General features: G+C 36.6%; 1 long non-coding RNA gene and 1 pseudogene across 1 annotated transcript; both read right to left on the reverse strand.

Moving 5' to 3' along the window:
* Nucleotides 1–14,832: 14,832 nt before the first annotated feature.
* Nucleotides 14,833–28,528, reverse strand: LOC108353413 (uncharacterized). The gene is made up of 3 exons (XR_005498715.2): nucleotides 27,962–28,528; nucleotides 17,619–17,702; nucleotides 14,833–15,284 (listed from the first exon to the last, which is right to left on the reverse strand). It is a non-coding gene; the product is annotated as an uncharacterized LOC108353413 (long non-coding RNA).
* The window catches only part of LOC103694800 (vomeronasal type-2 receptor 116-like), a 7,169-nt pseudogene continuing 5,382 nt past the window's right edge, over nucleotides 70,303–72,089 (reverse strand).

Genomic DNA, 72,089 nt, shown 5'->3' on the forward strand with positions numbered 1-72,089 from the left:
AGAATTGAAGACCCAGAAATGAACCCACACACCTATGGTCACTTGATTTTAGACAAAGGAGCCAAAACCATCAAATGGAAAAAAGATAGCATTTTCAGCAAATGGTGCTGGTTCAACTGGAGGTCAACATGTGGAAGAATGCAGATCGATCCATGCTTATCACCCTGTACAAAGCTTAAGTCCAAGTGGATCAAGGACCTCCACATCAAACCTGACACACTCAAACTATTAGAAGAAAAACTAGGGAAGCATCTGGAACACATGGGCACTGGAAAAAATTTCCTAAACAAAACACCAATAGCTTACGTTTCTAAGATCAAGAATCGACTAATAGGATCTCATAAAACTGCAAAGCTTCTGTAAGGCAAAGGACACTGTGGTTAGAACAAAACGGCAACCAACAGATTGGGAAAAGATCTTTACCAATCCTACAACAGATAGAGGCCTTATATCCAAAAATATACAAAGAACTCAAGAAGTTAGACCGCAGGGAAACAAATAACCCTATTAAAATATGGGGTTCAGAGCTAAACAAAGAATTCACAGCTGAGGAATGCCGAATGGCTGAGAAACACCTAAAGAAATGTTCAACATTTTTACTCATAAGGGAAATGCAAATCAAAACAACCCTGAGATTTCACCTCACACCAGTGAGAATGGCTAAGATCAAAAACTCAGGGGACAACAGATGCTGGTGAAGATGCGGAGAAAGAGGAACAATCCTCCATTGTTGATGGGATTGCAAACTGGTACAAACATTCTGGAAATCAGTCTGGAGGATCCTCAGAAAATTGGACATTGAACTGCCTGAGGATCCAGCTATACCTCTCTTGGGCATATACCCAAAAGATGCCTCAACATATAAAAGAGACACGTGCTCCACTATGTTCATCGCAGCCTTATTTATAATAGCCAGAAAATGGAAAGAACCCAGATGCCCTTCAACAGAGGAATGGATACAGAAAATGTGGTACATCTACACAATGGAATATTACTCAGCTATCAAAAACAACGAGTTTATGAAATTCGTAGGCAAATGGTTGGAACTGGAAAATATCATCCTGAGTGAGCTAACCCAATCACAGAAAGACATACATGGTATGCACTCATTGATAAGTGGCTATTAGCCCAAATGCTTGAATTACCCTAGATCCCTAGAACAAATGAAATTCAAGACAGATGATCAAAACGTGAATGTTTCACTCCTTCTTTAAAAGGGGAACAATATTACCCTTAGCAGGGAAGAGAGAGGCAAAGATTAAAACAGAGACTGAAGGAACACCCATTCAAAGCCTGCCCCACATGTGGCCCATACATATACAGCCACCCAATTACACAAGATGGATGAAGCAAAGAAGTGCAGACCGACAGGAGCCGGATGCAGATCGCTCCTGAGAGACACAGCCAGAATATAGCAAATACAGAGGCGAATGCCAGCAGCAAAACACTGAACTGAAAATAGGACCCCCGTTGAAGGAATCAGAGAAAGAAGTGGAAGAGCTTGAAGGGCCTCGAGACCCCATATGTACAACAACGCCAAGCAACCAGAGCTTCCAGGGACTAAGCCACTACCTAAAGACTATACATGGACTGACCCTGGACTCTGACCTCATAGGTAGCAATGAATATCCTAGTAAGAGCACCAGTGGAAGGGGAAGCCCTGGGTTCTGCTAAGACTGAACCCCCAGTGAACTAGACTGGTGGGGGAGGGCGGCAATGGGGGGAGCTTTGGGAAGGGAACACCCATAAGGAAGGGGAGGGGTGAGGGGGATGTTTGCCTGGATACCGGGAAAGGGAATAACACTCGAAATATATATAAGAAATACTCAAGTTAATAAAAAAAATTAAAAAAAAGAATTAATTCTTACACAGTTCAGTAAGCATAAAACACTAAACTTCATGACTGAATTGTAATGTGGATGTTAAAAAGAATCTAGCATTTGAATTTACGACTGAAACTATTTTATAAATTATTTTATTTATTTACATTCCTTCCATTGTGCACTCTACTGCTCCCCTCCCACAGGTCCTCATCCCATTTCACCTCTTCCTTCCCTGACTCCAAGAGGATTTTCCCCAGATCCTGCCAGGCACCATAATCCCTGTGGGCTCAAGTCTCTCGAGGATTAGGCCAGACCAGGCAGTCCTCTGCTATACATGTGTCAGGGAATCAGACCAGCTTGTGTATCCTGCCTGGTTGTTGGCTCAGTGTCTGGGAGATCTCAGCGGTCCGGAGTAGTTGTGACTGCTGGTCTTCCTATAGAGGTTGCCCTCTGCTTCAACTTTGTCAATCCTTCCCCTAATTCAACAACTGAGAGAAGTCAGAGACTGATACTGTTTAAAATATATGTCTCATTTAATTTTGAATGGTATACTATGGGTTCTTTCATATAAAATTGATGGCAATATGTATTTATTATACTGTTTTGACATGGAAATTTGGCAGTATTTATACCAGTATTACATTACTTAACAGCCTTTACATCATTCCTACAACGTGTTTATTAATATATACTAAATATAATGAAAATAATCACCACTGAGTACAGTGTCTGGGTCAGTGTCCATGCTGATTTTCTGTAGTGAACTTTAGTTAATGAAAATGAAAATAATGTGAATGCCACCATTAGGTTAGTATTTAAACAGATGAGTATACAACCATTTATTAAATGCATGATGTTTCATGCAGAAATTTCCCATGCACATGTATTCAAGACATATTGGTAAATGAAAAACAAATGACAGAATATTGCATTATGTAATCAAACTTCATAAACAGAAGATTTACACTTATTCTATAATTTTGTTAAAGTAGAGTAAATCAGCAGGAGAGACAGTAGGCAGAACACTGGGAGTTCTAGGACAATTTGAGCTCCACAATGAGACCCAATTTTAAAAACAAATTGATCATATTTGAAAGAATGTCTGCCAAACCGAACTTAATGGTTACATTTGGAAGTTTTAAGAAATCAAGATATTCTTTGACAATTCCATACGTGCACAACACATGTATGGAAGCCCACTACACTCCCAATCTCTTATCTTCCCCAACCAACATATCCTCTTTAGACCAAATGTCCTCATCACATGCATGTCTTTTATTTTTTTGCTTTATGAAACCCTGGATTTAACCTGAGTCACTTCTGTGAACATGGGCATGAAGTTATACACTTAACAACTGGTTAGACACCCGTGGCTACATCATTTTCTATTCTCCAGCACTCGCTTAGTTCCTATGAATAGGCAGGATCAATATTATATAGGGTCTGTTCAGATAGATGTAACTATTTGATTTTCTGAGTGCCACAACTTTATCATGCTCATTGGACAGCATCTCACAGATCTCCTTACCTATCAATTGGCCCTTGAAAGAGGCCAAGCCCTGCATTTCACCTTATCTCTGAACTGGAAGTTATCTCCTGTGGGAAATCATTTGAAAATGAAAACTAGTTTTCTCCAAGAGAATCTCACTGGGTACACAAACTAATTTTAAGGGTAGAGTGCGTATAAAGCACTAAGGGAACTGAACAATATCTTTGGGAGATCCTTGTCTCATAAAGGGTCAGGACTTTTTCTCCAGAATGCCTTTTTCCTTTTGTTATTTGTTCATTTATCTATTAATTTTTACTCTGTATGTTTTGTGTATGTATACATTTTAACTGCTTTTATGTTTCCATGGAAATCCTCAGTGCGCAAATGGAAGTCTGTGTCTCTGTGTCTGTATCTGATTCTTGTAGCTTGCATTGGCTCTTTTCTCTCTGCTTGTTTTGCTCTAGTCCACTTCATTAACTTTCATTTTATTTTTACCTCTTAGATGACTGTTTTTTTTCTAGTGAGAGTCAGAAGAATGTAGATACAGATGACAGGAGAGGTATAGAAAAAGGGGGGGAATAGAGGGATTGGAAATCATAATTCAAATATATTGCATGAAAAAGTCTAATTTTAAGAAAAGAATTTTAAAAACATACTTTCTAGGGCCTGTCTGCCCACTTTTCTCAAAGTCCTAACTAATGTCATATCAAAAGTTAATGAAAATATTTTAAACCCTTTCCAAGGCACAGAAAATGATTTGTTTACAGCCAACCTGGAACTGCCACTATGGGAGTGAAGCTTCTGTAGAATTGCAATAGTGCAGTAGGAGAGTCTTTAAATGCTTTCAGAGACATCAATCCACTGAGGTTCAGTGGGAGTTTCACATGATGGATGTTACAAATTTTGAATTGGAAGATATACATTTTCGATACTTCAGTTTTCATGAAACTCTTCAAGATCAAATTAAAAGTTGTATGGGATACAATCATGGCATAGGTATGTTCCTTTGAAATTTTCAACATTAACCCAAATAATACTAATATGTTATTAATAAAACAGAACATATTGTATCCTAAACCCATATCAACATGACAATTAAGAAAGAGAAGTAGATGCATATTAGTGGATAAAAGCTTTTTCTGGAGATTCACTATTTTATGTCTGAGATAATTTCACTTCATTGGTAGATGGGTTAAATCAAATTCTGATAATGAAGGCCTTGCTGTAAAAGACCATTCTCTCACTAAGGGACTCTCATAACCTGTTGTACAGAGCGCTAGCATGTAAATCAATCATCTGAAGTAACATTGGCAATGACTTTATAACATTAAAATGACTGAACAAGACTTAGGTTCATCAATATCTCTTCTTCAAGCAGAATACTTCTCATTTCATTCTTTGGTGTAACAAACATACAAATTCAATTTCATGTAAATTAGATGATGATGATGGTGATGATGATGTTGATGGTGGTGGTGGTGGTGGTGGTGGTGGTGGTGGTGGTGGTGGTGGTGGTGGTGGTGGTTGTGGTGGTGGTGGTGGTGGTGGTGGTGGTGGTGGTGGTGGTGGTGGTGGTAAAGATGATGAAGAAGAAGTCAAAAACGATCTTTGGGACAGAGAACAAAGCCCATACTATTTTCACTGTTTTTCCTATCTTTAGTGTGTCTAGGATCGACAGTGAAAAATAATCTATTGTAAGTGCTAGGTTGGGAAGGAAGAGATTTAAACTCATCAATAGCCCACAAACCACCAAAAGTGAAAGCAAATTTTGTAATGAGAAATTTATATCTATTCTCACAAGAAACCCTTATCATAACCATAGCAATTAATCAATTTAATTTTGTGAGGCAGCAAATTGCCTTTAAGAGTTTACCAAATTAAAATAAAGTGATCATGTGCAGAGTGCAATCCTTGGCTGTCAGGACCAAAGCCCATGGATTTTAGATCTTGTTGTCCTAGGATTTTAAAAATGAATTACATAATTGACAGCAATGTGCAACCCTAAAAGTCTTACCATATAAGTCACAAAGACACCATAATATATGCTGTGTATCAGGTTAGAACTTTTATATTCATATGTATTCAGAGTTTCAAAGAGTAAAATGGTTGAGGTTACGAACAGGGCATTTGTTGGTTTGCATTTATTTCTCTAGTGAGCAGCTTGGTTTTGGTGGATCATTACACAGTGTTTCATTTTATTTTACTTGAACAGGTGATATTAGTTAACTGTACAGATTAATGAGCCTCAGTTTGATATTTCCATAATGCAGACAGCATGCACCGAACCAATGTAACTACGATTTTTCACTGACTTTTCTGCATCTTTTTTTTTTTTTGGTTCTTTTTTTCGGAGCTGGGGACCGAACCCAGACTTTTCTGCATCTTAACAAAGTTAGGATACTCTATTCTACTTTTCGGGAAAAATGAATTATATAGGATATAAAAATCCTTAATATATTTTCAGAACTTTTTTCTTATTTTAGAATTTTTATTTATTCTCCACACATGATTACAATGTACCTAGATCACACCAATCCTTAACTTTTTTCTACTCTCTCTGGATTCATTCCCTTTTCCAGCTTCATGTCCTTTACATTTTCCTGTTGTATTTTCTTTATAATCCATTGGTTCATTTAGTACTGCCTCCTGGGATCTTCCCTAATTCATTGTCTTAATTGTGTACAGGACTTGTTTTCAATTGATTTTCTGCAATGATTTTTGGCAACAAATGTGTTCCGGCTATAGAATGAATATAACAGTGTAAATATTGTGTAACTATTTCAAACGGTAAACTCCCAAATCCTTATTTTATCTCAAAATTACCAGACATCAGTAAAGAAATGGACAACATGGATTATAGAATTCGGTTCTCTAGTACTATTTGATATTAATTCTGCATTATCTAACTTACTGTGTTCCCATGGCCAGACTTGAGTGTTGTGGATATTTTACCATGATTTATTCTTCAGAAAGAATAAGATAGAAGAGGAAAAACATGGAGAGGAATGGCTTGAGGTCCAGTGAAACATTTATTCAATATGTTTATTAGAACAGGAGGGAGTCTATTTGGCATTGTCCTTTGTTTATTCTACATTCTTGACTTAGTTGCACAGAATCTATGTGAAAATTCTACCTTAGTATATAGCGTGAGGAGTCACAGAAAGGAGAATATATATATTCTCCAAAACTAGATAAGATTGATGAAGTTAATAAGTGCATTCTGCCAGGGACCAGATATAGATATTTTCTGAGAGACAGAGCTAGGGCATATTATATACAAGTGAATGTGTTCATGTAAAAATATAAAAATAAAAAATAAAATTTTCTTTTACCCTGCTAACTCTGGCACCGAAGTGTCTGAAATTCTCTGCTAGATATCATTGCAGAAACACAATCCCTCTCCTCCTGTGCAGTGTTTCATGACACCATACAGTTTCCTATACTCAAACCCTCACATAGAAGACACACAACACAATAATCTTTGATCCTGTTGATTAGATATAATTGCCCACTTAAACATACAAAGCCGGGTACCATCCATCTCTTAGGAACATTAATAATGACCTATAAATACACAGAGCAGAGTCTTAAATTCACCTACCATGACTTCTCACTCTGTCATATTCCTATCTCGTTTTTCCGTTAGTCTCCTCCTCTTCCATCAAACTTCTCTCCTGCTCATTCTTCCTTCTCCTCCCATGATAACCCTCCTTCTATCCTGTTCCTGCCACTCACATATACTTTACAAATTCAATCGGGATTTGGCTCTGGTGAAGTAACCTGAGTTCTGAGTACAGGACTATACAGCTGACCTTGGGGCCGGAGAATTAGCATCAAACAGAGAGAACTTCAGGGCAAACCACAACATGAAACCTAGTGGCAAATCAATGAACTGAAAACGGATTTCTTGTTCATAAATTTTGAGTAAGGATTAGAAGAGGAGAAGGTGCTTTCAACTCCATAATAACAAAAATGCCAATGAAACAGAGCTTCCTGGTAAAAGACAAATATTCAAAAAATGTACAAAAACAGACTTATGGCTCCAATTGAATATGTTGCAGAGGATGTCCTTGTTGGGCAACAATAGGATGAGAACCATTGGTCCTGACTAGGTTTGACTCCCAGTTCAAGGGAATGTCCAGGGGGGTTATATGAGAAGGGTAAGGGGACCTGTAAGGGAACTTATAGTCAGGAAACTTGGAAAGGAAATAATATTTTAAATGTAAATTTAGAAATATCCAATTAAAAAAGCAATAAAATTTGGTAAAAATTTAAAAAAATGAAAGAAATAAGAGAAAAGAAATCTTCCAGCTAATCAAACCTATTTCCTCAGAATTTTAAGGGGTCACTGTCAGGGAATGGTAGTCAGAGTAATACTAGTGGAAAGACTGATATGATGAAGTCTTATCTAGAAGCACTTCTCCCTCCCAGATATCAGTGCCAGACACAAACTGCATTATTAGAATCTAATGCAAGGAGGAGTTTACTCTGTGCTGAAGACATAATACTTTAACTTTCTTCCTTAGGACTTTTTCCTTCTTGGCAAAAGGATAAAAGCTATGAGCTCTCAGGAAAAACTATAGTGCCCTTCCCAACACTTGGCTTTTGTGATAAAGAAATGAATTATATAACCTATCTGATTTCCAAGAAAAATCACAAGCAGGGAAGTCCAGATACTTCTGAGAGTCTCCCAGCTCCAGATTCCCATATGTGAAAAGCTCATATCAAGGCTCTCTCTTCAGTGAACCTTCTCAACCCCTCACCCAAGACTCAAGGAGCTTTCCCATTGACCACGTATTTCTCCTTCTTTTATATACCAAGACAGAAGGCCAGCTTCCTACTCCCCATGTCTGATCACTTCATTCCTTGTGTTCTCCTTCTCAAATGGCTGTTTACAATGCATTAGAGGAAAATTACTAAACCCTAGAGGTTCTGAAGAAATATCTCAGAGGCAGTTGCAGTCAGGACAACACATGTGACATAACAGAAGAAACTAAAGCTCTCCAGGATACAAGATATTTTTCAGGGAGGTCTTATGATGATGTCACTGAGAACCTCCATGTCCTACCTGCTAAACAGCTTTCCTTACATTGATCAGATATGAGGGTGACATTTCCAGGAATGTCTCCTGTGACACAGTGGAAACCTTTCTGTAATACATTTCTCTAAAGCTAGAGACTTCTCTTTGCTACATTAGTGGTTACATGCTCTGTTTGGACAAAGATAGTCAGGGGCTTTGCATGCCTAGAAAAGATTTAGGAACATAGAGTGAAGGAGAACTTCCAAATAATACTTTATTCCCAGGTCCATTCCTGTGACATACAGTTCAATATCACAGGATTTCTCTATTTACCAAAGTCCAGTATTTTGCCTACAGCCTTTAATTTAATGAATACTGTATTTCACTTTCTCATTGTACATTCCTGTATAAGAGATTTTAGTAATATTTCTGTATGTGTACCCAAAAATTCTGTTTCCAATTCCATTTTCGGCAAAACAAAGGACAAAAAGACTATACAATTAAGTTCTCTAGTACTATTTGATATCAGTTCTACACTATCTACCTTCCTGTGTTCCCATTGCTAGAATTGTGGGTCGGATGTTTGACAATGATTTTCTCTGAAGGCCAAACAGATACCGGAGGATGGGCAGAATGAAGAATGGCTTGGGGACCAGTGAAACCTCTACTTCAATAGGTTCATACGAACAGGAGGGAGTCTTTTTGGCACTGTCATTTCTGAACTCTACATTCTTGACCTAGTTGCTCAGAATCCATGTTACCATTCCACCTAACCACATAGCTGTAGGAGCCATCAAAACTATATATATATATATATATATATATATATATATATATATATATATATATATATATATATACATCAGCCACCAAAACTAGATAAGATTGATGTAGCTAAAAAGTGTATTCTGGCAGCACACGATTTAGGTCTTTCCTGATAGTAGATCATGTCAACTACAGAAATTAATGCTAGTGACAATCCAATGAATTGAAATAGACCTCTTCTTGGCAGATTTTGAGAAAGGATTACAAGAGCAGTAGGAGCTTTCAATCCCATAAGAACAACAATGTCAATGAACCAGAACTTTCTGGTACTAGACCAATATCCAAAGACTGTACATGGACAGACCTATGGCTTAAACTGCATGTGGCAGTGGATGGCCTTGTTCATCACAAATGGTTGGAGAAGCTATTGGTCCTCTGTAGCTGTGTCTCCCAGTTCAAGGGAAGGTGAAGGCACAGTCAGGAGTGTTAGAGAAGAAGGAGAAGGATATGGGTAGGAATGCTATGGGCAGGAAAATGGGATACAAAATAACATTAAATGTAAATATAGAAACATCAAGTTAAAAAAGCAATAAAAATTGCTAAAACATTAAAAAATGAAAGAAATAAAGAATAGAAAACTGACAGCTAATCATACCTATTGACTCAGAAAAGTAAAGTTTTAGACAGTGGAAATATTAGTGGAAAGACTGAGATGATGAAGTTTCAACTAATAGCACTGCTGCTTTCCAGACTGCACTATAGATATCCAAAACATGGAGGAGTTTACTCTGAGCTAGCGACACAATATGTTTCTCTCCCATTTCCTTAGGCCCTTTTTCTTCTTGTCAAAAAGAGTAAAAGCCATGAGCTCTCTGGAAAAAAACTGTGCCCTTTCCAATACTTGGCTTTTGGAATAAAGGAATGAATGGTATAAACTCTCTGAATTCCAGGAACCATAGGAACAAAGAAGTCCAGATGCTTCTGAGAGGACCCCAGCACCTCATTCTCAAATGTGGAAGACTCAGGTTAAGGGTATCTCTTAAGAAATCCCACGCAATCCCTAAAAAGGTCCCTCTGAGCTATCCCAAGGATCACATATTTCTTCCTTTTTTGTTATACCAAGACAGAAGGCCAGCTTCCCTCTCCCCATCTCTGATATCTTCATCCTCTTTATTCTTTGAATTAGAGGCCAATTACTTCAATTTTCTAGGTTTTCTCTGTTTCCCAAAGGCCAGTATTCTCCCTACAGATATTTAATTCAATGAATATTATATTTCACTTTCTTTTTGTACATTCCTTGATAGGGGACTTTATAAATAATCCTTAATGTGTACTCAAAAATTATGTTTTACAATTCCATTTTGCAATGATTTTGGGAACAAAGGGGGCCCAGATCTAGAGTGAATATAACAGTGTAAATATGGTGTACCTACTTTAAATGATAAAGTCTCAAATCCTTATTTTATCCAAAATAGTTTTGGTGCATATATATATATATATACATATATATATATATATATATATATATATATATATATATATATATATATATATATATATATATATATATATATTTGTGTGTGTGTGTGTGTGTGTGTGTGTGTGTGTGTGCCACATATCCAGCAGACTCTGAATGGCCATCCCTTTAGTCTCCTAAAACAATGCGTTCCTACACCTATTATGGATATTTTAGTTACCCCTTTGAGGAAGGACTGAAACATTTGCATTTTTGTCCTCCTTCCTGAGTTTTGCCATCTGTGCATTGTATCATAGGTAATTAGAGCATTTGGGCTGATATCCAATTATCAGTGAGGGCATACTTTGTGTGTTTTTCTGTGATTGGGTAACCTCACTCAGGATGATATTTTCTAGGTCCATAAATTTGCCTATGAATTTCATGCACTCATTGTTTTTGATAGCTGAGTAGTAGTCCATTGTGTAAATATAGGACATTTTCTGTATCCATTCCTCTTGTGAAGGACATCTGGGTTCTTTCCAGCTTCTGGATATTATGAATAAGGCTGCTATGAACATAGTATAACATGAGTCTTTCCTTTATGTTGGAGCATCTTTTGGGTATATACCCAGGGTAGGTATAGTTGGGTCTTCAGCAAGTGCATTGACCAATTTTGGAGAAAACTCAGGACTGATTTTCAGAGAGGTTGTACCAGTTTGCAATCCCAACAACAATGGAGGAGTGTTCCTCTTTCTCGACTTCTTCCCCAGCATTTGCTGTCACCTGAGTTTTTGATCTTAGCTATTCTGACTGATGTGAGATGGGATATCATGGTTGCTTTGATTTGCATTTCCCTGATGACTAAGTCTGTTATACATAACCAAATTGTTCTAAGAAATGATTTTACCCTAACTGGTGGTCTGGATAGACCTGGGTGCCAATTGATCCACTTCTATCTCCTTCATCAAAGTTCAAGTCCAAATACATCTAGGAAATCCACACAAAATCAGGTATGCAGAGGCCAAAAGAAGGGACAGTGTCAGAAAGTGCCTAGAACACATTTGCACAGCAGAAAATTTTCAGAGCAAAACACCAAAGGTTGAGACTCTAAGAGCAAAAGTCAATATATGAAATCCCATCATTTTGAAAAATTTCTTTAAAGCCAAGTACACTGCCAATAGGAAAATAGCAACCTACACAATTGGAAAAGAGTTTTACCAACCCTCAATCTGAGAGAGTGCCAAAATAAAAAATATAGAAAGAACTCAGAAAGGTAAACTTCCCCACAACCAAGTAACCCAACTTTTAAACTGGATTAGAGAGCTATCCAAGAATTCTCAACTGAGGTATCTCAATAGGTGAAAAACATATTGAGAAATGTTTAACATCCTTAGTTCACAAAAAGGCAAATCAAATGAACATAAGAGTCTTCGTTAAACCAATCAGAATGGCTAAGACAAAAAACAAATGCAGTAGCAGAGTGGGCTAGGATGTAGAGAAAGTGGAAGAGTCCTCCACTGCTGGTGGGATTAGTACCTGTATAGCCACTTTGGATATCAATGTGGACGTTCAGAGAAAATTGCAAATAGCTTTACCTGAAGACCCAGCTTTACCACTCAGGTCAACACATATACATAAACTTGACCCACATACAACAAGGACATGTGGTTAAAGAGGTTCACAGCAGTCTTACTTACAATAGTAGAATGCTGAAAACAAGCGTGATGTAGCTCAACTCCACTGAGGAATAAATAGAGAAAATGTGCTATATTTAAACTAAGGAACACTACTCAGGTATTAAAAATGAGGACACAAAAAACTTCGTAGCCAAAGGGATGGAGCTGGAAATAAGTGAAGAAACAGAGAGCAAAAAGGAAATAATATGGGATGAACTTAGTGACAAGTGGATGTTATCCCCAAAGCTCAGAATGCCCACTATACAGAGCATTTAAGGGTAACATGTTAGAAGGCCAAATTGTGGATACATGCAACCAACTTAGAAGGGAGAACAAAATAGTCATGGAAGGCAGAGGGACAGAGGGACTTATTTAGAGGTAGAGAATGATGGACAAAGTGGGGGGAGTTGTATCAATGAAAAGAGACAAGAGATAATTACAGAGGAAAAGTGGAATAAATGACAAAAAGCATCAGTGGTGGGTGGTGAACTTGGGTATCTCCAGGAAAGTCACAGGTGACAGGGATGCAAGAGGGTCCCATAAACCTAATGGGATGATGGTACTTGAAATACAAAGCAGGAAAGTGATAGAACCACTAGAGACTGCCTCCTGTAGCTAGACATGCCCCCCAGTGAAAGAATCGTGCTGCTCACACAGTTCAAAATCTTTATCCTATAAATATCCAAGGCATAAAAAATGCAAATTCAAAAACAGAGCAAGACTGAAGGAAAGGCCCTTCAGAGACCACCCCACCAAAAGAACCATTTCATCCACAACTCTAAATCCTGGACCTATTCCAGATTTCAAAATGTGCTTGCAGATAAAACCCTAATATGTCTGTCCTCTGAGGGGCTCTGCCATCACCTGATGGTGACAAATATAGATACAGTTAACTATTTGACGTAACATGACAGCCAGATGAGAAGAGTTAGGGGAATGCCTGAAGGATCTGAAGGGGATTGGAGCCTAATATGAAGAACAACAGGATCATTAAGTTTACCCTTCAGAGGCTAAGGAAATTTACTACCAACCAGAATATACTTGGGTCAGTTAATGGCTTCTGCTACATAGATCGCAGAGCATATGTAGAAGACAACGCCCTCATCTGCCATATCTGGGAAGGGAGACAATTGTTCCTGTGGAGACGTCATATCCCAGGGAAGGGGGATGTTGGACGGCTAAAGTGGAAGTGGGCAAGGAGATGGGGGAGCACCATATTAGAAATGAAGAGGATCAGAATGGCTTTGAGGATTCAAGAAAATTACCAGTTTGGGCAATGACATTCGAAATATAAACAAATGAATAGTTTATTTTACACATATACTGTTTATAATATAAGATATTTTTGTTTCCAGTAGAGATGTTCACATCTGTCTCCTTAATGACTATATATTCATTATCTGTACTGTTTCAGGTTTACTGAAATTTGAAATCCATAATTTTCATAAATTACTTAGTATTGAAATTTCACATAGATAAACCCAATCAACGTTTTATCTTTTGTCCTTATAGCTATAAATCTTTAGTTACCTCAATGTAAAATTAAACAAAAATATTTTGTATTTATATCCCATTATGTTTCCATTCCATGCCTCAATTGTCTCTGAGTTATTGCTGTACTTCTCTATAATCCCTCCATTGTCACCCTCTTCCCTCTTTCTTCACACTTGAGATTACTGTTCCTGACTGTGTCCCTCAGCAATCCATAAGTATATTTGTACTTCCCAAAATGAAGACAGTCTGTACCATGTCCCTTGACACTTAAACTAACCTTATCATACATATCAAATACACAGTTTGGAGAATTAACATTCCAATTAAAGTGAATTTCTTTCCAATTTTTCCTTTTTGATATGGATTGTCTCATCTATGATGATTTCACAAGATCCATTCCTTGTCTTGAAAATTACATGCTTTCCTTTTTCCAATCTGTAAAAGTACCGCATTTTCTTTATGTCTTCCTTTATTAAGGAACAACTTGAATATTTCCAAATTTTCAAGGGTCTATATACTAGGATGAATCAACATTTGGACATATACCCTCGAGTTATATCATTAGGTGTATCCATTTCCACATTCCTAAAGAAACATCACATTGATGTCAAAAGTTGTTATAGAAATTTGCCTTCCCACCAGGAGAATAGGAATGTTCCCCTCTCTCCATAACACACTAAAGATAAGTTGGCTCATATGTTATTAACCTAAGTTTTCTGAAAGGGTTGAAAAAAATTTCAGAATAATTTTGTTTTGCATTTCCTTAATGTATAAGGATGATACATATTTGCCATTAGATTCTATTGATTTGAGTTTCTTCAATTGTGAATATTTTGTTTAGATGTGTAGTCGGCTAATTAATTATTTTTTGTTGATATATAGTTCTTTAGTTTTTTATTGTGATTTAAAGAAGTTCATTGCTGAACGTGTACATGTAAATAATGCTTAGTATTTTTGAAAATAGCGTCTTTAAATTAAATTTTCTACGGCCAAATCACATAATGTGCTCCCATTAAACTCACAGAATTGGCAGATCTGTTTTAGCTAACAAAATTCATTAAGGTCACTTTATGAAACATCCCTATATAATAAAACATTCTCTATGTACATAAAATTGTAGAATATACTTTATTTTTTTTATTTTTTTGAGAATTTCCACCAATGTATTTTGATGACAATTTTCCCATTTATTTTACACACATTACTCTTTTTTCTTTGAATTCTACATTTGTATATCTTCTACATTAAAATACTGTTTAATAACACCATGATAAACCCTTACAAAAAATTGTTCAACACTCCAACAAAAGACACTAACTGTCCATAGTGTGTCAGTTAGGAGTAACAGATTTCAGGACTTTTCACTGCATTCTGGACGGTTGACTGGCTTGAAGGTGTGGAGGGAACCACAGCTGCTGTGTGTCATGAGGACAGGACTCCTCGTATCATGAAGACACGCTTTCCGTCTGATGCACCCCACAATTTTGCACCTACAGTCTCTTTGCCTTTTCTTTCAGGGTGGCTTTTGAGGGGTATAACATGTGTATCCATCTCAGCACGGCTGAAATCAATAAAATGAAGACAACAATATAATGAATGAAAGAAGAGTTCATTCTTGGAAAGTATTAGCAAGATTGGAATAACCTCTGGCCATATTGGTTAAAGAAAAAGTGGAATTAACAAAATTAAATAGAAGATCGGAGATGTGGAGAAAACACTTTTTATATTTACAGTCAGAAATCTATAATATTTTTAAAACATTAATGATTTACTAGATGTATTTGATATACCAATAATATATCAGCTCAGTGTGCATAATTTAAACAGCACTATACTAAACAATGACACAGAGTCAGGTATTTAATATCTCCCATCTAATATATCATAGGACCACATGTTTTCAATTTAAAAATTTGATTAGACATTTAAAGAGCATTGACAGTTTCTTAGACTATTCCATAAAGTGGACAAAAGAATTGAATACATCAAAATTCTATTTTGAATCTGGTATTATCCAACAATTGACAGAGAAAAAAGGAGAAAGAGTGAGACAGGGGGCCAATGAAGAAAACGGAAAGGTACAGAGAGAGGGAAAAAGAATTACAGACTCCTGACAGAAAGAGAGGAAGAGTGAGTATTACAGACTAATTTCCACTGATACATACATATTCTCAATAGAATCCTTGTGAACAGATTCAAGACGACATTAAAATTAATCTTCAACCAGGTAAGCTTTCTTAAATCCCAGACATACAAGTTTGATTTATCATATATATATATATAAAATGACAAATGTATGGTACTACATAAAATGAAAAAAGTACAGAGACACCATTATTTTATTAGGTGCAAAAAAAATTACCGGTAAAAAACAATATATTCATTCAAGGCAGAAGTCCTGGAGAAGCTATAGATATAGAGGATATTGTTCAACATAATAAAGGCCAGGTAGAGCAAGCCCACTACTATCATTGTGATAAAGAGAGAAAAATTCAAAGCAGTTCCACTGCAATCAGGAACAAGGAAAGAATATACTCTGGTTTCATAGATATGTAGTACACTATAAAGGTAAATGACAATTGAAGAAGATGCAGGTAATACAATAAAAATGAAGAAGTTAAATTGTTCTTATATGCAGATATCATGGTAGCATTTTAAAAACTCTAAAAATGTATCAGTCTCTTAAGACTGCAAAATACATTCATAAAAGCAGAATACAATACTAACACACAAAATTCCTTAGCCTTCCTTTACATCAATCCAAATCATACTTTCAGAAAATCTATTCAAAAATACCCCTCACAATAATCTGATAATAATATAATATAATAATATAATAAAATATTGTGGATAAAAATATTTAAAATGTCAAGACCACTGTGAATTAGCTAGAAGTAATCATAAATAGAGACAATTTTTCTCTGAAAAAATAAGTTTCTTAAAGCTGAAAATACATTCATGAGGTAGTAGAATGCAAAATTAACACACAAAACTCATTATCTTTTCTGTATTACAATTTCAAACCATGGGAGAGAAATCAGGGAAATATTGCACTCAAAAGAGTCTTAAAATATATTACAAAAAACATGGATTTTCATAGTTATAAAACATACTGTTAGTACGAAGACATAAGAAGTACACATGACCCATCCTGAATACATATAAGAACGATACAGCTAATATTCTGAAAGACTGTAAGACTTCAATAAATCAAAGCTTTTAGAGTTAAAAGGATAAATAGATAATATAAATAGGTCAGTTTTAATGAATTAGTAAGAATAATACAATAAACTGTGAATAGAATATTTTACTACAATAAATCACCAACTTTTATGAAACTCGAGAATTTGACTATAAATATTCTACTATAGGACAAAGGACAACGTTAAAGTGCAGTGTTAACATGTTGATAGGGATAATTATAAAGAGAGAAAAGGACGGACGCAAAAATTTCATGAGATTAAAACAATTAAGAGTAACAGAAGCAGTTTTATAGGATTGACAGAGTTAATATTTCAGCAGATTGGAGTGTCCAAGAACTCTGGATTTACCCAAGCACAGATTTCTCCATTTTGCATTAAGCTGTTGGCAGTATGGTTTCTTAGGTTTTCCAACTTGAAGAATTGTCAAAGCTCTTACTGTCCTTACAGAATTATGTCTATTAATAACCTGGTTCAATCCTACAATCATGAGAACTGAGCATTACAAGTACATAAAATCAAAGTTGAGTCACTAGATATCTAATAAATGCTGTTTGAAAAGGTGGATTCAGTAGTTACTGTTTTCAAGTCATAGCTCTTAAAGTTTAAAACATAAGCATTGCTCATGCACAGAATGCTTTCTCAAGAGAGAAGAGGAATTCTGAATTCTTTTATTAACATTGGGTTTAACTTACTTGTGGAGTATATATTTCATAAGTTGGATGAATCCAGTATGCCACACACAGCACAGAGGAAGTCAATTATTTGTAGGTTTGTGTCTGTGAAATAAGAGTGGAAAAACTGAGACGATGAAGTATTAACTAGGAGTTCCCATTCCCAGATATCAGTGTCACAAACAACCTGCACTGTAGGAATCCAAGGCATGGAGGAGTTTATTCTGAGCTGTGGACATAATACTTGTCTTTCCCTTCATCCTCAGGACATTTTTCTTCTGGGCAAAAAGAGTAAAAGTCATGAGCTCTCATGGAAACAATGGTTCCCTTTCCAAGACATGTCTATTGGGAGAAAGAAATGCATGATATAAACTGTCTGACTTCCAAGAACCATAAGAACAGGGAAGTCCAGATGCTTCTGAGAGGCTCCCAGCTCATGATTCCCATATGTGGAAGGCTGAGATCAAGGCTCTCTCCTTGACGAACCCACTCTACCCCTACCCGATCTCACTGAGCTTTCCAATCGACCACATATTTCTTCTTTTATACCAAGACAGAAGGCCAACTTCCTTCTCCCCATCTCTGATCTCTTCATAAACTTTGTTCTCCCTCCCAAATGGCTCTTTACTCTGAATTAGAGGCCAATTAGTAAACCCTAGGTGTACTGAAGGAATATCTGAGAGGCAGCTGCTGTCACGACAACACTTGTGACATCTCAGAGAAGATAGGGATCTCCAGCATACAAGAGACATTTCAGGCAGGGCCTAAAGGTGATGTCACTGAGAATTGCCATAGTCTACCTGCTGAACAGATTTCCTTACATTGAACAATTTTGGAGATGCCCTTTCCAGGAGTGTCTCCTGTGATACAGTAGAAACCTTTACATGCTACATCTCCATAAAGCTAGAGACTTCTCTCTGCTTCATTAGTGGTTACATGCTCTGAATGGAGAAAATTAGTCAGGGGCTTGTCATGGGTAGAAGAGATCTAGGAACAAGGAGTGAAGGAGATTTTTCTGACGATTTATTTTATACATAGGTGCAATCCTGTGATATACAGTTCAAATCCCTAGGTTTTCTCAGTTTCCCCTGTGCCAGTATTTTCCCTACAGACCTTTAATTGAGTGAATATTGTGTTACATTTTCTGATTGTACATTCATTGATAGGGGGATATATATATATGTATATATATATATATATATATATATATATATATATATATATTCCTGCATGTATACACAAAATTTCTTTTTTCCAATTCAATTTTTTGGAATTGAATTCGGCAACAAACTTGGCCCAGCTATAGAGGGAATATAACAGTGAAAATATTGTGTACATACTTCAAATGATGAGCTCCCAAATCCTTATTTTATCCAAAAATTACCAGACATCAGTTAAGCAAAGGACATCATGAAATATAGAATGCAGTTGTGTAGTTCTATTAGATATCCGTTCTCTAATATCTACCTTCCTGTGTTCCCAGGGCAAGACATTTGGGTTTTGTATATTTTACCATGATTCTTTCTTCAGGCCAAACATCAATTTCAGGGGGAAGTGCAGTGAGAGGTATGGCTTGAGGTCCGGTGAAACCTCAACTTCAACAGGTTCATAAGAACAGGAGGGATCTTTCTGGCATTGTCATTTGTGGATCCTATATTCTTGACCTAGTTGCACAGAATCCATGTAAATTTCCACCAAAATTCATAGTTGTAGGATCCACCAAAGGGAATATATATATATATATATATATATATATATATATATATATATATATATGTATGTATGGCACCAAAACTAGATAAGATTGATGAAGCTAAGATGTACATTCTGACAATAAAAGGTTGTACATCTTTCATTAGAGACACAGCTAGAGCATGTTAAAAAACAGAAGTGATTGCTAGTGGCAAAGCAGAGAACTGAAAACAGACCCCTTGTTTGTAGATGTTGAGAAAGGATTACAATAGCTGAATGGGCTTTCAACCCCATAAAAACAAGTTCAACTAAGCAGAGTTTTCTGGTACTAAACCAGTATTCAAAAACTGTGTATGGACAGACCTATGGCTCCAACTGCATATGTGGCAGAGTATGACGATGTTGGGAATCAGTGATAGGATAAAATACTTGGTTCTCCCTAGTTTTTACTGCTAGTTCAAGGAAATTTCAAAGCACTGTAAAGGGGTTATAGAAGAAGGGTAAGAAGACCAGTTAGGAATCTTATGGACAAGAAACTGGTAAAGGAAATAACATTTGAAATGTAAGTAAATATCCAATAAAAAAGCTGTAAAGTTTGCTTTAAAAAAAGGAAAGAAAGAAAACAAAAGAAAATTAGCAGCTAATCATACCTATTGACTCACTAATCCAAAGGGTCCCTGTCAGGGAATTATAGTCAGAATAATACTGGTGGAAAGATTGAGATGATGAACTCCAAATTTGCAGCACTTCTCTCTCCCAAATACCAGTATCAGACACCTACTGCACTATAGGTCTCCAAATAATTGAGGAGTTTACTCTGAGCTGAGGTCACAGTACTTGTATTTCGCTTCTTCCTTAGGAGTATTTTCTTCTGGGCAAAAAGAAAACCATGAGTTGTAAGGAAGAGAACAGTGTCCTTCCCAACACCTGGCTTTTGGGATAAAGATATTATTGATATAAACTCTCTGACTTCCAGGAACCATTAGAAGCAGGGAAATCCAGATGCTTCTGAGAGACTCCCACCTCCTGATCCCATGTGTGGAAGGTTCAAATCAATTCTATCACTTCAACATAACTACTCCACTCCTACCAAGGGTTCAGTGATATTTCCCCTGGATGACGTATTTCTTCCTTTTTTTATACCAAGAACCATAACAAGCAAGGAAGTCCAGTTACGTCTGAGAGGCTCCAATCTCCTTATTCTGTATTTGGAAGGATCAGGTCTATGCTATCTCTTCAGCGATTCCACTCAACCCCTACACAGGACTCACTGAGCTTTCCCATGGACCACATATTTTTCCTTTTTCTATACCAAGACAGAAGGCCAGCTTCCTTCTCCCCATCTCTGACCTCTTCATCCTCTTTGTTCTCCCTCCAAATGACTATTTCCTCTGAATTTGAGGCCAATTAGTAAACCCTAGAGGTACTGAAGGAATATCTGAGAGTCATTTGCAGTCAGGACAACATTTGTGACATAACAGAAGAAGCTAGGGCTCTTCAGTATACAAGAGTTTTTTCAGGGAGGGCCTAATGATGATGTCCCTGAGAACTACCACGGCCTACCTCTAAACAGCTTTCCTTACATTAACCAGTTTTGAGGGTGCCATCTCCAGGTTTCTCTCCTGTGACACAGTGGAAACCTGTACGTTCTACACCTCTCTAAAGCTAGAGACATCTGAATGGAGAAAATTAGTCAGGGGCTTGGCATGGATAGAAATGATCTAGGAATTTGGAGTGGAGAAGATTGTTCTGGATAATATTTTATTGCCATGTCCATTCCTGTAACATACAGTTCAATTTTCTAGGTTTTCTTAATTCTATAAAGGCCAGGATTTTACCTACAGACCTTTCGTTGAATGAATATTGAATTTCACTTTCTTATTGTACATTCCTTGATAGGGGACTTTATAAATAATCCTGAGTATGTACTCAAAAATTGTTTTCCAATTCCATTTTCTGCAATGATTTTGGCAACAAAGGGGGCCCATCTATAGACTGAGTATAACAGTGTAAATATTGTGTACCTACCTCACATATAAACTCCCAAATCCTTATGTTATCCAAAGATTAACAGACATCAATAAAGCAAAGACCACATGAACTATACATTTCAGTTCTCTAGTCACATTTGATATCTATACTACACTTTTTACCTTCCTGTGTTCCCATGGCCAGACTTGAAGGTTTTAGATGTTTTACCATGATTTTTTCTTAAGGGCAAATATAAGAAACAGGAGGATGGGCAGGGCACAGAAAGGCTTGAGGAATAATGAAACCTCCACTTCATTACCTTCATAAGTGCAGGAGGGAATCTATTTGATATTGTAATTTGTAAATTCTACATTTTTGACCTAGTTGTGCAGAATCCATGTAAATATTCCACCTAACTTAATAAATGTAGGAAGCATCAAAGTGTGCGTGTGTGCACATATATATGTATTCAACCATGAAAACTGGATAAGATTGATGAAGCTAGGAGTGCATTCTGCCAGGAAACGGATGTAGATGTTTCCTGAGAGACACAACTAGATCATGGCAAAAACAAAAGTGAATGCTAGAGGCAAACCAGGAAATTTGAAATGGACTTTATGTTGGTAGATTCTGAGAAAGGATAATAAGAGCTGAAGAGGCTTTCAAGCCATAAGTACAACAATGCCAATGAACCAGAGCTTTCTGGTATGAGATCAATATTCAAAGACGGAAAATGGAAAGACCTATGGCTCCAACTGCTTATGTAGTAGAGGATGGCCTTGTTCGACACCAATGGAAGGAGAAGCCCTTGGTCCTTCCTTGGTTTGACTGGCATTTAAAGGAAATGTGAAAGGGACAGTAAAAGGGGGTGTTTATAGAAGAAGTGGAGAGGGACCTGTTAGGCATCTTATGGGAGGAAATTCTTAAAGGAAACAATATTTTAAATGTAAATATAGAAATATAAATTTAAAAAAAGAATTAAAATTTGTAATAAATAAAAATATAAGAAATACAAGAAAAGAAACTACCAGCTAAGCAAAGCTATTGACTCAGAAATCTAATGAGTCAGTTTCCGGGAATGGTAGTCAGAGAAATAATAATTGAAAGAGTAAGATGGTGATGTTTCAACTAGTAGCACTTCTCTACCAGATATCAGTGTCAGACACAAATTGCACTATAGATATCCAAAGCATGGAGGGGTTTACTCAGACCTAGAGATACAATACTTGTCCTTCCTGTCTTCTTTAGGTCCATTTTCTTCTTGTAAAAAAAGAATAAGGCCATGCACTCTCAGGAAAAGCACTGTGCCCTTCCCAACATTTGGCTTTTTGAATGAAGAAATGAATGGTATAAACTCTCTGACATCCAGGAAGCATAAGAACAGGGAATTCCAGATGCTTCTGAGAGGCTCCCATCTCCTGATATCCATATGTGGAAGGCTCAGATCAGTGCTATCTGTTCAGCGATACCACTCAAACCTACCAAGGACTCACTGAGCTTTCCCAAGGACCACATATTTCTTCAATTTTTAATACCAACACAGAAGGGCAGCTTCTTTATCCCCATCTCTGACCTCTTCATCCACTTTGTTCTCCCTCCCAAGTGGGCTGTTTACTCTGAATTAGATGCCAGTTAGTAAACCCTAGAGGTACTGAAGGAATATCTGAGAGGCAGTTGCAGTCACGACAACACTTGTAACATCACAGAAGCTAGTAATCTCCGGGTTACATGAGATTTTTCAGAGACGGCTTAATGATGATGTCACTGAGACTTCCCATGGCCTACCAGAAAACAGCTTTCCTTACATAGACCAGATTCGAGGATGCACTTTCCTGGTGCATGTCTCCTGTGACACAGTGGAAACCTATACATACTCCATTTCTCTAAAGCTAGAGACTTCTCTTTGCTTCATTAGTGATTACATGCTCTGAATTGAAAAATGTAGTCAAGGGCTTGGAATGGGTAGAAAAGATCTTGTAACATGGAGTGGAGGAGATTCTTCAGGATATTAATTTTACTCTCAGGTACATTTCGTGAAATACAGTTCAACTTTGTAGATTTTCTCTGTTTCCCAAGGCAAGTATTTTCCCTACAGACCTTAAATTGAATGAATATTGTATTTCACTTTCTTATTGTAAATTTCTCGATACAGGACATTATAAATCTTGGTGAATGAGTACTCAAAATTTCTGTTTTCCAATTCCATTTCTGCAACGATTTTGGCAACAAATGTGACCCAGCAATATGGCCCAGCTACAGATTGAATATAACAATGTAAATATTGTGTACCTACTTGAAAAGATAAAGTCCCAAGTACTTAATTTAGGTAAAAATTGCCAGTCATCAGTAAACCAAAGGACAACATGGACTATAGAATTCGGTTCTCTAGGCCCATTTGATATCATTTCTGCATTACTACCGCACTGTGTTCCCAGGGCCAGATATGAGGGTTTGGGGTGTTTTACCATGATTCTTTCTGGGGTAATAATATGATACAGGAGGAAGGGCAGGGAGAGGAATGGCTTGAGGTGCAGTGAAGCCTGAACTTCAGTATGTTCATAAGAACAGGAGGGAATCTTTGGCATTGTCATTTGTTGATTCTCCATTCTTGACTTCTTTCACAGAAACCATATGAAAATTCCACCTATCCTCAAAGCTGTAGGAGTCACGCATGTATATATATATACACACATCACTAAAAAAACTATATAAGATTGATGAAGCTAAAAACTGCATTCTGCCAGGAAGAAGGATATAGATATTTCCTGAGAGACACAGCTTGGGCATATCAAATACAGAAGTGAATATGTCATTGTAAAAATATAAAAATTTAGGTAGAGTAAAGTAGTCTTTTTCCCTGCTAACTCTGGCACTGAAGTGTCTGAATTTCTCTGCTAGATATATTGGCAGAAACACATTCCCACTCCTCGACTTCCTAATATTTCTTGTCAACCACACTTTCATATACAAAAAACCCTCAAAAACCCTCACATAAAGAATACACAACACAATAATCTTTGATCCAGTTGACTAGACTTAATTGCCCATTTAAACATACAAATCTGGTACCATCTATCCCTTAGGAACATTAATAACGACATGTAACTACACAGCAGAATCTTAAATTCACCTACCATGGCTTCTCATTCTGTCATCTTCCTTTCTCTCTTTTTTCCTCTAGTCTCTCCCTCTTCCTTCAAACTTCTCTCCCGTGTATTTTTCCTTCTCTTCCAATTATAACCCTCCTTCTATCTTATTTCTGCCACTCACATATACTTTACAAATTCAATGGGGAGGTGGTACTGGTGATGTCACCAGAGTTCTGAGTAGAGGACTATGCATCTGAACTTGCGGCAGTGGAATTAGCATCAAACACAGATAATTTCAGGGCAAACCACAACAAGAATTCTAGTGGCAAACCAGTGAACTAAAAAAGGGACTTCTTCTTGGTAGATTTTGAGAAAGGATTACAAGAGGTGAAGGTCCTTTCAACCCCAAAAGAACAACAATGCCAATGAAACAACATCCTGGTAGTAGACCAATATTCAAAGAATGTACATGAACAGACCTATGGTTCCTAATGCATATGTTGCAGAAGAAGGCCTTGTTGGACAACAATGGAAGGTGAACCCGTGGTTCTGCCTAGGTTTGACTCCCAGTTAAAGGGAATTTCCAGGGGCAGTTAGGGGGGTTATAGGAGAAGGGGAAGGGGACCGTTAAAGTATCTTATTGTCAGGAAACTGAGCAAGAAAATACTATTTTAAATGTAAATTTAGAAATATCCAATTTAAAAAGGGATAAAATTTGTTAATTTTTTTAAATGAAAGAAATAAAAGAAAAGAAATCTGCCAGCTAATCACTCCTATTGACTCAGAATTTTAAGGGGTCACTGTAAGGGAATAGTAGTCAGAGTAATACTAATGTAAAGACTGATATGATGAAGTCTCATCTAGAAGCAATACTCCCTCCCAGATATCAGTGCCAGACACAAACTGCATTATTAGAATCCAATGCATGGAGGAGTTTACTCTGTGCTGAGGACACAATAACTTTCTTGCCTTACCTTTCTTCCTTAGGACCTTTTTCTTCTTCGAAAAATGATAAAAGATATGAGCTCTAAGGAAAAACTATAGTGTCCTTCCCAACACCTGGCTTTTGGGATAAAGAAATGAATTACTTAAACTATTTGACTTCCAAGAAAATAACTAGCAGGGAAGTACAGATGCTTCTGAGAGGATACCAGGTCCTGATTCCCATATGTGGAAGGCTCAGATCAAGGCTATCTCTTCAGTGAACCTACACAACCCCTACTCAACGCTCATGGAGCTTTCCCATTGACCATGTATTTCTTCCTTTTTTATACCAAGACAGAAGGTCAGCTTCTGTTCGGAGCGGCTAAAGATGGCACTGACATCTAGTGGTCGTTTGCGGCACACAACCATTATACTCGTGTCCCTGGGATTTTGGCATTTACAAGGCCAGGGTGATAAACATGTTAATAAGGTATCTATCACTCCACCAATCCCCAGAGGACAAGTTTACATCCACTGTCTCTTTTGTACTTAAGGTGAGTGGCTTTGTTCCCCGGGGTCCCCCGTATCAAGAATGAGGTGTTCCTGCAATAAAAGCTCGCAAGAAGAGCCCAACGGTGTTGGGTCTTCCTTGCTGGTCGAGGTGGGCACATCAAGCTTCCTACTCCCCAAGTCTGATCACATCGTCCTCTGTGTTGTCCCTCCCAAATGGCGGCTTTCAATAAATTAGAGGCCAATTAGTAAACCCTAGAGGTACTGATGGAATATCTGAGAGGAAGTTGCAGTCAGGCAACACTTGTGACATCACAGAAGAAGCTAGGACTCTCCGGGATACAAGAGATTTTTCAGGGAGGTCTAATGATGATGTCACTGAGAACTGCCATGGCCTACCTGCTAAACAGTTTTTTTTACATTGACCCGATTTGAGGGTGCCATTTTCAGGAAAGTCTCCGGTGACACAGTGGAAACCTTTACATATTACATTTCTCTAAAGCTAGAGACTTCTCTTTGCTTTATTAGTGGTTACATGCTCTGAATAAACAAAGTTAGTCAGAGGATTAGCGTGGCTAGAAAAGATTTAGGAACATAGAGTGGAGGAGATTCTTCTAGATAATATTTTACTACCAGGTACATTCCGGTGACACACAGGTCAATACCCCAGGCTTTCTCCATTTCCCAAAGGCCAGTATTTTGCATACATTCCTTAATTGAATGAATATTGTATTTCATTTTCTCATTGTACATTCCTTGATAAGAGACTTTACTAATATTCCTGTATTTGTACTCAAAAATTCTGTTTCCAATTCCATTTTCAGCAAAGCAAAGGACAAAATGACTATAAATTCAGTTCTCTAGTCCTATTTGATATCAGTACTACACTTTCTAACTTCCTGTGTTCCCATTGCTAGATTTGTGTGTTGTATGTTTTACCATGATTCTCTCTGAAGGCCAAACATAAGATACCGGAGGATGGGCAGAAAGAAGAATGGTTTGAGGACCAGTAAAACCTCAACTTCTGTAGGTTTATAAGAACAGGAGGGAGTGTATTTGGCATTGTCATTTCTGAACTCTACATTCTTGACCTAGTTGCTGAGAATCTATGTTACCATTCCACCTAACCACAAAGCTGTAGGAGTCACCAAAAGAATATATATATATATATATATATATATATATATATATATATATACACACACACACACAAACACACACAAGGCACCAAAACTAGATAATATTTATGTAGACAAAAGTGCATTCTGCCAGCAACCGGATATACATATTTCCTGAGAGACACAGGTAGATCATGTCAACTACAGAAGTGAATGCTAGAACGAACCAGTGAACCAAAACAGATCATGTTTTGGCACATATTGAGAAAGGATTACAAAGCTGAAGGAGATTTCAGTCCCATAAGAACAATAATGTCAATGAACGAGAGCTCTCTGGTACTAGACCAATATTCAGTGAATGTACAAAGACAGAGTTATGGCTCTAACTGCATGTGTCAGAGGGTGACCTTGTTCATCACCAATGGAAGCAGAAGCTATTGGTCCTCTCTAGGTTTGTCTCCCAGTTCAAGGGAATGTGAAGACAGTCTAGAGGTGTTAGAGAAGAAGGGGAAGGATACGGGTAGGAATCTTATGGGCAGTAAATTGGGAAACGAAATAACATTAAATGTAAAGATAGAAACATCAAGTTAAAAGTGCAATAAAATTGCTAAAACATAAAAAATGAAAGAAATAAAAGAAGAGAAAACTGACAGCTAATCATACCTATTGACTCAGAAACCTAAAGTTGTATTCAGTGGAAATATTAGTGGAAAGACTGAGATGATGAAGTCATCTCATAGCACTGCAGCATCTCAGACTGCACTATAGATATCCAAAACATGGAGGAGTTTACTCTGAGCTAGGGAAACAATACCTGTATCTCCCTCTTTCCTTAGGACCTTTTTCTTCTTGTCAAAAAGAGGAAAGGCCATGAGCTCTCAGGAAAACAACAGCACCCTTACAAACACTTGGCTTTTGGAATAAAGAAATTAATGATACAAACTCTCTGATTTCCAGGAACCATAATAACAGGCAATCTAGATGCGTCAGAGAGACTACCAGTTCCTGATTCCCATAGGTGGGAGGCTCAGATCCCACTAAATCCCAACCAAGTACTCACTGAGTTGTACCAAGGACCATGCATTTCTTCCTTTTTATACCAAGACAGAAGGCGAGCTTCCTTTGGTCTCCCCATATCTGATCTTTTCATCCTCTTTGTTCACCCTCTCAAATTGATGTTTACTCTGAATGAGAGGCCAGTTAGGAAACCCTAGAGGTACTGAAGGAATATATGAGAAGCAGTTGCAGTCACGACAAAACTTGTGACATCATAGAAGAAGATAGGTATCTCCAGGTTACAAGAGATTTTTCAGGCAGGGCCTAATGATGATGTCTCTGAGAACTGTCATGGCCTACATGCTAAGCAGCTTTCCTTACATTGACCAGATTCGATATTGTGTTTTCCAGGTATGTCTCCTGTGACACAGGGGAAACCTTTATGTACTCCATCTCTCTAAATCTAGAGACTTTTTTTCCTTTATCAGTGGTTTCATGCTCTGAATGGAGAAAGTTAATCAGGCACTTGGCATGGTTATAAAAGATCTAGGAACATGGGGTGGAGGAGTTTATTCTGGATAATAATTCTATTCCCAGGTCCATTCTGTGACATACACTTCAATTTCCTAGGTTTTCTCTGTTTCCCAAAGGCCAGGATTTTCCCTACAGACTTTTAATTGAGTGAATATTGTATTTAATTTTTGTGTTTACTTTCCTTATAGGACATATAAGGAATATATATACATATATATATATATATATATATATATTTCTGAATGTGTACTCAAAATTCTGTTTTGCAATTCCATTTTTTACAATTAATAAGCAACAAAGAGTGCCCAGCTATAGAGTGAATATAAGAGTGTAAATATTGTGTACCTATTTGAAATGATGAAGTTCCAAATCCTTACTTTGTCTAAAAATTATGAGACAGCAGTAAAGCAAAGGAAGTCATGGACTATGGAATGCAGATGTCCAGTCCCATTGATATCAGTTTAATAATATCGACCTTCCTGTTCCCAGGGCCAGACTTAAGGGTTTTGGAGGTTTTACCATGATTATTTTTTCAGGCCAAACACAAGAATTAGGAGGATGGGCAGGAAGAGGAATGGCTTGATGCCCAAAGAAACCTCAACTTCAATAGGTTCATAATAACAGGAGGGAGTCTGATTGGCACTGGCCTTTCCTGATTCTACATTTTTGAACTAGTTGCAGATAATTCATCCTAAAGTTCCACCTAATGACATACCTGTAGTAGCCACCAAATATACATAAATACATACATACGGATATGGATCTTTCCTGAGAGACCCAGGTAGAGCATGCCAAATACAGATGTGAAAATTATTAGCAAACCAATGGAATGCAATGAATCTCTTGTTAGTAAATTTGTAGAAAGGATTACCAGGACTGAATGGGCTTTCAAGACCATAAGAACAGAAGTGACAACGACCCATAGCTTTCTGGTACTAAACCAATATTCAAAGATTGTACATGGACAGAACTAGGGCTCCAACAGCATATGTAGCAGAGAATGGTCTTCTAGGACATCAAAGGGAGGGGAAGCTCTTAGGCCTACCAAAGCTGGAACCACCAGTATAGAGGAATGTCAGGGAGTGCTGGGAAAGGGAGTGGTTGGTAAGGGGGGACACCTTTATAGAAGAACTGTGGGGAAAGCGGTAGGAGCTTTGTGACTGGAAAACTGGGAAATTGTATCATATTTGTAATGTAAACAAAAGTATCCAAATTTATAAAAGGATAAATAAAACTTTAACAAGCTGAACACCCAAAGAGGAATCTCAAACCCACTTGAGAGGGAGAAGTAATGAATCTCAGGAGGGAAGAGTGAGGGACGTGGGTGAGAAAGGAGACAGTAAGGGAAAGAGGGGAAAAAGGTCAGGTATTCGTGGGGAGAAGGACTGAAGCCTTGAGTTTCAGCAGAATGAATGGAAACAGGCAACCTCTGGAACTGAAAGGTTGGAGGAGGGGGTGGCTCTAGAATCTTGGAGAGACCTGAGAGGCAAGAGACTATCAGGACTCAGTGAAATGTCCAAGAGTGGGTAGAGAGAACTTGTTGAGTCTACCTCCATAAGGAAAAGAGAACATCAAGTGAGGGATAAGGTAGCCATCCACAAATCAAAACTCTGACGCATATTTGGTCTTCTTTGAAAGAACTTCAGGGACAAAACCAGAGAAGAGCATGAGTAAAAGGAATTCCAGTGACCCACCAAATCTGGGAATCAGATTAAGTACAGATCCCCAAGGCTTGACACTATTACCCATGCTTTGTCATGTTCACAAAATGGACCTGACATTACTGCCTTCTGAAAGAACCAGCAAGCAGCTGAAAGAGTCAGATGCAGGCAATTACACTCAGCTAATGAACAGAAGCTGCTAAGCCCTGTGGTCAAACTAGAGAAAAGCTGGAGGAAGCTGAGGAGGGGAGCAACCCTGTAGGAGGACCAGCAGTGTTAACTAACCTGGACCCAGTGGTTTTTTTTTTTTTTCATACACTTAGCCATCAATGCAGCATCATGCACCAGCTAATATGAGGCCTCTAAGACTGGAGTGCTGGTTCTGAACACAGCAAGAGAAAATGCACTTAATTGTCAAGAGACTTGAATCCCCAGGGAGTGTTGAAGTCTGGTGGACAGGTGGTGGTGTGGGAGACAGCTTCATTCAGATGGGCATGTGGGGAGTAGGTAAGGGATGTAGAATAGTCAGAGAATGGGCTAGGAGAGGGATGAAATCTGGATTGTAAAATTCTATTAAATAAAATTTTTAAAAAATGTAAAGTAAAATAAACACTTTCTTCACCAACTTTCTTTTTTCCCTTTTGGTCATGGTATTTCCTAACAGCAAGAGAAACTCTGGCTAAGACCCGGTATTATTGACAAAAGTGTGCAAATCCTAATTAGAGAAGGATGACATCTCTGTGGAGTCAAGTAGCATGATCTGATTCAAACTTCCATATTCAGAGGTAGCAACAAACAGGCAATTTCTAAGACTAAGTTTGTTATCATGACATAGTGAACACTTTATAATCCAACCCTTATGTGAAGTTTGATATCTGGAAACAAATCAAGAGACTGGGAATATTAAAAGGGAAGAATCTTGTTTAAACATTCATGGAAGAAATGAAATTCATATCTATTAGATTACCACAAAGAGGTTGATGCTTCTGATTGCTGCCTGCTACCCAACACAATCCATATTCTCTTTTGCTCCTTTTAAGTAATAATAGATTTAGTAATAAGACTCTATATCTAGAGAGAAAATATGAATTTAATGTGAACTTAACTCCAAAGATGAATTTAATGTGAACTTAACTCCAATGTTTTGTTTACTACATTTATTATAAATATAATTTGTATAACAATGTCAATTGGAATTGCCTAGTAAAGTTCCTACAGCTTGCAGATATGGTTTTACTTTAATGAGATTTTGCAGTAGCAGTGAATTCCCTTTGTTTATATCATGGTTTTTCTACTTCTACTGATGGAAATGACAATAGTTAGATTAATTGTGAAACACTTGGAAAAATTTCACTTACCAAAGGAAATGATTATTGAAGAACTGCAGCAATTATCTTTCTCACTACTAATGGACTTTCTTCATGTACATGGGCATTGGCTTTTGGAAAAAGAAAGAAAAATTAATTTTTGAATGTCTCAAGTTAGCCAAAGTACTTTAGAAAAAATCATTCTACTTTCATTAAAGGAGACATTTATCTAATGCAAGATAAGTTTTAAAAGAATTTAAAAGGATAACTTTTGGCTTCTTTTTTAACTGTCCTACAAGAAAAAAATTCAGTTTGATCATTTTGCATTTTAATGTACCAAGGAGTACTAATATAAGGGTAGAATTCTGTGACATACCAAGATTGCATACACAATAGCCATCCCATCAAATTACTCTTTTTAATTTTGAGTTTGCATTCCCTTGTAATTCAGAATAAGTATCTTATATTTTCTTGCATTTTAGCATTTGGGTATTATCATTTTCTCAAATAATGTGCTTTTACAGTTTTATCTCAAAATATTTACAAATAAATTTTGCAAAAATATATGTACTACATTGTTTCCTTTATGCCTGAACTTAATATCAAAATATATCCTGTAAACTTTAGCTATTGTTGCAATTCCATTCTCCATGACACATCAGATTTATTCTGGCTTTTCATGTTTGACAAATATAAACCCATACATATGGTTGTTTCTATCCCAGACCAGACAAAAATTTGACAACTTAAAAGGTTGCAATAAAAGTCAGTCAACTAGAATTAAAGTGGTAAGTCAGGTAGAAGATTAATGCATGCTAGTTGGAAAACTTCTTACCAAAAAAACTTCACATGTGTGATCTTTATATATTTTGAATAACATATATTGTATGGCAATATGAACCCATTCTAAAATGAACATCCTTATGACATATTAGAAGATCTAAAATATTTATAGTAATCTTTTCAAAGTAGAAGGGTATTTTATATTTTATAGTGAGTGTTTTCTCAGAAGCACTTGTCTCTTTACAATCTTATTTGCTTTATGATTAGATAATGGAGAGCCAATATTCCATACGAGACTTTAAGACTTTAGATGCTGTATTCCACCACTATATCACAGAAGTCTTAACAATTTTTAAGTGGAGTCATCTCCTTACAATTATTCTAAGTGTTAAATTCATATCCTAATTCAGTATTGCTTTATGTAAGTAATTATATTCTTGGGATTTCATTCAATCAATTAATAATTTTATATTTTCACAGTTTGAAAGGAAGTTTGTATGTGACTGAAAATACATGGAAGATTTCTGTATCACAACAATGAAGCAATGCTCTCTATTGCTGTCTTATCCCATAAAAATTTTACTAAGAGTGGTATAAGCTAGGTTAGATGATATGTCAATGATGCTTAACCAATAAAATCATCATATGTCTATTTTTTTCTTTCCAATGATTCTGTGTGTTCATATAAGAAATGGAACTATTATTTCAATGACATTTCTTGAGAAACATGAAATGCTATAGTCTCCTGACCGTTGCCTTTCATACATAACAAAAATGCTTGAATCTTTAACTTATACCAGTATATAGAAGCTCTCTCATTCTTTTGAGTTAAGTCTACTCATCCTTTCTCCCTCAGATCCTTCTTTTTTAATTGAATATTTTATGTATTTACATTTCAAATTTTATACCCTTTTCTGGTTCCCATCTCTTCCAACCACCGTCCCCCTGCTTCTTCGAGTTTGCTACCAATCATGCCTGCACACTCACACATCAACACTCTGGCATCCTCTTCACTAGAAAACCAGACTTCATAGGAAAAGGGCTTTCCTCCTATTGGTGCCAGACAATGCCATCCTCTTCTATATATGTGACTGCAGCCATGGATCCCTAACTGTGAACGCTCTGATTGGTAGTTTAGTCCCTCAATTATTTCCTCTTTCACTGGACAAGAGCTCATTATGATTCACTGCTGTCATTGCTGTTTTTGCAGCAGGAATACAATGGTTAGTGAGCCTGGACCTCAGGGAACTGAAGGTTCACACAAATTACTAAAACATGTACCCAGTGAATAAAAAATAGTGGGTAAATATTTTCAACATATTGTACAATGAACACTTGCCATGTGATTCAATGCTCATTCAAAATAATATCGCCAAGTTTACTTTGTTCCTAGCTCCATGAGTGAGTAGGTCATCATTTATTTTAGATTATTTATTTGGTGTTGAATATTGTGAGCATGAGGCAAAGTTCTTCCAGTGGAACTTTATACATTCTCATGTTTCTTTATTTGTTTTTCGTTTTCTTTGGTGTGGTTTGATATCAAAATATGAACAGCACAAAACATAGCTCTTTACCATTTTTGGTATAGTGCTCAGCACGTCTGGTGTGTGTCTGTCACTCCCTCTCTAACCCAGATCTATTTGAATATATGAAGCTGTGATGCCATGCATTTTACACACAGTAGTCAAATTTTTCTCCCTCCCCCAGACCCCAAAACTCCTGCTTCTTGCCACTATTGATCAAAATTAAACATTCACTGATATATACAGAAACAGCAAATCCCAGTCATTTGCAGTTAACTTGGTATCCTCAGGGTCCTGCCATTTATCATAGGTCAAATATCTGAGTCATTTTCCACTCAATGGAGAGCCCACAGCTGATAACTCTTAAAACTAAAACTTTATTTTTTCCAAATATCTATGTATAATGATGACTCTTAAAAGCTTTAACCCCCTTTGTAGCCCTCTACCCACCTGAGGTAAAAGAACTGATGGGGAGCATTGGGAAGTGGGGGTGGTGGCCTTGTTTAAAAGGTTCATTGGAACAACACCCATCTGTGTTGTCTGGAAAGCAGGATTTCAGTTCTCAAGTTGGAATAGGGAGTTTGTTCCATTAGCAAACATTTCATGAATACTCTAGTAGTTCAGTTCTGTAGAGTTGTCAAAACAAACAAAAAACAGCAGCAGTGGCATAACCTAGTAGAACACCCAGGCTTCTGTCAGTAGCCTGGACAGAGAGAAGTTGTATGCTGTGCTTCTCTCAGGCAATTGAAGATTAGCATAGCCTCAAGATGTACAAGCAAGCATTGATCCTACTGCTTTATTTGTTTGTCATAGTCTGTAAAGCCAGATTTCCCTTGGAAGAATATAAAATGTTTGAAACGTTTTCTGCTGCTACAAATATATTACTGTAGCTGAGTAATCCTTTACATCATTTTCTCCTCAGAGGGATAGAGACTATTGCAATCATTTACAGCTATTGCCGCTAATGTTGAATTGGGTAATCCAATACGTGATCAGAGGAGAAAAATCAAGACAGTGTAGATACTTTTACCATGTTTCCAATATAAAAAGTTTAAAAACACTTACAACCTATGAGTTGTAATAATACTGCATACTCTTAAAACCACCTCATTAGCAGTTATTTATTTTTACTCTTGTATGAAATAAAATACAGTTAGTCAAAAAGAAAGGTGATAACAAGGTGTTTTTGAATGTGTAAGCTTGATGGCGCTTTTGGTCATGATGATAATTATCAAAACTATGATTTCAAGCAAGTTTATAAAATTATGTTTGTAAGACATGAAGCTCCTCTGTTAATTTTCCTATTATGTTTGGCTATAGGCACTTGATAACTAGTTGTAGGGATAAGGAATCACTTATTTTTGGAGAAAGTGTCTGAGTGAGTTAGAGAAGCAAATGACATCATATCAATCCCCAAGTACATAGAAGTCAGATTGGTAGAACATCATCATATTAAGCAGAAATGAGTACTCAAACAGAGCCATTTAGTAATAACATCATTTTTCGCTTATTTGGCTAAACCATATACATCATGCCTAGGCAAATTCTTTTAAAAGCATTGATTATATCCATCTTACATACTTACAAAACATGTAAGTATGTATGTATGTATTTATGTATGTCTATATGTGTATGTGTACATAAGGACATATATTTATATGTTGTATATATGTTTATATATGTGTATATGTATATACGTGTATATATGTGTATGTGGCCACAGGTATACGTATATGTATATGCATGTATATACATATATGTGTGTGTGTGTATATATGTAGGTGTATATATGTATATGTATATATTTTATGTCTTTATGCGTATAGATATATAACATACAAATGCACTCTATTTTCTAATTTTATGAAAATTTTGTCATATATACATTAGTACTCAAGAATTTTTAAAGCTGCTTAATAAATTTTGATTCATTTTAAAGTTACAGTTCAGAATATAGATTCAGTATAGTTAATTAATTTTTATACTATCAAATTTTTATCTATTTCATATAAACACAAATATTTACTTTAGTTATGTGACTGCATATATGTTTTAGCTTGAGACTTAACTAATTAGCTTTTCCAGCATGTGATATAATTTCAGGATACTACTATACGTATGGGAGGTAGAAAATATATCAAAGGACTGGTATATATGATAGATCAGAATGATATATATATATATATATATATATATATATATATATACTTACATACATACATACATACTTACATGCATACATAAATGCATAGTTACGTTGATGAAAGATCACAGATGATAAGTAGACAAATATCACATACTGAATCATCATCATGAAATGATTAGTATTGAAAAATAAAAATATCTTCTAATATGGAGCAAAATTTTAAATGTGAATTGTGTTCATATTTTAATTCTTAAAGGGAGATTTATCCGCCATAATCTTTAAAATAAAATGTATCTTTGACATTTCCATACAGGTAGATAACAGACATGAAATACTTAAGCTCCTTTACATTAATCTGTCAAATTATCCCGTCATCTTGTCTTGGTTCCTTAAATGCATAACATCATACTTTTTATCCATGTTCAAATCTTCAGTCACTTTCTAACCTGCTCTGCATTCTACCTCAAATCCAATCAATATATTTAAGTCTCTAATAAAACCTCATATGCTATCATGAAAATTATTCCTGATGAATCACTTTTAATTTTTACTAACATTACTCTCAAAGAGCTAACTATTATTTGTCACAAATGTTATCACTATTCCCTTCTCTATTTTCAGCACTATTTTCACCATCAACCATTTTATAAGTCCTTGTTATATGAGATAATAAAATGATCTTTCTTATTTTTTCGGAGCTGAGTACCGAACCCAGGGCCTTGAGCTTGATAGGCAAGCGCACTACTAATGAACTAAATTCCCAACCCCCAAATGATCTATTTTTCCCTACTAAATTATGTACCAACAGTTTGTTCCATTGAAACGTTAGACAAGAAAAACAAAGTTGTTACAATGTGGTAGTTCTACTCAGACCTAAAACTGAAAGCTCTTTATGTGACAGGAATCATAGGAGGAACACTTCTGGAAGAGAAAGCAGAGTTGTAGAAGACCTCATACAGGGAAATGCTTCATGCAATTGTAAACAAAAAGTGTAAAAGACCTGAACTTTTATACTGAGTGAAAGTTGTTGAAGAATATTTACAAGTGACTCTGAGTGGATTACATAAGCAGGTTTATTTTTAAATTCATGGTACATACTAGAAAAAATGGCATCAAAGTGTAATAGAGCAGAAAAGAAAATAAAGTTGAAATTTGGTACAGGTTACAATATGGATGTTGTTAAGTTGAACATGCTGAACGTTATTGGATGGTTTAATGTGATGAATCACACAGATAAACTGACAATATTGCATGACTCTTTAATGAAATTATCCTAAACTGAGAACATAACAATAATCTGTGACAAAAATCTGTTCAATTATGGTTATATTCTTTAATATTTCTTTTTGAAAACATTCATTTAATTAAATAAAATTCAATAAGGAACCATAGATAACCCTTTTCATCTTTGGCATCCAATCTCTAAACAGACAGGAGTATAGTGGATGAAACTTCTTCCACCATTTGCCTACTCCAGGTGTTATTAATTAAAAATAATAAACATGGCAGAGTAACACATTTGTAGGCGTTTGTTATAAAGACCTAATTATCTCCTCAGAAAGACTTCCAGTAAAAGCAATCTAAAGTAACTTTCCCATTTAAATACTAAAAATCTTAAATATGAAGCTTGCTTATCATTTTCACAACATATACACCATTTGTAATTACTTCGTTTTTACATATGATTTTCAGACACTCTAACTTTCTGATTTAGATATATGCCAAGCTTCACAAAGAGGAGACTGTACAATTCTCATCAGTCCTCATATTTCTCCCAATTTCCACTGCATTTGGGCCATATAACAATCAATGAAATTAATATTTTAAGTAAATGAAAATGGGATGCATTGTAGATTTTGATATTTCATACAATAAAACAAATAAAAAGAGCCAATAAATAACTAGGTTCAGAATTTGCTTTTATATGAAAACAAGAATTTAATAATACATTATAATGTCCACCCTAATTCATATTGAGTCAGTGTTGAAATATATGTGACAATTTTTGTGAAAAGATTAAGTAACTTTTCTGTATCTTTGTAAAACAATTGGACATATTCAACATAGAAGTGTCAGTCTCATATTTTCGTATTTTGTAGAAATAATTAAAAATTTCCTAAAAATATCCTAAAATGTAGATATAGAAAACAAGTATAATTCTCAGGCTCCAGATAACCAGCTCACATAGTGCTGAGCACTAGCATTCCATGTGCATATACAATTTTAATTTCCATAGGAAATAGATTTTTTAAATCTCAAAAGCTATATTTAATTAACAGTAAAATTTTAGAAGTGTAAGATTCCTTTTTTCCATTATTATTAAATTGGGTATTTATTTGCATTTCAATTGTTTTTATCTTTCCTGTCCATCACCCTAACCTATTACACCTTTTATAATGGTTGTCCCATCCATATTGATATCCCCTTCCTTACTGCCCCAGACCACCTAATATCCAAACTTTTAAAATTGGTTAGAGAGGTAAACCAAGAATTCTGAACTGAGGTATCTAAATAGCTGAGAAAAACATCAAGAAATGTTCAACATCCATAGTTAATAGAAAAAGGCAAATCAAAATGAACCAGAGATTCTACATACACCAATCAGAATGGCTAAGATAAAAAACTGATGCAGTAGCAGAGTAAGCTAGGATGTAGAGAAAGTGGAACATTCCTCCACTGCTGGTGAGATTAGTACCAGTATAGCCACTTTGGATATCAATGTGGAGGTTCAGAGAAAATTGCAAATAGCTTTACCTGAAGACTGGGCTTTACCACTCAGTTCAACACATATAAATAAACTTGATCCACATACAACAAGGACATGTGGTTGAACAGGTTCACAGCAGCCTTACTTACAATAGTCGAATGCTGGAAACAAGTGTGATACAGCTCAACCTCACTGAGGAATAAATACATAAAAGTGTGCTATATTTAAACAAAGGGACACTACTCAGGTTAAAAATGAAGACACTAAGAACTTTATAGGCAAGGAAATGGAGCTGGAAATTAGTGAAGTAACAGAGGTCAAAAAGGACATAACATGGGATGAACTTAGTGACAAGTGGATTTTGCCTCCAAAGCTCAGAATGCCCAATATACAGAGCATTTACCACATGAAGGGTAACAGAAGACCAAATTGTGTATGCATGCAACCAACTTAGAAAGGAGAACGAAATAATCATGGAAGGCAGAGGGACGGAGGGACTAATTTAGAAGTAGAGAATGATGGACAAAGTGGGGGGAGTTGCAACAATGAAAAGAGACAAGAAAGAATTCCAGAGGAAAAGTGGAATAAATGACAACAAGCATCAGTGGTGGGTGGTGAACTTGGGTATCTCCAGGAAAGTCACAGGTGACGGGGATGCAAGAGGGTCCCATAAACCTAATGGGATGATGGTACTTGAAATACCAAGCAGCAAAGAGATAGAACCACTAGAGACTGCCTCCTATAGCTAGACATGCCCCCCAGAGAAGGAATGGTGCTGCCCCCACAGTTCAAAATCTTTATATTATAAATAACCAAGGCCTAAACAAATGTAAATAAAAAAACAGAGCAAAGATTGAAAGAAAGGCCCTTCAGAGACCAGTTCACCATAAGAACCATTTCATCCATAGACTCTAAATCCTCGCACTATTCCTGATTTCAAGATGTGCTTACAGATAAGACCCTAATATGTCTGTCCCCTGAGGGGCTCTGCCATCATCTGACCGTGACAGATGTGGATACAGCTAACCATTTGACAGAACCTGACAGCCAGAAAAGAAGAGTTAGGGGAATGCCTGAAGGATCTGAAGGGGATTGGAGCCTAATACGAAGAACAACAGCATCATTAAGTTTACCCTTCAGAGACTCAGGAAATTTACTAACAACAAGAATATACTTGGGACAGTCAATGGCTTCTGCTACATAGATCATAGAGCATATGGAGAAGACAACTGCCTCATCTGCCATATCTGGGAAAGGAGACAATTGGTCCTGTGGAGACGTCATATCACAGAGAAGGGGGATGTTGGAGGGCTAAAGTGGAAGTGTGTAAGGAAATGGGGGAGCACCATATTAGAAACGAAGAAGATCAAAATGGCTTTGGGGATTCAAGAAAAATACCAGTTTGGGCAATGACATTCAAAATATAAACAAATGAATAGATTATTTTACACATATAGTGTTTTAATATAAGATATTTTTGTTTACAATAGAGATGTTCACATCTGTCTCCTTAAGGACTATATATTCATAATCTGTACTGAAAGTTGAAATCCATAATTTTTATAAATTACTTAGTATTGAAATTTCACAAATATAAACCCAATCAAAGTTTAATCTTTTGTCCTTATACCTATACATCATTAGTTACCTCAATGTAAAATTAAAAACAAAATTGTATTTCTATCCCATTAGGTTTCCATTCCATGCCTCAAATGTTTCTCAATTTTTGCTCTACCTCGCTATATTCACTCCATTATTGCCCTCTTCCCTGTTTATTCACATTTGACAATCCTGTTCCTGACTGTGTCCCTCAGCAATCCATAAGAACATTTGTACTTACCAAAATGAGGACAGTCTGGACCATATCCCTTGACACTTACAGTAAACTGATCATACAGATACACAGTTTGGAAAATTAACATTCACATTAAAGTGAATTTGTATCCCACTTTCTCTTTTTGATCTGGGTTACCTCATTTATGATGACCTTCTCAAGATCCATTCCTTGCCCTGAAAATTACATGCTTTCCTTTTTCCAATCTGTAAAAGCACCACATTTTCTTTATGCCTGCATTTCTTAAGGAACAACTAGAATATTTCCAAATTAACAAGGGTCTATATACAAGAATGAATCAACATTTGGATATATATCCTCGAGTTATTTCATTAGGCATATCCATTTCCATATTCCTGAAGAAACATCATGTTGATTTCAAAAGATGTTTTTTAGAAGTTTGTCTTCACACCAGGAGAATAGGAATGTTCTCCTCTCACAATAACACAGTAAAGATAATTTGGCTCATGTGTTATTAAAATAAGGTTTCTGAAATGGATGAAAAATGTCAGAATAATTTTGATTTGCATTTCTGTAATGTATAAGGATGATATATATTTTGCATTAGATTCTTAGTCATTTAAGTTTCTTCAATTGTTAATAATTTTTAGATATTTACCCAATTAATTTTTTGTATATACAGAGTTTAAGTTTTTTCATTATGATTTATAGAAGCCCATTTTTGAACGTGAACATGGAAAAAACGCTTACTATATTTGAAAATAGCCACTTTATATTTATTAAGGTCAAATCTTATGATGTGCTTTCACTAAACTCACAGAATTGGCAGACCTGTTGTAAAAAACATAATTCATTAAGGACATGTTATGAAACATCCCTATGTAATAAAACATTCGCTACATACATAATATTGAGGAATATACTTTAATTCTTTTATTTTTTTGAGAATTTCCACCAAAATATTTTGATGATGATTTTCCCATTTATTTTACCTACATCACTATATTACTTAGAATCTTTCTTTGTATATCTTCTACATTAAAATACTGTATAATTACCCCATGATGATTCCTTACAAAAATTGTTCAACCCTCCAACAGAAGACACTAATTGCCCATAGTATGTCAGTTAGGAGTAACAGCTTTCAGGCATTTACACTGCGTTCTGGATGGTTGACTGGCTTGAAGCTGTGCAGAGAACCACAGCTGCTATGTGTCATGAGGACAGCACTCTGCCAATCCAGAATACATGATTTCCCTATGATCACCCCCACATTTTGGGCACCTACAGTCTTTTTGCACCTTGTTTCATGGTGGCTTTTGAGCCTTGTGGAAAGGGTACAACATGTATAATCAACTCATCATGGCTGAAATCAATAAAATGAGGACAACAATATAATGAATGAAAAGAAGAGTTCATTCGTGGAAAGTATTAACAAGATTGTCATAACCTCTGGCCAAGTTAGTTAAAGAAAGGGTAGAATTAACAAAATTAAAGAGAATAGAGGAGATGTGGTGCATACACTTTTTATATTTGCAGTCACAAAACTAGAATATTCTTTAAACCATTAATGATTTAATAGGTATATTGGATATACCAATATTAAATCACCTCAATATGCATAATTTAAACAGCAATATACTGAACAATGACACAGAGTCAGACATTTAATATCTCCCTCCTAAAATATCATAGGACCACATGTATTCAGTTTAAAACTTTGATTATACATTTAAAAAGCATTGAAAGTTTCTTAGACTATTCCATAAAGTAGCCAAAAGGATTGAATACATTAAAATTCTATTTTGAATCTGGTATTATCCAAAAAATGACAGAGAACAAAAGAGAGAGAGTGAGGCAGGGTGAAAATGAGGTAAACAGAAAGGTACAGAGAGAGGGAGAATGAATTACAGACGACTGACAGAAAGAGAGGAAGACTGAGTATTATAGCCTAATTTACACCGATACACACATATTCTCAATAAAATCTTTGTGAACTGATTCAAGCCGACATTAAAAATAATCTTCAACTAGGTAAGCTTTCTTAAAATACCAGACATACAAGTCTTATTTAACAGAAACAGACACACACACACACACACACATACACACACACACACACACACACATATATATATATACATATATATATACACACAAATATATATATACATATATATATACATATATACATATATATATACATATATATACACATATATACATATATATATATATACATATATATACACATATATACATATATATATATATATATATATATATATATATATATATATATGTCAAATCTACTTCTAATGTGATCTTTGTGGTACGATGTTAAATCTTTAACCAGAACTTCAATCAAGATCTATTCTTTATTTTTATTTTTTTGTCACCTGCAGATACATCTTTTTAAAGAATGATCCTTCTCACTGGAGACCAGTGAAGAGACCTGCAGTTCCATGATTAATAAACATCATTACAAGACACCAAAGCAAAATGTAAAAGTGTGAATGGAGTAAGTAGCTTAGGACAGTGTTATGCCAGCAACTTCTTTCATAGACAGTCTTTGAAGGAGAGCTCTGAAATTTAGCATTTCATTTTTGAGTTTTCTGGGACTCTGGCTAGAATCAACTCACAACTGTTTGGGATTTTCTTGGCAATTAACGAATTTGTGAACAGAGCTGAATTCATCACTTGCTCTGCCATCTACATTATATTGCTACAGAGAGGAACAACTATGCTATACTCTTCATCTGATTTTTCAAACAGCATCCTCATACCATTGTGGAATTTTGTGCTTGTGGGAAGGAAAGTTTGAAAACACCATTGGAGACTTGGATATGCAGAAATGGGAAAGGCCTGTGTGTAGATTATATACAACTTCACAATATTCACTGTTTTAATAATCATTAGTAAGTGGACTTCTGCAAAATGATATCATCAAAACAGCATGCTAGAAAAACAGTAATTGATTAACTGGAGATTTAATGCATTGGATTGTTAAACATGGGCTTAAAGGTAGACACATGTCAGCACATGAACTAAGGATAATCAATCCTGTGTGATCTGTTAAGCTTCCCTACCTCATGGTTTCACGCAAATAGCATCATGTTTAAGCATTGAGGAATAGAATAAAAGTCAATTTTTTGAAAATCCAAGTCACAAGAAAATACTGTCGTCCTCCATGTCTCACATCCACTCTCAGGTGCTCTGGCCTTCAGCATGCCTGGATGACACCTGTCAACATGGGATTTACTGCCACCCTTTTCATAACAGCAGAGCTCCAATCTGCATCAGCCACATCTTCAGCTCCTCATTCTATTGCAGCGAGATTAGATCACTGCTTCTGCCTTTGAAGTCATGGATTACCTATAAAGACCCAAGGGACTATTCTCACTCCAGTGAGCTATTGTACGTAATCTTGAATTGGTGTTGTTAGTGGCTGTGATGTCTACAAATCCCAGAAGACCATGTTTGAAAGGGAGTTGATTGAGGATTTCTTCAGAATTTCTGCAATACTGGAAGGTTGGCTCGATGAACAGGAACATCTACCCGGACTGTATCTTACAGCTCCCATATTCCTGAGCCACACTGTGAGGCTGCAGTTTCCCTGAAAAGAACGTTCACATTAAGGTACTGGTCTATTGAAAAATGGTAATCTTGATGTATTCTTAACAATGGATTCTAGCTAAAGCCCATAGAAATCATGGAAGAAAGAAGCTTTTACTTTTTCAAGCTTGCACTCACATTGCTACAATACGCTCACAAGCAATAGAACTTACTTACTGAAGATTTAACCATATAATATTGACCAGATGAGAAATCTAGGCTTGTGGACTGATCAACTACTGGATTCTTGGACTTTACAAATATCCATCCATTGTTAAATTATGTGGTCCACAGCCTGTGATCATTGTGATAAAACCCTTTTCTCTGTACAGAGAGATTCATCCTCTACTCTCTATTAGGAAACACCAGCTTCTACACCAGGAATCTGGAGAAGACTTTTTACAGCAGTTTGTGTCTAGGAAGAGTTTCAGCTCAGTTACAAATTACCAATGGCCCCATTCCCTTAGGATGATTTTCATATGATGCTTTGATTTAGTGCTTCTTTTTTCGTATATTTATTGGCAAAAGAATTCAAATACAAAAGTAATCTATCAATGAAATGCACAGTAATATATTTGCATGAGTGCATCAGGATGTAGTATTATAGAATAAACAAGAAGATTTCCTTCCTTCTGTGGAGCAAGCAGAAAACCTTAACTACATAAAAATCCGAGACAAATTGATTGAAGTTTTTTTTTCTTCAATTATGGGACTCATAGGGAAGGAGTTCAGTTCTGAAGAGTTGACAAAATTTTCTTAATTGCTGAGCCAGGTCAACTGCTGAATACCTCTTTCATGGACCTGAAGAATCTCTGTATCCATCCTGCTATAATGTGTTTATATATGTATCATTCATAGAATGGACACTGTTGGCTGTTGAAAGCAACAGTCTGGAGAGACACAGAATTTCTTCTTTCACACATTAATTCTCAGGCTGATAGTTGGTATCAGAAGTTCATCCCAGGACTTGCTTTCCAAGGATAATTCACTGATCTGAAAGAAACACTTTTTAAATGTTGGGAGATCTACTAGAACAATATCAACCCTCCTTCTCCCTTCCCAGTTTTGAACTGAATCATTCTCCACCAAATATCTGTGGTCTCTGCTGCAGACTGCATCCCCATCAGACTGGTTTGGATTCTTGTCTTAGCACTTGATTTATGATACATCAGCATGATTTCCTTACCACTTTCAACCCCAGGAGAGTTTTTCAATTCTTAATTTAATGTGATGAGTCTAATCTACATCATAATACAGGATGAGATTTGACAGTTCTGCTCCAACCCTTACAATATGAGATGCTGAGGTACGATGCTGTATCTACTAATGCCCTCAAGGATGACTGGCAGTTTAGACAATAAGCATTCCTATCACATATATGTATTCCTGTAGTTCTCATAGAACTTCTCCCTTTGGTTGAGTTTGATCCAGTTCAAGTAATACAGTACAAAAGGAAGGATAAAAGTCATGGGCAGGGCCTGGAGGGATAGTTCATCCATTTTGAGCATTCACTTAACATAGAATCAAAAGGATAACCCCGTTCCTGGTGGAATTCATGGACCCTAACTGGATTCTGCGGGAATTGCATGTATGTGGTACATAGCACTTACATCAAGCGAAACACTTTTGTATAAATGAAATAATAGCAATAATAATGGTAATGATAATAATCTGAACCAACTATCTAAAATAGGCAACAAATACATATTCAAGGCCAACAACATAAAGACTAAGTTTAAAGAGGTTTTTAAAAACATGGAATTCATTATCTCTTCTACGTGGTTCCCACTGAGAATATATTTCAAGAAACCAGAGACAGATTAGGTCTGATTTTCCTGATTTTTATTTCTAATCCATTGCTGAATGTTTTCATTTCCTGATAGTCATTAGACCAAAACAGTTGATTTTCTCAGTAATTTTTTTTATGGGATCATTCCTAAAGTACTATATTTTAGGAGTAGCTGAATATATGACCACAAGGAAACAGTATGGATACCTTTTCCTTCGTGAAATTGGTATACAGAGTAGGCCACACTAGCCACATCGAAAGATCAATAAACATGTGTACCACTGGCTTGCTGGGAACCATTGTGAATCCCAAGGCCGCTGCAAAATTCAGTGATCTATCTCAGCATATGTTTTCTCGGATTACAGGATGCAACACTACACTTGAAAAAACATGTATCTTATGAGTTGAAAAACACATTTTATTCTGAAAAATATATATTAATTTTTTTTCAAAAAGGGCTTAAATGATACAATCATAATGTAATGTGCATGACATTAACAAAACTGCAAAGTCACCAAAAGTACAAAAATTAATAAGAATGAATAACAAAAATTCCAACCAAACCAACAATACTAATACCTGAAACAAACACAACTCAATCCAAAAACAAAACACAATAATTACGCTAAGCAGAATTCTCCTGCTGATGGTTTAGCACCACAGTCGTACCCTGTGGCTGGCCTTGGGAAGATAGTGGAAAGGCAGTCAGTCACCAATTTTAATACATTTTAAAAGGTGAATCTAGCTATGCCTTTGTGGGGCCTTTACAGGTCACGGTCTTCCAAATCTAATATGAGACTTGAATAGAATTTGGTTTCTAGACTTTGAAATTCTCTGGACTGATTTCCAATAATAAACTTGAAAATACCTCATAACAAGAACAAATTAATCCTCTGAGACTCCTCCTGGATTCTCAGAAGCTCTTGATGTGCTTCAACATTTCTTTGAAAACACTCCATGTTCATGTTCAGCATGAAGGGAATTCCAATGTCTGAATGGAAACTCACTTCCCTTTCCTACCTAGGCTACAGCATTTACTTAGTTCAAATGTTTATACTCCTAAGGAGATAAACATTTCAAAAATTAATACTCTCAATGTGTACCACTAAATTTATAGCATATAATTTCTACCATTTAAAGTATTTCTCATGCATGTTTCCTGAAGCCCTTAGCTTTCTTCATTTTAGTAACAGGTTCTGTACCCAATAGTCCTTGTTTATATGCAGTGTGTGTCCTTGGCTTTGAACCAGCTGCTCAGTCTTAGGTACTGGATTTACCCAAGCACAGAAGTTTCTCCCTTTTGAATTAATCTGTTAACAGTACGGTTTCTTAGGTTTTTCAACTTGAAGAATTGTGAAACTCTTACTGTCCCTACAGAGTTATGACTAGTAATGACTTGGTTAAAACTACAATCATGAGAACTGAGCATCTGCAGTTTCATAAAATCAAAATTGAATCACAACACATCTCTGAAATGCTGTTTTAAAGTGGGTTTCAGAAGTTACTGTTTTTAAGTCATACCTCTTAAATTTTAAAATGTAAGCATTAATTATGCACAGAATGCTTTCTCAGGAAAGGAGGTGGAATTCTAAATTTTTCATTGACTTTGGGTTTAACCTACTTGTGGAGAATACACTTCATAACTTGGATAAATCCAGCATGCCACACAAAGCACAGAAGAAGTCAATAATTTGTGGGTTATGTGTTTGTTTCTGTGTGTGAGTGTGTGTGTCTGTGTGAGTGTGTGTGTGTGTGTTTGTGTGTGTGTGTATGTATGTTTGTGTGTGTGTTTTTTATGTGTGTGTGTGTGTGTGTGTGTGTGTTTCTAGTGTCTAGGTCACTCCACAGTAAATCATGCTACGTTTTGGAGAAGCACACTTGTTCAAAGATACTATGGCATCCTTTGTTTTGCATGCCTCTTTAGCATATCTAATCACTTCAAATTTCACCAATTACTTATACCTCTGGGGCACAGACTAAATTCATAACATCCACCAATCTCCATAGGAATTCAGAGCTGATTGATAAATGATTTTTGGAGTCTTTAGATTCAAATTTTGACCCAAAATTCATTAAGTATTTATTGTCCTCAAAACTCATATCACAATGGTATTTTGGACTTTTGAGTTTCATGCCCAAACCTCATGCACTACATGCACTCCCTGCACTGTTGACAAGTTTAAGCTTTGCTTTCCGAATATCATGTTCGCTGTGACTACTTAGTTATACAGATATGTGATACGCAAGTGAGTTCTAATATAGATTTCTTAATACTCAATGGTTCTGATCAGAATCTGTGAAGTGGGGAATCAATCTCTTTGTGCTAAATGTAAATTGCAATCTGCCTCTGGATAGTTTTTGAATAGCATCTGGTATACATGCATATGCTTTTAAGGTGGTTTTTCTTTATTAACACTCCACATACCATAGCATCAGATTATTTTAAGTTTCCATGTGAAGTGATTTCTTGTATATCCTGGCTTAGAATTATGTGGGGATACTTAAATCCATCTGTGCAGCCCTACAGAATTCTTCTTGATATATTATCTTCTATGATGGTGTAATATCTACAAACTTAGATACACACCCTTTGATACACCTTCCTTCTCCTGTGTAAAAGAAAATATTTACAGCAGACAGATCCTGTAATGTTTTGAGTACTACATGATTCCTTTAACTGAAATAAGTCTATGAATGTTTATTCAGGCCCAAACAGATCAATGGGGAGACGTCCCAAATAAAGATGTCAACTACTACTCAGATGTCCTCTATGTATACTGTCTGAGGAGCAGTCACTTCAGTTCAGGTGTGGAACTGAAGAATATTCAGCCATTTTCCAAATTAAAAAAAGAAAACAAAACAAATTACTAAGGCAAGGATTGAGATAATGATCTTATTTATATAGAACGTTAATATCAGCCTCACATACAAATGTGTGATGTGAATTAATTTCAAACAAGTACTGCAGAAGGAATAATTTACTTTGTAGTATGGTCTCTCTGGATTAGAGTATGATATCAATACAGTCTTCCGTGACAGATTTTCAAGCACATATGAACATCTGAGGAGTCCAGGAGTGTAACTATTGCTCAACAAAATAACCTTCATGTTATTTGTGACCGTGCCCGGGTCCACTTCTTGTTATGTATCAGAGATATGACTCATTTTTAAGTCTTTCTTTATCTCATGCTAATTTTTATGCAGCATGATCAGAGGTTGGTTGTAATTTTCCTAACCTGTTGAATTCACAGCTTCAAGAAAGTGTTTCTTATGAGAAGGCCTTGATGTTCTAGAATGTAGAATGTTGTTGGCTGTGGCTTTCCTTGGCTCCTCTGTTCTCTCAAGGTTCATATCAGTGAAGAAACAGCATTCAGAATGGGAAACACTATTGTTCTGACACAGGACAGACAAAATCCACTAAACTTTCCTTGCATGGGATTAGAAAACAGTGGAAAGGAGATACAGTCAGCATAGTCAATGAAATGCTCCCCCTGTATACCCAGTGGCCAAATGTTTACTCATCTGATTTGGCTTGTTAGCCATGCTTGCTTAGCCTGCTTACTCAGTTCCCAAGCTGTAAAGAGGAGTCTTGGTTCTCAGCAAGTGATAAAGTAGTGGAACAACATCTTACTTTTGCTCACACTTTCCCTTTTCCTCCAAGGTAAGCAGATTCATCGAAAAGGAGCTCCCATTTCCATAGTCTCCCGGCTTCAAATCTGAAGCTATGAGCCCAGTCAACAAGAAAATCTTCCTAACCAAGTCAAAGAAAAACTTTTCTTTTTACAGTGCTGGGGAGGATGGGCAGCTGTGATGGTGTCTTCTTTATTGTAGGTTCTTCTTGAGACAGGAGAGGGGGAAGATCTTTGGAGGAGGGTAAATCTTGATCCCTTTAGAGTTTCAGTATAATAATAATAATAATAATAATAATAATAATAATAATAATAATCAATATTATTATTATTATTATTATGATGATTATCATCATCATCATCCTCCTCCTCATTACCATCACCATCATAATCAAAAGTAGTATAGGCTGGTGAGATGATTCAGCATTTAAGAGCACTAACGGTTTTTCCATTGGTCCTGAATTCAATTCCCAGCAAAATCATCATGACATACAACCATGTATAATGGCTTCAAACTTCCACTTCCGTTGTGTCTGACAGTTACAGAATACACATACAAAACAAATAAAGCTTTAAAATAGAAAAACAAAAGTTTACTTATCTAAGTTTCACTTACTATGCTTCTGTAGCTGACCGGCTTTCTGTGTTCCTCTGAGGACAATAAATGCATTCTCTGTCTATTAAAATCCATGGTGAGGGCTCAAACATTACTTGCCGTATCGCAAGACTGTTATTCAAAACACAGCTTCTGATTTTCTGCGAAATTAAATAGCTTCTTATCACACTCCTATCCTTTATTCATATCCTGCCTCTGAGAGGCACATAAGAAAATTAGTTTGTAGATGAGGACATTGCATTTGCATTTTCCTGTGGTTTGAGAAAACTGAGGTTAACACAGAGTGGTCAGGACTGTCTACAAAGAAGAGGGAATAATGACTAACTTCTCTCCAAATGCTGTTGGTGCAATGGTTCAGTATACATGGGAGTTTTCCAACTCACAGGTCATCTTTTGGAGCTCAATAGTCAGTTTCTCCATCTTCTTAATCTGTTGTACTTGCTCATTGATCATGGAAGTTTGGGATGATGGCTTTCCAACAGATCCTGTAGATAAACACAAGGCAACATGCATAACCATGTGCCATGAACAGGAGAGAGTATGCTGAGTCCCCCAATGGAGCCTGATGAAAGAAGAAATCTTCAGACACTTTGAAGCACTGAAAGAGGAGGAAAGCTCTCTTCAAGCTGGATCTATTAGCTACTTTCTTTCTCCCAACCATGATTCCTAGACCTATTCCTCATTCCCTTCTACAGTCCCCCTGACCTTAAACAACAAAGTCTGGCCAAGACATGAAGAAATGTAGGACATTTTCAGTTCATATGTGATCGGATGCAGGTAAGTCCTGGAATCCACAGTGCTTAGGACCACCAGGCTTTAATCATGTATTTTCAAGCAAAAAGATTCAAAGACCTTGATACATGTCCAGGGGAGTAGCCCTCTGTCCACTCTTGGAATAACATTCCAATGACACCTACAGGAATCCTCTGAAGATGGTTTACAATACTCTACCATGAGAATCAAAGATTTTTACTTCTGTGGATCTTATTGGTATTCTTTCTCATGCAGAATGATATTAAGAATCTTGTAGTAGAGCAGCTGCATGGTTGTCAATTCCTGTCTCTCTGCCAAAATGCATCAGTTATTCTTGACTCTGGGTCGCTTCTTTAGAAATCCAGAGGTTTCAGATTGTAATTCCTACTCCAAAAGACCTGAGCCAAGATTACCTCCTCCAGGATGCTTCTCAGCAGAAGCCCAGGGCACACACGTTCTGCTTTCCACCAGATAATTTATGCTTTGCACTTTTATAACAAGAAAGAATCTTAATTTCTTCTTCCTCCCTCTCTTGTCTCTCCTTGCTTTCTGTGTTCTCTGTAAATGCCTTGATAATCCTAACAAACATGTCTGTGTATAAAGCAATATGTACTAACTAAATGCTACAAGGATATTTTTTTTTGTTTCCATAACAATAGTGACATCACAGAGAATACCATGGAAATTCCAGGACACATTAGAATATCCAGAAGAGGTTCCCTTTCAACAGCACATAACTACCCATTAACTAGCTCTTCTCCACATCAACAAGCCAAGTTGCCCTTTCCAGGAGCTTTGCCTGAGAAACAAGAGAAGACTTCCAATCACTCTTCCTGCTAACCCAGAGATATCACTGATTTATTGAAAATTTTCCCACCTTCATACATGAATAGTGAAGACTCCTATTTCAAACGCAGGCCAGAAATGGTCCTCCCCACTTTAGGTAGCACACACAAAATGACAAGGAAGAAAGAAATCTGAGAAAATAGATCAGGATGATTGTCAGTGAAGTAAGGCTCCACACAGTTATTCCCTCTCAGGGGGCATCTTCTTTAGCTAAATGATCACTTTTTCCAAATCCTCATTTACAGATACTGCTAAGTAAAGGTGAAGGTTTGGAATGATGCCTTCCCAGGAGACCAGATACATAGATTAAAAACAAGTAAGCAAAGAATTGCAGAATATCCACAAAGTACTACAGTGGGAGTAGGGGGGTAAAAAATACAGAAAACTTACATGAATTCTGATCACAACTTCCCTTAGAGCCTCAAAAATAACTTAATTTAGCCATGAATCTGTTAGTGATATGATCAGCTTTTCAGAGGTCTGGCTACAGATGCATTGGTTAACATAGGTGTACTTTGAGACCACAAAAGCAAACTCTCAGAGATAGCCTGATGGGTAAACCTTGGTATGAACAATGAAGAAGTCACGCTGAACTATGGGGAGGTATCAAGTGGAGGAAACAGACAGAGAGATAGTCAGACAGACAGACAGACAGACACATACATACATACACACCCACATCCAACCTCCCCCCGACCCCCACACATACACTCACACACACACACAAAAGAAAGCGGCAGTCATAGGGAAAATGATGTTGTAGACCACTTATAAGGAGCTACAACCAGGGAAGAAAAGTCAAATTCTTCACTTGGGTGCCACATGTGACTTCTATACACTTGAAAGTGAGTCACTCCTACATTTATGTACCACAACCATTAGGAACATACAGATAGGGAAGGATAAAGTAAGGGAAGAGGCTAGGTATTTATCAAATACCTAGAGACATATTTATTAAAGCCCCAAGATACCTTTCTCCTGATGCTGACAGTCCCTGCAAAGAGAAGCCAGCCCATGGACAGCCTGGCATGCATTTCCTGGATCTCTGAAAATGTTCCTTCAATACATGCTCCTAGGAACCTAGGCTTGTTGGGAGTTGTTGAATATCCTACATCTTCTAACTTCTTAAAATTCTAGTCTAGTAGAATTGGATGTCAAATTTATTTCTAACTGTGGTTCTCCAGAAGACAGTAAGTTCAAATCACACTGGGGTTTATGACAAAAGTGAGTGCTTAAACTGGCATGAAATATGTTATCATTAGTAAAGACTTGCAGGAAAGAGGAAAAATAGGACAGAGTGTCAGATAGACACAAACAGAGATAAGACAGAGAGACAGAGAAAGACACAGACACAGAAAGAGGATGAAAGAATATGCCTTGTGAACGTGAAGCCATAAAACAATTTGTGAATCTAGATTAAATGTTATAAATGTCTGCCTGTAAATACCAGTAACTAAGAAAGAAGCCTGGAGACAGTTGTGCTATTGAGACTGCATACAGATTGACCTATACCATTGTGAGACACTCAACTTTAATGAGTGAATCTGTATCCTGGATAATGCAGTTATGGTGGCCCAGAAAAACAAATACTGATTTGTCCCCTCTGTTTCCCTCTTATTATTCTGTTCTCCCATGTCACAGGAGGCGGAATACTCGTCCACATACCCTGAGATGCAGCTCACAAGGGACAGAATCTATCTTCAATGGTGCTTCATTTGAGATTATGCTTGGCTTGTGAATGGTACTCAGGAAGCTAACTGGCAGGTTATACTATGCCTAGCTGGGTGTCAAAGTTCAGACTTGAGACTCCCACTCTGTGATTGTCAACACTTCTAGGTTTCCATTAGGAAGGCAGTGTCACAATGGCCTGCTACTGCCTTCTTTTTCCTTTCCCATGCTTCATGTGACCAAGTTGACAGCCTCCTCAAGCTTATTCACAGATCTACAGGATGCATCTTGGATTCAGAGCCCTCACGTCTAGTCATGGAGGCTGAAAGAACAATGTCAAAGTTGACAGTGATAATGTAGACATGCCAGGACATATATGCCAAGTTTTGTTTTCAAGTGTATTCTTTTATTACAGATTATGCTACACTTTCTAGAAGACTAAGTTGTGGGAGAACATTGGGTTTCTGACCCATCCACAGTTGATACTTTTCTTACATAGACTTTTTTCAGTGTTCTGGTTTCTTTTTTCAAGATTTCTGTAAATGTGTATACAACCAAAACATTTAAGCGCACACACACACACACACACACACACACACACACACACACACACGGTGTAGGGAATAATAGAGAATTCCTTATAGAAGAAAAGTTAGGTCAGTTAACCTAGAATAAAGATGTGAAGGTTTGCACTAAAATCTATTAGCCTATAAAGGAAGATAGTAAACAGTTGTGGGTGGTGCATTCCACACAACTTGGCCACATGCACAATGAAGGGGGAGACAATAGATCTGCATGATCAAAGCCAAAGACCAGAAATATGCAGTCAATTGAATGTGAATACACCTCCTTTCTCTGATGTCCAAAGGAAGAGTTCAGGTGTTTCCCACACCTCTCCTGCATAATATTTCATTGCAGTCAGATGCTAGCACACTGAAGGATTTTCAAGAACATACCTGACAGGTGATCTTTTGAAATATCTTCATATGGAAATAAAGCAAGGGTGTCAGCATACCCAGAGCTCTGTTGAGCAAGGGTTACATATTTCTTCTCACCTCCTTAGCAATGCTTCAGAAATCCAAAGAGACAGCCTCCTCAGGCATATTCACACCTGCACAGGGTGTATCTTGTCTTCACAACACCACAGCCTGTGGTTACAGAAGCCAGGATTAAAACTACAAACCCCATCACAATACATTCCCTGGACAAATGACCAGAATCACTGATAGATCTCTCTAGACCCATGGCTGTTAATATACATGACTTGTAGTGGTAGAACATGGTTGTTTAGTTCCCTCCTTCACTGTTCAGGACCCAAAGAGAAGTCAGGAAGGAGCCAGTCCCTGTTCTAGTTAACTAATTGACAGTTCTTCCCTGTAGGAGAAAACTGCCTGTGAAAGGACACTGTCATTAGTGTAAAACAGCAACCCACAGATTGGGATAAAGTTTATGCCAATCCTACATCTGATAGAAGGCTATTATCAAATATATACAAAGAACTTAAGAAATTAGACTTCAGAGAGTCAAATAACCTTATTGAAATTTTGGTCCAGAACTAAACCAAGATTTCTAAACTGAAGGAAATCAAGTATCTGAGAAAAATGTTCATCATACTTAGTCATCAAGGAAATGTAAATGAAAACAACCCTCAGATTCCACCTCACACAAGTCAGATTGACTGAAATAAAAAACTCAGGAGATAGAAGGTGATGATAAGGATGTTAAGAAAGGGGAACACTCCTTTTTTGTTGGTTGGATTACAATTTGCTTCAACGACTGTGGAAATCAGTCTGCAGGATCCTCAGAAAATTGGACATTGCTGTAACTGAGGTCCAAACCATACCTATCCTGGGCATATATGAAAAGATGTCATAACATAAGACACATACAGAACAATGTTCATAGCAGCCTTATTTAAAATACCCATAGGCTGGAAAGAACCCAGATGGCACTCTTAAGAGGAATGGATACAGAAAATGTGGTACATCTATACAATGGACTACTAATCAGCAATAAAAACAATGATTACAAAAAAGTCATAGACAAATTGATGGAACTAGAAAATATCATCCTGTGTGAAGCAACCAAATCACAGAAAAAAACACATGGTATGCAATCACCAAACTTGTGTATTGTCCCAAAAGCTGAAATTACTCACGATACTACTAGAAGGTCAAGAAAAGGAAACCCAACATATGCTTGCTTCAGTTCTTTTTAGAAGGGGGAAATATCTATGATTTTATAGCAGAGACTGTAGGAATGCCATTCAGAGCATGCAGTTCATGTGGCATATATATATATATATATATATATATATATATATATATATATATATATATATATATATATATATATGGAAATATATATATATTGGAAATATCCAATTAAAAAAGCCATAAAATTTCCTGAAAAAATTAAAAAATGAAGGAAAGAAAAGAAATGAAAACTGCCAGCTAATCACACCTATTGACTCCAAAATCTTAAGGGTAACTGTCAGGGAATGCTAATCAGAATAATAGTGGTGAAAAGAGTGAGATGATGAAGTGTCAACTAGAATCACTTCTCCCTCCCAGATATCAGTGTCAAACACAAACTGCACTATAGGAATCCAAAGCATAGAGTAGATTATATTGAGATAAGAACAAAATATTGCCTTTGCTTTCTTCCTTAGCACCTTTTTGTTCTAGGCAAAAAGAATAAAAGCCTTGAGCTCTCAGGAAAACTACTTTGTCCTTCCCAAAACATGTCTTTTGGAATAAAGAAACAAATGATATAAACACTATGATTTCCAAGAACCATAACAAGCAGGGAAGTCTACATTCTTCTGAGAGGCTCCCAGCTACTGATTCCTATATGTGGAAGGCTAAAGTTAGGCTATCCCTTGAGGAACCCACTCAACCCCTAAACAGGACTCACTGAGCTTTTCCATGGAGCACATATTTTTTCCTTTTTAATACCAAGACAAAAGGCCAGCTTCCTTCTCCCCATCACTGCTCCTCGCTGATCTCTCTCCCAAATGGCTGTTTACTATTAATTAGGGGCCAATTAGTAAACCCTAGAGGTATAGAAGGAATATCTGAGAGGCAGTTGATGTCAGGACAACACTTGTGACATCAAAGAAGAAGCTAGTGCTCTCCAGGTTACAAGAGATTTTTCAGGGAGGGCCTAATGATGATGTCCCTGAGAACTGCCCTGTCCTACCTGCTGAACAGCTTTCCTTACATTGACCAGATTAGTGGGTGCCCTTCCCAGGATTGTCTCCTGTGACATAGTGGATACCTTTACGTACTCCATCTCTCTAAAGCTACAGACTTCTCTTTCCTTCATTAGTGTTTACATATTCTGAAAGGAGAAGGTTAGTCAGGGGCTTGGTACCAGTAGAAAAAAGTTAGGAACATGAAAGGGAGGAGATTCTTCTAGATAATATTTTTATTCCCAGTCCATTCCTGTGACCTAGAGATCAATTTTCTAGGTTTTCTCTGTTTCCTATGGCCAGTATTTTTCCTACAGACCTTTAATTGAATGAATTTTTTACTACATTTTCCAATTGTACATTCCTTGATAGTGAATTTTATATACATTTCTGAATGTGTACTCAAAAATTTCATTTTGCAACTTCATTATTTTGCAATTATTTTGGCACCAAAAGGGGCCCAGCTATAGAGTCATTATAACAGTCTAAGTATTCTGTTCCTATTTCAATGATAAACTCCCAAATCCTCATTTTATCCAAAAATTACCAGACATCAGGGAATCAAAGGACAACATGGACCATAGAATGTGTTGCTGTAGTCCCATTCTCTATCAGTTCTCTAATATCTACCTGCCTGTGTTACCACGGACAGACATGAAGGTTTGGATATTTTACCATGATTCTTTCTTCATTCCAACACCAAGATGCAGGAAGATGGGCAAGGAGAGGAATGGCTTTAGGTCCATGGAAACATCAACTTCAATAGGTTCATAAGAACAGGAGGGAGTCTATTTGATACTGTAATTTTTGGATTCTAAATTCTTGACGTAGATATGAACATTCCATGTTAAATTTCCCCATACCTCATAGCTGTAAAGTCAATCAGGAGTATGTATGTATGTATATATATATATATATATATATATATATATATATATATATATATATATATATATATATATATATGCCACCAAAATTAGATAACACTGACTAAACTTAGAAGTGCTGAGAGGAACCAGGTATAGAACTTTACAGAGTGACCAAGCTAGAGCATGTCAAATACAGACGTGAATGCTAGTGGCAAAGCAGGGAACTGAAAATGGACCTCATTTTGGTGATTTTGAGAAAGGATTACAAGAGCTGAAGGGGCTTTCAATCCCATAAGAATAACAATGCCAATGAACCAGAGCTTTCTGGTACTAAACCAATATTCAAAGACTGTACATGGACAGACCTATGGCTCCAACAGCATATGTAGCAGAGGACGACTTTGTTGAGGACCAATGGAAGGAAAAACCATGGGTCTTCCCTGGGTTTGACTGCCTATTCAACGGAATGTCAAGGGGCAGTAAGGGGTGTAATAGAACAAGGGGAAGGGGACTGGTAAGGGATTTTAGGGCCAGGAAATTGAAAAAGGAAATACTATTTGAAATGTATATAAAGAAATATCCAATAAAAAAAGAATAAAATTTGCTAAAAATAAAAAAAATGAAAGAAATAAAAGAAAAGTGCCAGCTAATCAGACCTATTGACTCAGAAATCTAAAGGGTCACTCTCAGGGAATGGTAGTCAAATACTAGTGTAAAGAATGATGTAATGAGGTCTCAACTAGAAGCATTTTCTCTCCCAGCTATCAGTGTCAGACACAAACTGCACTCTAGGAATCCAAAGTCTTGAGGAGTTAACTTTGAGCTGAGGACACAATACTTGTCTTTCCCTTCTTCATTAGGACCTTTTCCTTCTGGGCAAAAAGAATAAAATTCATGAGCTCTTAGAAAATCAACTGTGTCCATCCCAGCACCTGACATTTGGAATATAGATATTAATGATATAAACTCTCTGATTTCCAGGAACCATAACCAGCAAGTAAATCCAGATGCTACTGAGAGGATACAGACTCCTGATTCTCATGTGTGGAAGGCTGAAATCAACACTATCTCTTCAGTGAACCATCACAATTCCGGGAGAGCACTCAGTGAGCTTTCCCATGGACTACATATTTCGTCATTTTTTAAACTAAAACAAAAGGCCAGCTTCCTTCTCCCCATCTCTGATCTCTTCTTCCTCTATGTTCTCCTTTCCAAATGGCTCTTTACTCTGTATTAGGAGACAATTAGTAAGCCCTAGAGGTACTGAAGGAATATCTTAGAGGCAGTTGCTGTCACGACAACACTTGTGATATCACAGAAGAAGCTAAAGCTCTCCAGGATAAAGAGATTTTTCAGGGAAGGCCTATTGAGGATTTCACTGAGAATTGCCATGGCCTAACTGCAGAATAGCTTTCCTTACATTGCCAATATTAGAGAGTGTCCTATCAGGAAGTGTGTCCTTTGACATAGTGGAAAACTTTACATACTCCATCTCCATAAAGAAAGAGAATTCTCTTTGCACCATTAGTGGTTACATGCTCTGAACGGTGAAAGTTAGTTAGGGGCTTTGCATGGGTAGAAAAGATCTAGGAACATGGAGTGGAGGAGAATCTTCTGGATAATAATTTTATTCACTGGACCATTCCTGTGAATACAGTTCAATTTCCTAGGTTTCCTCTGTTTCCTAAAGGGCAGTATTTACCCAACAGACCTTTATTGAAAGAATATTTTATTACATTTTCTTACTGTACATTCCTTGATAGTGGACTTTACATACATTCCTGAATGTGTACTCAAAAATTCTGTTTTCCAATTGAATTTTTTGCAATGATTTTGGCAACAAAGAACGCCCAGCTATAGAGAGAATATAAGTTTAATATTGTGTACCTCCTCCAAATGATAAACTCCCAAATCCTCATTTTATCCAAAATTTATCAGACATCAGTAAAGCAAAGGACAACATGGTCTAGAGAATGTGGTTCTGTAGTCCCATTAGATATCATTTCTCAAATATCTACCTACCTGTGTTCCCACGGTCAGACTTGAGGGTTTCGGATGTTCTAACATCATCTTTCTTCAGGCCAAACATAAGATTCAGGAGGATGTGCAGGGAGAGGAATGGCTTGAAGTCCAGTGGAACCTCAACTTCAATAGGTTCATAAGAACAGGAGGGAATCTATTTGTTATTGTCATTTGTGGATTCTACATTCTTGACAAAGTTATGCAGAATCCATGTTAACATTGCACCTACCCTCATAGTTACACCAGAGTACACACACACACACACACACACACACACACACACACACACACACACACACACACACACATATATATATATATATATATATATATATATATATATATATATATATATATATATATATATATATATATATCTCCACCAAAACTAGAGAAGATTGATGAAGCTAAGAAGTGCATTCTGCCAGGAACCAGATGTAGATATCTCCTGAAAGACACAGCTAGAGCAGGTCAACTATATACATGAATGCTAGTGGCAAACCAGTGAACTGAAAACGGACCTCTTGTTGGAAGATTTTGAGGAAGGATTACAATAGATGAAGGGGCTTTCAACACCATGAAAACAACAATTCCAATGAACAAATATTTCTGGTACTAGACCAATATTCAAAGAATGTGCATTGACAGACCTATGGCTCCAACAGCATATGTGGCTGAGGATGGCCTTGTTGTACACCAATGGAAGGAGATGCCCTTGGTCCTCCTTGGATTCTCTCCAAGTTCAAGGGCATGCCAAGTGTCCTTCAGGGGGATTAAAGAGTAAGGGGAAGGAAAAGTGTAGGGATCTTATGGGCAGGAAACTGGGAAAGGAAAAGAAAAAAAACATTTTAAATGTAAATATAGAAACATCCAATTAGAAAAGCAATAAAATTTGCTAAAAAATAAAAAAAATGTAAGGAATAGAAGAAAAAAGAACTGACAGATAATCACATCTATTAACTCAGAAATCTAGAGGATCAATGTCAGGGTAGGGTAGTAGAGTAATACTTGTGGAAAGACTGAGATGATGAAGTCTCCACTAGTAATACTTGTGGAAAGACTGAGATGATGAGTCTTCCCAGATATCAGTGTCAGACACAAACTGCACTATAGGGATCCAAAGCATGGAAAAGTTTATACCAAGCTGAGGACACAGTACTTTTCTTACCCTTATTCCTTAGGACATATTCTTCTGGGCAAAAAGAATAAAAGCCATGAGTTCTCAAGAAAACAGCTGTACCCTTCCCAACACTTAGCTTTGGAATAAAGAAGTTAATGATATAAACTCTATGACATCCAGGAACCATAACAAGCAGGGAAGTGCAGATGCTTCTGAGAGGCTCCCAGCTCGTGATTCCCATATGAGGCTCAGATCAATGCTATCTCTTAAGCAAACCCACTAATCCCCTACACAAGACCCACTGAGCTCTCCCATGAACAACATATGTTTTCTTTTTTAATACCAAGACAGAAGGCCAGCTTCCTTCTCCCCATCTCTGATATCTTCATCCTCTTTGTTCTCCCTCCCAAATGATGGTGTGCTCTGAATCAGAGGACAAACCCTAGAGGTACTGAAGGAATATGTGAGAGACAGTTGCTTTCATGACAACACATGTGACGTCACAGAAGAAGCTTGGCTTTCCAGGATACAAGAGATTTTTCAGGGTGGGCCTAATGATGTTGTAACTGAGACCTGCCATGGCCTACCTTCTAAACAGCTTCAGCAGCTAAGTTGACTGTAGGCCTCCAAAAATTAAAAAAATACTAAATGTATGACATCACAGTTGTGATGGTCATGGATTGATTAGACCCATTACCATAGAGATGTCTTATTTCTGGTGAATGTATGGACGATAAAGCAGTAACTGGCCCTTAATTAAGAACCAGATGCCTGGTAAAGTTTCGCTTTAGTCACCCCCATGTTTTATGGGCCCAGAACGAAAAGAGGGGGGCTAGTGGGCAGGTTGTTGATTTCACAGAGGATGGTAGAAATAGAAACCAATTGTGGTAGGTGATATTCATATGGAAAAGAAAGGTTTATGACTTTTATGGTGTATTTCTGATAACACAGATAAGTCCGTAAAGCATTATTTTAATGTATTTGAGAATGTCCATGTTAATATGGATTGAATTTAATGTTTGGTTTTATGTCTTAATTCATTAATTTAAATTACATGGTTATATGCTAGGGGAATATAAATTATTGTACGATATACATTAATGCTGTAATGTTCTAGATTACTTTATGTACTTTATAAACCCGATGTCTGGCTTAGACATATCCTGCCATGCTGTCCAATGTAGGTAATTATAACATACATTGGTACTGGCAATTCATAGAGGTCTGTGGACCCAGGACAGGTAGCCTGGTAAAGCTGAGTTACCAGAAAACGGCCAATTGTTTCTGTCCCTACCAACCTGTGGATTCTTATAATACAGATTCTTTGTTTGCTTGTTCAGAGTCACACTGTGTTTTTACGTTATTGTAGCTACTGTTAAGGGTGTCATATTTCTAACACATTTCTCAGACTATTTATCCTTTGATAGAGGAAGGCTAGTGATTTGTTTGAGTTAATTATTTCAAGTCACTTTGCTGAATTTGTTGATCAGGCTTAGTAGTTCTCTGGTTGAACTTTTCAGGTCTTTTAATTATACTATCATATGATCTGAAAATAGTATTTGCTTTTGTTCTGTTCTAAAGATTTTAGGTGAGCTGTCCAATTGCTAATATTTGCTCTCTCCAGATTTTTTTGGAGGCACTCAGAGCTTTGAGATTTCATCTTATCACTGCTTTGATTGTGAACCATAATTATGGGCCTTCATTTTTATTAAATTCTAAAAAATACTTTAATTTATTTCATTATTTCTTCCCTGACCTAGTTATCATTGAGCAAAATTTTGTTCAACTTCCATGTATGTGTGGGCTTTATCTAAATATTTTTCTTATTGAAGACCAACCTTAGACTGTGGTGATCTGATAAGATGAATGGAATTTTTTCAATCTTCTTATATCTGTTAAGGCCTGTTTTGTGACTGACTATATGGTGAATTTTGGAGAAGATACCATGAGGTCCTAAGAAGAGTGTGTGTGTCTGTGTGTGTGTGTGTGTGTGTGTGTGTGTGTGTGTGTGTGTGTGTGTGTGTGTGTGCGTGTGTGTGTGTGTGTTTGTGTGTGTGTGTTTGTGTGTGTGTGTGTTTGTTTGTTTTAGGATGAAATGTTCTATATATGTTTGTTAAATCCATTTGGTGCATGACTTTTTTTTTCCAGAGCTAGGGACCGAACCCAGGGCTTAGCACATGCTAGGCAAGCGCTCTACTGCTGAGCTAAATACCCAACCCCTGGTGCGTGACTTTATTTAGTTTCTCTAGGTGTCATTGTTTCTGTTTCCATGATTTGTCCATTGATGAGAGTGTGTTGTGGAAATCTCTTACTATTATCGTGTGACATGTAATGTATTCTTTCATTTTTGTTAAGGTATCTTTTATGAATATAGGTACCCTTGCATTTGGAGCATAGATATTGAGGATTGAGATTTCATGGTAGTGGATTTTTCCTTTGATGAATATGAAGTGTCCTTCCTAATTTTTATTGATATCTTTTAGTTGATAGCTAATATTATTTGACGTTAGAATGACTACTTCAGCTTATTTCTTTGAACCATTTCATTGGAAAGTTGTTTACCATCCTTTCATTCTGAAGTAGTGTCTGTGTTTCCCACCGAGAAATATGTCCTGTATTCAGCAAAATGTTGGGTCCTCTTTACATATCTTTTCTGCTGTTAGTCTATGTCTTTTCATTGGGGAATTGAGCCCATTAATGTTGAGAGATATTAGGAAGTAATGATGGTTATTTCCCATTATTTTTGTTGTTAGAGATGGAGTTATGTTTGTGTGGCTATCTTCTTTTGGGTTAGTCGAAATTACTTTCCTGAGGTTTTGGGTTTATTTTCTCACCTTGTGTTCGAGTTTACCATCTACTCTCCTTTTCAGAACGATATTGTGTAAATTTTCCTTTGTCATGCAATATCTTTGTTTCTCCATCTATGCTATTTGAATGTTTTGCTGAATATAGTAGACTGATTTGGCATTTGTTGAATCTCAGGGTTTTTTTGTCATACTTGCACAGGATCTCCTGGCTTTCATTTTCTCTGGTACAAAGTCCGGTGCCATTTTGATAGTTCTGACTTTATATTTTCCTTGACCCTTTGTTCTTACTTCTTTTAATATTTGTTCTTTGCGTTCTATATTTGGTGTTTTGACTATTATGTGAGGAGGACTTTATTTTCTTCTCCAATCTATTTGAAGTTCTGTATAATTCGTTTAATATTTACGGGCCATTACTTACTTTAGGTTCTGAAAGTTTTCTTCCATAATTTTGCTGAATATATTTATTGACTCTTTAACTTGATAATCTTCCCTCTCTTCTACATTTACTATCCTTAGGTTTAATCCGGACATTGTACCTCAGATTTACTGGATGTTTTGGGTTAGGTGCCTTTTGTGTTTCACATTATCTTTGATGGTTGTTTAATGTTTCCTACAGTATCTTCTGACCCGGACATTTACTCTTCAATCTCTAGTATTCTTTGGGTATTCCTTGTGTCTATGACTCTTCATCTCTTCCCTAGGTTTTCTAACTCTAGGGCTGTCTCCCTTTGTGCCTTATTATTGTTTCTAATTCCATTTTAAGGGCCTGGATTATTTTGACCATTTCCTTCACCTGTTTGGTTGTGTTTTCCTGTAATTCTTTAAGAAATTATTGTGTTTCCTTTTAAAGGGCTCCTACTTTTTTCCCTGTGTTGTCTGTATTACTTTAAGGTCCTTAAAATCCTCTAACATCACCATAAGCTGTGATTTTAAATAAAAATCTTGTTTTTCCAGTGTGCTGACCCCCATCCAGGGCTTGCTGTGATGAGGGAACTTGGTTCTGATTATGTCAAGTGTAGTTGGATTCTGCTTGTTATTTTCTTAACCTTGCCTCCAGCCATCATTTTATCTGTGGTGTTAGCTTGTCTTGCTGCCTATGACAGTGGCTTGAGACTCCTGTAAGTCTGTTTGTGGGCACTCGGGAGACTTTTTTTTTTCCAGTGTGATTTGTTTTGTGAGAGAGACCTGTGTCAGAGAGTCAGCTATTGGCACTGGCAGAAACCAGACAGATCCTGTGCTGGAGTGCTCATAGGTTCCTTTGTCCAGTGGGATCCAGGCAGGTAATTCTTTGGCTAGGAATGTGAGCAGAAGTGGTGGTCTCTACTGTGCTCTCAGGATTGTTTGCACTCTGGGAATCCCACTCTCTTCCCACCTGTTTTTGTTTTTTTCTTTTTTCATTCATTCTTTAACTAACTAGCTAAATAAGTGATTAATGTATTCATGTTTGTATGTATGTATGTGCCGCTCCCAACCTTGACCAGCAAGGAAGACATGACCACAGGAGATCTTCTTCAAGCAGTTTTTCTCAGGAACCTTGATACAACCTTCTGACCTCTCTCTCTTCTGACTCTCTCTCCTCTGACTCACTCTCTTCTCTCTCTCTCTCTCTCTCTCTCTCTCTCTCTCTCTCTCTCTCTCTCTCCTGACTCTCTCTCTCTCTCTTTGTCTCTCTCTTTCTTCTGACTCTTTCTCTCTTCGGGGAACGCCCTCACCACACTTAAATAGCTACCACTGGCCCGTCCTAGCAAGCCACGTGGGTCATGTAGATAGGCTGTCACTATGTGGAAACTAGCTGGCCAGGCTGACATAGCCAAATAAGGACTTGTTTACTGCAAGGATCGCTCACCATTGGGAGGGTGGAAGGCGGAAACCAGCGCCATCTTTGTAGCGCGGCACTTCGCAGCTCTCTACATGTATGTATGTATGTATTTATGTATGTATGTATGTATGTATGTATGTATGTATATTTTGATTTATTCACTTTACATCATAATTGCTTCCCCCTCTTGGAGTTCTCCTTTCACATATCCTTTTTAAAAGTATTTATTTATTTATTTATTTATTTATTTATTTAATTTTACACTCCATATTTTATTCCACTTCTGTTCTATTCCCTGGACAGTTCTACATCCCATCCCATAGTGACTAAAACCTACCCACCCCATCAGACCTCTAAACTTCTTGGAGTTTCCAGTGTCTTTAGGGTTAGGAGCATTTTCTGCTCTCCATACTTCCTCGATCATCTTATGAAAGGGTAGAATACCGTTCGCATATACAGTCACCTTGATACATCAAAAGTCTGTAGGGCTAGCCACTTTCTCTCCCACTGAGTACAAATAACATAGCCCAGTCAGGGATGGTGCAAGGGTTCCTGTAATAGGAAGATTGAGAATCACTCCTTTTATTTAACCACAGATAGGTACAGCTACCAACATCCAAATACAACTGCATTGCAGCTACTTCATCTTTGACTCATGGAACCTAATTGAGGAGGCAGTGAAAAGAATACCAGATCATTATTGTAAATCATTGTCCCCTAGAAAATGATAAAAGAAACAAAAGCAATAACTGTAATATCAATGTACTTATGAACATGAAAAGGAAGAAATTTTATGCGGCTCCATGTTCACACCCCCACATTAAGCAGAAATCTACAAAGAACTAGGGACAGAAAAAAACTGACCCATCTTTCAGAATCAGAGGGTTAATTACTGGCTGTAGAATGTAATGTGTTCAACCTTTAAATCAAACACACACCAACAAGTATTTGTCATTTTAGAGCAGTTGTTCTCCATCTTCCTAATGCCATGAATACTTAATACAATTCCTATATTCTGATGAGTCCTACTAAAAAATTTTCAGTTTTTCCTTCAGAACTGTAATTTTGCCACTGAAGGGCCTGTCCAATATGGGATCCATCCAACATGGCCACCAAACACTGACACTGTTTTTAATACCTTGTTGTGTTTGCAGACAGGAGACTATCATGGCTGTCTCTTGTGAGTCTATATCCATAGCCTACTGCGACAGATACTTAGTCAATCATTGGACTGAAACACACATCACTGACAAAGAGTTAGAGAAAGGATCCAAGGAGATTAAGGTTATGGATACCCCATAGGAAGAAAAACAGTGTCAACTAACGTACATCACTGAGAGCTATCAAAAGCTAATACAGCATCCAAACATTAATAAGCTGGTCTGTTTCCCCCAGCACATATATTTCAGAGGAGAACATTGTTTGTCCCCAGTTATAGAAGATGTGCCAAATTCTGTAGAGACTTTATGTCACAGGGAAAATTGTTGTGGGGGAGGGTGAAGAGTGCATCATTGAGAGCACCAGTAACATTTGGGGGAATACAATGTCAAGATATATGCTAGAAGTGATGGGTGAATAACTCCAAGAAAGTGGATCATGGAGAGCAAAGTGTGGAATTTAAGAAAATGAAATAATTTAATGAAAAATTTCACCATGGTGTCCTAGCCACAGTTGACAATTTGTTTAAAAGCCTTTTGTCAAAACTTAGAATCTAATCTGACAATATAGAAGATAATTAACAATTTAGAGATATGCAATAAAGAAGAAAGATTGAAACAATCAAGTATAGAAGTTAATTTTTTAAATGGAAACCTATAGTTTTTTTTATTTATTTTAATGTAATTCGAATACAAGTGACAATAATTCGGGGAACAAGTGATGGTGTTGGTTTGAGAAGATTCCAGAAACCACCAAACATTCTAATCAATATTGACTATAGGAAAATGAAGCTTTCAAAGCTGAAAGAATCTTTGTTTTTATTTGTAAGATATTCTCTAATCTCTCATGTTAGTCTTATGTTCACTGTTTAACAGAAGATTTTTTTGATGACCTTAGAGGCCTCCCATATGCTTTCTTTTTACAGAGATTACAGGCATTTGGCAGCAACTCCACCCAGCTTCCTAGAGAACACTTATGTAGTTATGGCTGCTGCTTTTTTTCTTCTTATGTGATTCATGTGTGGTGTTGTTTGTTCACATTAGGAAGTACACCTGTGCAGTGTGCAGTTTCAGGCCAGAATCCCTTAGGGATGCTTGGGCAGAAAAATTGAATGTTCAAGACTAGTATAGGTTCTTGAAATTGAGCCTAAATTTGAATAGTAGAAATTCACTTTGGAGAAAAAAGAAGTAAATCAGAGAACATATTCATAGAATTTTGGTTGTCTTTTTATTTGTTTTGTTTTCTTTATACTTTTAAATCATATATATGTTGTGGAGAGAGACTAATATGTCCATGCGTGCATGAACATTAAAGTGGAAATGAGAACTAAAAGGTTTATAAATAGAATCTTCTGAGTCCGCGAACACAATTCCCTTCATTACCAAACTATATCCCCAACCCAAAACAAAAAACATTTGAAAATATTTCTATTCATAATAAAGGTACAGGTGCTCACGTATACTAAAGGAATCTTGCATCACTCAGCTCAATATTGACCTTGTTTCTCATAACCCATTCTCATCCTTCCAATTAAGAAAATTATGATCAAGTACTGCCATGCCTCCACTGATCATTGAGCTTCAATTAAAAATACATTACTTAAGAAAACACTTCAATCAAATTATTTTGTGCTTAAGACTCAGTCCTTAATTTGAGTCAAATTTGTCAGCAAGTTTGAAGTCAATTTCTGTTGCTGAGCTAAAACACTAACCAAAGAAATTTGGGGAATTTTAGGGTTCATTTGGCTTCCTACTTCTAGCCTGATGTAGAGAAAAATTAGTCAGGAACTATACACTACCATGGAGGAATAAAAATTACTGGCTTGCTCAGCCTGCTTTTCTATACTGCCCAGGGCTAATGGACTACAGGGAGCATTGCCCACATTTGTTTGTTTTTCGGCTGCATTGATCATTGATCAAAGACATACCCTAAAATTAAGTACACAGTCCCTCCTCTCAAGTGACTCCAATTTGTATCAAGGTGAAAAATTAACCAACATAATATTTTGTGTATGCTTTATCAGATGAACCTGTGTGGATACATGGTACGAAATTCACAAAGCAGAAATAAAATGTAGAAAGTTAAATTAAATTCAATGAAAAATAAGAACTTGGTAAAAAAGACATCTGAGGAAGAGATATTTGGATAGATCTTTTAAAAAATGTGCAAATATTTTGAGAATATCTGCATCCCGTGTGAATGTTCATCAAAGGTTGAACTTGCTGACAATATGCTCAATGATTAAGTACAATTACCTAAGAAGGTATTTAACACAGTTATAGATCACACTAACAAACTTACTCACAGCCAGGGATGTGTGACAGTGGGAGAAAATGGGGATTATATATTATATCTGTATGTACGAGTAGTGTTAGACTCCAACTAGAAACTTTACCTCTAAAGATTGGAATTGAAGTTGCGAAAAATTATGTTACATGCAACTAGAGGAAAGATGAAAGGAATAAAGATGAATGTATCCTCTCAAATGTTTTTCCTTCATCCAAGGCACAGGGAAAAGTGCAACAGTTGAAGGGAAAGATCTTTAAAATGAAAGGATGAGGAAGTTGGCTGTGAGCACAAACATTCTGAAAGGAGCATACATAAAACAAAAAGCTTTGGGAATATCTCTCAAACATTACAATCTAATGAAGAATCGTTACGCTTTGTATGCCAGTTTGGAAGGTAGTAAGCTCAAAAAAATTTTACCTTAAAAATCAATTAACAGGAAATATATATGTATATATATGTGTGTGTGTGTGTGTGTGTGTGTGTGTGTGTGTGTGTGCATGGGAGCATTTGTCATTGCAAAGGAAAGGAACAAAGATTTTTTTCATGTAGTACCAAATGATGAGCTATCAGAAAATAAATGTATGCAAATTTAGACGGTATCTGCAGCTTATATTTCAAAATGTATATGTATATAATATACATATATGCATTCAGTAATATTGATTGATATAAGAGCCCATGTGCATTGTAGGAGTGCAGGGAGAAGTACAAATGATAAGTTGGAATCAGGAAATATAAAGAAAAATGCATTAAAATTACAGACTCAAAAATAAACTATCAAATAAGAGTTAAAAATAAAGGAACAAGTAATATTTCGTGAAGAATTACACCGTATATCACCAAATAATGTTGGCAAATAGCAATGGGTTTGTATTTACTTCTTTGTGAATGTAATATAAAACTGAATAGTATTTTGTTATTCCTATTTTGACAAAGTGTGTAACGAGATTCTTCATGTAAAGTGACTTATTTGTTCCTCGACTTCGGTAACCTAAGAGTGATAAAGTTATTTTGCATTACACTATTTTCATTATTTTTTTCGCAGTGAAAGAAACACATTTCATAGTGAAATGCTGCTTTCATATAACGTTCAACAGCCTTATAGATCAGACATAATCTGAATGTCACATTACTTTTCATATACTGTACTCTTCTTAGTACGCTATTGGATATTCTGAACATCTTCATAGTACATTTAAAAGCTATTCCAGTATGTCAGGAATCTGTGATATCCATCAAGAATATCCAAAGCTGTAACTGTGCTCCACACTCTACTATGATTCAACCTTGTTTCTATTTTAAAATCAATGCCTTTTATTGCATCGGTGATCTAAGATACTCCTACTCCCTTCTAAGGCAAATTATCAATTTGCTGATGTCTTAGGTTCTGTTGCCGTAACAAAGCACCATGGTTAACATGTTATGAGACTTCTATCTTGGCCACATATAATTGAACAATGCCAAGATAAGAACATGGATGCAAGGAATTAACAATATTCCAAGGAATAATGCTGATTACTGGCTTTATGTCCATCCTATCTACAGTCTTCTTCCTTATAACTCCCTGAAAAACTTGCTTAGAGTTGTCATTGCCTAGACGCAACAGGGAAACTTTATACTAATCCTCATAACATATCTTAAATACATACCTGTAAGTCAAAGCGATGATAGCTATTCCTCAATTGAGATTTCCTGTTCTCAATATGTTTAGGTTTGTGAGAGCTCATTTGCCACCAAAACTTACTAATTGGTATCATTTTAAGCAATACTACTATCTGGAGGTATACTGATTAAACTTTTTCATGGTTAAGGAATACCTTTGTTAAGACAAAGTAAAACAGATAAGTTGAGTATCATCTAATATTTTGAAAGTATCAAACTTTTGATGAAGCAATTTATCATTTTTTCCTGAAGAAAATTTAACTCTGGTCGAACTAAAAGAACACAACACTTTGGGACAAAGATACACCCTAGTAACCCTGCACTAGAAGCCAAAATAGAGAAAACCTTCACAATTATCATAACCTCCCCATGCCTGCTGTAGACAGGGAGGAAGGTGATCCAGACACTGTAGAACACCAACATATTGAATGTTCGGAACTTGACTTCATTGAATCTGTCAGGAAGTTTCCTAGCCAAGAAAGCCACAGTGAAACTCCCCACACCCAAGGAGCCCAAATATCCCAAGACAAAGTACAAGGCAATGATTGAGTCTTTTTTGCAAATAATAATGACCTTCCCTTGTTCTGATTGTATATCTCTGTCAATAACGGGAGGAGATGTCACCAACCAGATACCACAGAGAGCAAGTGGGATTAGTATCTAAATAGGAAATGAGAAAGTTAGTTGCCCCTGTTATCATCATTCTTCTTACCCTTTTCCCTAGAGTAGTGAGCTTGAAATGTGTAACCATAGTTATTGTTTTGGCCAACAGGCAGAAATAACCACTGTGAAAAATACTGCAAATGTGGTCTGCTGTAAGATGCATGTGGCCTGGTTGAAATGTCCAATGAAGAGCAATGAGCAGAAAAAACAGAAGGCTAGAGAGATGAGCAGGATGTAGCTGAGAATGTGGTTATTGGCTTTCACAATGGGATTATCCTTGTACCTCACAGAAGTGACTAGGACTCGAATTGTGATGGCTGAGGACAGGGCCATGCAGCCTAGAGCCATCCCCAGTGTATCTTCATAAGCTAGAAATGACACAGTTCTTTGGAGGCACTGTGTTTGCTCTAAGTTGACATATGAATCATCTGGACATCTCACACACAGTTCCATATCTGCTGGCAAACAACAATAAACCCTTATAAAGTATCATATTTCTGTAGTTAATATTTTTTATTTGTATTATTCAGAGGATATATAAATAAATAATTTGATGTTGAGCATCTATTACGTTTCTTACTCATTTAGGGACCATTACCTTAAGACTGCTTTCTATTTACCTATGCTTTTAGATGGAAAAAATTATCATCACAGAGAATGGAACAAAAATGCTTACTATACCAAGAAGAAAGAAAAATGTGATTAATAATATGTATAATCTCAGCTTATATTATTCTTCAAACCATAAATTTACTACAGACAGACAAATGTAATGTGTAGATATAGTTGTTGATGCCATTTCACGAAAGACACTATGTAGTTTTTTTTTTTTTTGAGACTTGTGCACTGTGTCTGTACCTATACAAAGGTACCAGAGCATATAATTACTTATGCAAAACCCATTCACATAAGGGATTATTGTCCTTGAAGAAGTATGCCTCATAGATCTGTGCATATCCCTCTTGTTGTATAATCTCTTTTTTCCCAACTACACAGTCCAAGGTTATGGATATTGAATGTTATGATGTGAAGGTTATGGGTATTGACTTTCATCCTTATTTCCTTAGGTAGAGTGTGATTAATGATAAGCACTATCCCATGTGTTTCTGCCCTTGTTCAAACTTTTAGAAGAAATTCTTAATCCTTTAAGCCATGTAAGGTATTAAAGTATATTTCATTAAAGAACAACTGTTATCCTGAGCATCTGGTATTTGTCAG

The sequence above is a fragment of the Rattus norvegicus genome, chromosome Y (genome assembly GCF_036323735.1).
Source record: "Rattus norvegicus strain BN/NHsdMcwi chromosome Y, GRCr8, whole genome shotgun sequence".
Taxonomy (NCBI): domain Eukaryota; kingdom Metazoa; phylum Chordata; class Mammalia; order Rodentia; family Muridae; genus Rattus; species Rattus norvegicus.